At 46.0% G+C, this 72,089-nt stretch overlaps 3 protein-coding genes across 3 annotated transcripts in view; all 3 read left to right on the plus strand.

Annotated features, from left to right (window-relative positions):
- Nucleotides 1–7,944: 7,944 nt before the first annotated feature.
- LOC141172488 (arylacetamide deacetylase-like 3) lies at nt 7,945–24,816 on the plus strand. The gene is made up of 4 exons (XM_073656750.1): nt 7,945–8,401; nt 17,830–18,052; nt 20,546–20,609; nt 22,457–24,816. Exons 1-4 carry the CDS (start codon nt 8,225–8,227, stop codon nt 23,211–23,213), a joined length of 1,221 nt encoding a protein of 406 aa, XP_073512851.1. The 5' UTR covers nt 7,945–8,224; the 3' UTR covers nt 23,214–24,816.
- A 5,544-nt stretch (nt 24,817–30,360) lies between these two features.
- On the plus strand, nt 30,361–45,242 carry LOC141172489 (arylacetamide deacetylase-like 4). Its single transcript, XM_073656752.1, has 4 exons — nt 30,361–30,656; nt 39,801–40,026; nt 40,228–40,291; nt 44,275–45,242. The coding sequence occupies exons 1-4, from the start codon at nt 30,480–30,482 to the stop codon at nt 45,044–45,046; spliced, it is 1,239 nt and encodes a 412-aa protein (XP_073512853.1). The 5' UTR covers nt 30,361–30,479; the 3' UTR covers nt 45,047–45,242.
- A 20,671-nt stretch (nt 45,243–65,913) lies between these two features.
- The window catches only part of CFAP107 (cilia and flagella associated protein 107), a 14,882-nt gene continuing 8,706 nt past the window's right edge, over nt 65,914–72,089 (plus strand). The window contains exons 1-2 of the mRNA XM_073656753.1: nt 65,914–66,121; nt 70,411–70,524. Coding sequence (XP_073512854.1) covers nt 66,011–66,121; nt 70,411–70,524 — 225 coding nt within the window. The 5' untranslated portion in view covers nt 65,914–66,010. The remainder of the gene's footprint in view (nt 66,122–70,410; nt 70,525–72,089) is intronic.

The raw sequence follows: 72,089 nt of genomic DNA on the forward strand, positions 1-72,089 counted from the left end.
GTGACCGCGGACCTTGCCGGGCGACGTCTTCTCTGTCCCCTGGGTTCTCTATGGCCACCTTTTCGGTGAGATAGATGTGGCTTTTGGCTGCAGCACCTGAAATGCTGCACCCTCCGGTTACCTAGTTGAATATTGCAATTCTCACTAGTTAGGGGCCGGTCCCCTCTGCGACCCGATCCCTCCACCGCCTGGTAGACTCGGGCGTATGGGTGGCCTCCAGCACTGCCCGTACCCCTGGGATCCTTTCTTCACTCCTGGAGCCTTCTCTCTGCTCCCGTTACTTCCTCCTCTCCTTCTCCTGGGCCTCCTCACTCAGGCCCACGCTTCCCCTGACCAGAGCTCCTGCAGAGCTCCGCTCCCAACTCCTCCTCTGACTCTCTCTCACTTCTTCTTCTGACTGGAACTCTTCTAGATTGTTCCATCCCCTTTTTATATCACTTCTTACTGAGCTCCCCTGAACTCCTTCCTCCACCCACACCCACTACATGGTTCCCACTACTTTGGTTCCACCCCCCTTCACTCCAGCCAGGGTCAGGGCTCAGCAGGAGAGCGACGCATCTTGCCCCTCCTGCTGGTCTGGAGTAGTGTAGTGTTGGATGCAGGTGTTTGGGTCCCGGGCTGTACTCCTTCCTTACCTGAGAGTGAGATACTCCACCTCTGGGTGAGATGCAGTACCTCTGTGGTGACTGAACCCACAGGGGCGCCACACTATCAACTCTTTATGGTAGTATTTCTTGTACTTTGCGCACATTTTATTTTCTTTCTTTGACTTTGAACTCCAAACCCTCAAAGCAGGTTGTTTGTTTCTTTTTTTTTCTTTTTCTGTCTTCCAGGCCTCCTCCTGAACCGGCCTTAACACGCCTTGGGTGATGACCTTAAAGATTATTTCAGGGTTTTCCTGGCACAGACTAGTACAAAGGGGGCTGGCCATAAGAGAAGGGAGCAAGACCTGCTGCTGGAGTTAGGATAGTTGAGTAACAGTTTTACTTTGAAAGACCCCAGAGGTGGATGTAGCCAGGAGACATTTGAGAGAAAAGTTGGCCAAGAAGCAGGCTGTTGATTTGACCAAGACATGAAGGGCTAGGATGAGGAAAGTTTGGGCATAAAAAGCCCTTTCATTTTAGTTCTGCTAAGTCACACAAAGTGACCATGCTTACTCCTTTGGGCTGATGTCAGATGTGCCTGAACAACTAATGGTCAGCTAGATATAGCCTTGGACAACTGACAGGAGACCAAATTACCACAGCAGTGAAAGCAACTGCTGCTGCTGTTCTTAAGATCAAGTTTGTTTCTTTGCAATGTCAGAAGATATGACTGCTGTGCTGAGGTATGTCAATTTTGATTCCTCTTATTTACCTGTAGGGTTCACCACATTAACAGAGCACACTACTGTACTGGCGGGTGCAACCCTGTATTTCACTGTTTTTTTGTGTAAGGATAGCAGGAAAAAAAGATTAGTAAACTTTTTTTTTTTTTTTTTTTAAACTACATTTTTTGTGGATTTGCCCCCAAAAATTTGATTTGCCATCTGGACACCATTTTTGATTCTTTTGAGCTCTCAGAAGGGCTTAAATATTCATAAAAGATGTTACTTGCCTGTCCCAGGTCTGCCCCTCACTCATCCTCCTGCCACAACTCCCCACCCATTCTTCAGATGTTCTACTGCTAATTTGGCTTTACGGGGTCACATAAGGCACAAGGTACATCACGGTCCCTACTGATCTAGTGTCAGCAGAGCCCGCTCCATACCACTTCTCCTCACGCAACAAACTGGTAACACCTAGATGTCAATATTTTTACATATTTCCTGAAAAATTAACATGTAATTTTCCAGTGGCAGCCCATATATTCAGGGGTATCCCTCCTCCTGATCACCAGCATATCATACTCATGTAGTAGGGTCCCATAACAACCTGCCATGGTTTCATAAAGTAGATTCATGTGACAATAATTTTGCCTGTTGGATGTGTGTTGGATGTGTTGACATGTCTGTATTAGTGAATACTTGTGTTGTCATCCCCCCGGTTCCCTCACTTATGTTTCCTTCCTTTGAAGTCCACACCATCAGACTCTTTAAACCCTTCTCCCTGCGAGTGGCAGTCGTGTATCGCCCTCCAGGCTCCCCCCGCCAGTTCTTGGATCACTTTGCCACCTGGCTTCCTCACTTTCTATCCTGTGACATCCCCACCCTCATCATGGGCGACTTTAACATCCCCATCGATGATCCCCTCTCCCAATCTGCCTCTCATCTACTTTCTCTAACCTCTTCATTCCGTCTCTCACAGTTTACTAATTCTCCTACCCATGAAGACGAGAACACTCTGGACCTGTTTTTTTCCAGTCTCTGCTTGCTGGATGACTTTACCAACTCCCCTCTCCCTCTCTCGGACCACAACCTTCTTTCCTTCTCTGTTAAGAATTGTCTCCTCACCCGGAACACCCCCACTTACCACACTTATAGGAATACACGTACCATTAATACCCAGCAGCTTATGGACAATCTCCACACATCTTTAGCCCCCATCTCCTCCTTCTCCTGTCCAGACTTAGCATTGTCACACTACAATAATACACTGAAGAGCGCCCTAGATGAAGCAGCTCCTTCTACTCGCAGAAAGATCCGACACAGACAACGGCAGCCCTGGCACACGATGCAAACACGTTTTCTTCAACGTTGCTCAAGGTGTGCTGAGCGTCAGTGGAGAAAATCTCTTTTAGCAGAGGACTTCATCCACTATAAATTCATGCTCAAAACCTATAACTCTGCCCTTCATCTGGCCAAACAATCCTACTTCACCACCCTCATCACTTCAATGTCCAACAATCCAAAACGACTTTTCGAAACCTTAAACTCCCTCCTGAAACCTAAAGCCCAGGCCCCCACCACCAACCTCAGCGGGGAGGATCTGGCCACTTATTTCTTGGAAAAAATCAACCACATCCATCAGGACATCTCAGCCCAATCTCCTCAGTGCCTGGATCCCCTTCCCTACCGCACTTTAAGCTCACTAGCCATCTTTGAGCCGGTCACAGAAGAAGAAGTTACCCAGCTCCTCGCTTCTTCTCGGCCTACAACCTGCAACAGTGACCCCATTCCTTCACATCTCCTGCAGTCCCTCTCACCAGTGGTCACCACTCACCTGACTAAAATATTTAACCTCTCTCTTTCTTCAGGTATCTTTCCCTCCTCATTTAAACACGCCATCATAACCCCTTTACTTAAAAAGCCATCCCTGGACCAGAACTGCACTGCTAACTACAGACCTGTCTCTAATCTTCCTTTCATCTCTAAACTCCTGGAACGCTTGGTCCACTCCCGTCTAATCCGCTATCTCTCAGATAACTCTCTCCTCGACCCTCTACAATCTGGTTTCCGCTCCTTACACTCCACTGAAACTGCCCTCACTAAAGTCTCTAGCGATCTACTAACAGCCAAATCCAAAGGTCACTGCTCCCTGCTGATTCTCCTGGATCTCTCTGCAGCATTTGACACAGTGGATCACCAGCTCCTCCTCACTATGCTCCACTCTATAGGCCTCAAGGAAACCGTTCTCTCCTGGTTCTCTTCCTACCTCTCTGACCGTTCGTTCCTTCACTGTATCTTTTGCCGGCTCCTCTTCCCCTCCTCATCCCCTTACTATCGGGGTTCCGCAGGGCTCAGTCCTAGGCCCCCTCCTCTTCTCTCTATACACTGCCCCTATTGGACAAACAATCAGCAGATTTGGGTTCCAGTATCATCTCTATGCTGACGACACCCAACTATACACTTCTTCCCCTGACATCACCCCTACCCTAATACAAAATACCAAGGATTGTTTGTCTGCTGTGTCTAGCATCATGTCCTCCCTCTATCTTAAACTGAATCTCTCCAAAACTGAACTTCTTGTGTTTCCCCCATCTACTAACCGAACTCTACCTAACATCGAAATTACCTTGGAGGGGTCAACCATAACTCCCAAGCAGCATGCCCGCTGCCTTGGGGTCATATTCGACACTAACCTTTCCTTTACTCCCTATATCCGATCACTCACTCGTCGCTCTTGTCACCTGCATCTTAAAAACATCTCCAGAATCCGATCTTTTCTCACTTTGGAAACTGCTAAAACTCTTACTGTCGCTCTTATTCACTCTCGTCTGGACTACTGCAACTCTCTTCTGATCGGTCTCCCTCTTACCAAAATTTCCCCTCTCCAATCTGTCCTGAATGCGGCAGCCAGGGTCGTATTTCTGTCCAGCCGCTTCACCGATGCCTCCACCTTGTGCCAGTCATTACACTGGTTACCCATTCGCTACAGGGTCCAATATAAACTAATTGCTCTCACCCACAAAGCTCTGCACAGTTCTGCACCACCTTATATCTCATCTCTCATCTCAGTCTAACGTCCTACACGTGCCCTCCGTTCCACAAATGACCTAAGGCTAACATCCCCCATAATCCGAACCTCGCACCTCCATCTCCAAGACTACTCTCGTGCTGCGCCAGTTCTCTGGAATGCTCTACCCCAGACGATCCGATTGATGCCTAGCCCCGATGTCTTCAAGTGCTCTTTAAAAACCCATCTCTTTAAACAAGCCTACCATCTCAAATACCCAGTAAACTAACTTTCCCCTGTTCCCTCCTAAATACTACTCAGAATCTGCCCCCTACTGTTCATCTGTTTCTACACCCTCCATGCACACGATAACTGCACTCGGTAATTGAATATTGCACTTTAACATACAGGCTGATGACCGGATCATACAGCTTTATATGATAATCCCGACTTATTATAATTGCCTGACCTGAAATAACAAGCACTTTCCTCCTATTGTGTCCCCCCATTTCCGTGTAGAATGTAAGCTTGCGAGCAGGGACCTCACTCCTGATGTAACTTTTAAACTGTCTCACCTTGTATTGAATTTATTGTTTGTACATGTCCCCGCTTAATTGTAAAGTGCTGCGGAATATGTTGGCGCTATATAAATAAAAATTATTATTATTATTATTATTATTGTACATAAAAGTCCAATTCTGGAGAATATTTTCCTAAAACTGTGCAGTCGTGCCTGTTTACAATGGCCTCATAGCAGCCAATGGGCTGCATCTATTGAAGAGGTAAACCGGCATCACATTGGCTGCCTCTGTTGTAGTGGTTAGAGACATAAAACTATCGTTTGAAAATAACTAAAGTACGCGGATTATTTACAGTTGGAATTGGATACTTGATTCCTATTGGCTACTGAAAGTCCCTCCCTTTTAGAATGCACAAGCGGAGACCTCATCATCGTCGTCGCGGAAACAAACTGTTGATGCAGTGACGGCGGTTGGAGAGTCAGCATCTCTTTTTGAGATTTCCCAAAGTTTGGAAAATGTTTCATGTTTTATTCAATTTATGTTTGAATGTCTTGAGGCTTTCAGAGGGGCAGATATGTCATCAATTCAGGTCAGATTGTTAACTGCTTCGGTGCATTAAATTTAGAAATATTTGGAGGGAAAAAGAGCCTCCCATAGCATTATAACTCTGCCAAATATGTTTTTTTTGCGGTCAGATGCCCTCCATGAATGGAGGCAGTTACTGGATGTTGGGATCTCCCTTGGCGCTTTTGCCCAGATATTCGAGAGTCAAAACAAATAAGACCTATTTTTCTTGCACCAAAAATAAATGACCTATGTTCCCTCTCTTATTTACTTCCAAAAAGCTAAATACTGACAGCGGAGTCGTTGGGATACAGGACATGTAACTATCTTAGAAGGGACCTAAAAATTAAAAGTGTCTCCAAAACATCTGCTTTCTACTTCTGTATACAGAGAGGGAGCTGGAAAACGTAGAAGGCTTTATCAAACTTGAGATTTATGCACCATTTCTAATTTGCACAAAAATGAGAGATGTATTTAATGTTCCTTTAAAATGTCCTATTCAAAATTTGCACTTTCATTTCCTTAAGACTTAATACAGTATATAGAAGTGAACAGGGCTTTAAAAATCATCGGCATTTACTTTGTATGATCTCTCCATGGTTGGGTAAGTTTCTTCCAGGTTCCTCAAATTCCACAATCCAAAAACATATTGGTCCAATATGAGAATAAGTGTCCTCTAAAGTCGAAGAAGAAAACCATTCTAGATATTCTAGTCTTGAATGGGAGGTTTTTATCATAAATTCAGCTCCTTATCACTGATGGGCTGATAATGGAGTTTCCCCCTGCACCTCTCTAACCTTCCAAATAAGTACAACTTTTCATCCTTATAGCAGAGGATTCTTCTTCCATCTTGGGTTGGTCTTAAACTGTCTTAAACTGCCACCATGTTTTCAGTTAGCCTTGATGTTACACGCACACCGCTAGGTTCAGATAGGGGCGAGACAGGTTACATGAATTCTTTGGAATCCTGGGGGAACCGTTACTCAAGGCGACCAAAGACCATGTGCTGCAACTTCTCTCAGGCACAAAGGGGTATTGACCATCTGGCACAGACAGGTAGGTTGTTTCACTTGCTGACCAGACACACTTGACAAGAGTCCTCAAACGGTAGAACAGTAGCATTTAATAAGAAGCCGCACAGCCAGTGCAAGTTAAGTCTTATGAGCAACAGGCTCCAGTGACAAACAGTACAGTTTCATTAGCAGCACAACAGTTCACAGTCTTCCCAGTAGTAGTAGTGGGAAGAAAATTTTATGTTCACACATCATGTTTTTTTTTTTGTTGCGTATTTTGTGCCTTGCAGCCTTTTTTGGAAAATAAAGCATGTCACTTCTTTCAGCGTTTTTTCACTTATAGGAAGTAATGGGTGGTGAAAAAAATGGTAAAAAAAATGCTGAAAAAACGCACCAAAAACGCAGGTAACTCTTTTTTCAGTGTTTTTGATGACAAAATAGAATGGGGTTCTTTTTTTTCACAGAACTTTATGTACATGCATAAATAAAGACAGAAGGACAGTGAAAAAATGCTGAAAAAACGCAGCAAAACCTGATTTTTTGGACGCAGCTTCTTTTCTGCCAGAGATCAAGTTTTGCTGCAGATTTGTGATGCCAAAAAAACTATGATGTGTGAACACACCCTTATCATTTTGGACCGAACATCCCCTTTAAAGAATGTGCAACTTCTAATATATTGGCGCATTTTCCTCTGCTGCATTTTAGTTTAAAATTGCTGAATGAAACGCCAGTCACAAGTCTCCCAAAAATACTCTCTGATATGTGATACTTTGTCACTTTTAAAAACACAAATTACATGGGAGGTGGATGGGATGTTAAATAGTATCAGGGTTATCTTTTTTTCCAGAAACAGTGCCATTTTTGTCAACAGGCTGGGTCTGGTATTACAGCTCGGCCTCATTCCATCTGTTTCTGGAAAAAATACAGGAACCGTTCAGATGTTTCTTGCCTCCCAAACCACCTCCACTACCACACAGGTCTGAGCTGTACTTCCTAAAGTTCAGGAGGTTTATCCCTCTTCACAATGGACTGAATGCACTCAGGGCTATCCCTCTCCATAGGCACCACAATACTAGGGGAAAGTAATGGCCCTAAGGGCGTTCTGTGGGTAACTTGTCTCTTCACATGGCATGTAGCCAACAAATACCTGGTGTAAGAGTAGCACCCCTTATTTTTGGTGTATGTTCCTCCATAGATAATAACTGTAATATTAATTTCCTACAGGTTTGGACATGAACCTGCTAGCACTACTGCCACCAATAAGGCGAATAAGACCTAGAGTTAGTGACCGGCAAAGAAGAATCTTTATCTGAAGAATTCACAGGGCTGGATACTGAGAGCTAAGGATGGCAGAATAAATAGTATGTTAGTGCCTTATATATGCACATTGCCTCTTCAGAGAGGAAGATGACTAGAACTCTAGTGCCGCGTATTGGAAGTAGCAATCCTAAAAGTCAATATTGATGATGATATCAGCGAGTATTAGAAGTCAGGACAAAGCCCCGACATGCTGGGACTGAGCTCTCAAATTGGGACAGTCCTGCTGAATTTGGGACAGTCCTGCTGAATCCTGGACGATTGGGAGCTGTGGTTAAATTCATATACTGTATGTCCCCGTTGAGTAGTCTTTAGGGAATAGTACATACAGAGGAGTTGTTTTTGCACTTTAACATTTGGTAACTTGGACTGATCAGTCATTATATTAATATAAACATCTGGTGGTACTTCTCCTTTAAGAGCCTGCTGAGATTCAACACCCAGAGGAAAAACAGAAGTCGAAGGACAGAGAACAAAAGCATCAAAAGCCGCAGAGATGTTTGGAGCATTTGCTTCTCCGCTTTGTGTAATCAGCATTTTTCTTCTTTTGTGTCTTCTGATATTTTTGGGGATAACTTGGTATGAATCCTCGAAAGCGGAGTACCCCCCGGGGATTGCAAATCCTGAATTACTTCGGAGATTTTATACATTTTTCACAGGCACATTCATCCTGGTGAGTTCATGGCCAGAATCTGATTTGTTTTACTTCTTTCTACAAACTTCAGAATCCCCGGTTTACAGGCAATACTTCTGCTGCTGTGATCAGATCTTATAGTGAAGCGATTGGGATTTTATGGTGTTGAAAACCCTGCAGTTTCTATGGCATTTTATGTTTTCATTGTGTTATCCCATAAATATCAGTACAGAAAACAGCATCTATGAAAATCAGTTGCTAATGCTCTGTCATTTAGTACCGCAATAGGACAGATAAATCTTTTAGAAAATTATTACTATGTTGTTACTAAGGAAAAATCTAATAGTTTCTTTTAGAATTTTTTTGTTGCATTTTATGTTATGTAGAAATTTGCCGCTGGTGGCTTTCCTGAAAACTGTACTTGGAAGTGTCCAGGGGGATACAAAGAAATAATGGATTCCCATAGCAATAGTCTTAAGTGTGCACTGCTCCCTAAAAAACAATTGTACAGTAAGGTCAGGCAGGGTGACAGTGTAATACCCCGGAGTTTGGTCTTCATAAAGAACTCTGTAAGGCTATGTTCACACATCATGTTTTTTTCAGCGTTTTTTGATGCATTTTTTTATGCAAATTTTCAGCTGCCTTTTGCAGTACCAGCAAAGTCTATGAGAAACCCGAATTCTCTGTTCACACATCATGTTTTTTTTTTTGTTCAGGATTTTGTGCCTTGCATGTTTTTTAGGAAAATAAAGCATGTCACTTCTTTTAGCGTTTTTTCAGAGTTTTTTTCACCCATAGGAAGTAATGAATGGTGAAAAAACGCATCAAAAACGCATCAAAATTTGTTTACAGGCATAAAAAGAGACAAAAGGACAGTGAAAAAATGCACCAAAAATGCATAAAAAAAGCAGCCAAACTGCAAGAAAAATCCTGAACAAAATACCCTTGAAGATCAGGTTTTGCTGCAGAAAATTTACACCAATGTATTAACGTTAGGCTAAGTGCCAACGATGCAGAAATGCTCTGGATTTTTCCTGAGCATTTCTGCATCTCCCTGGCAGAAAAAACGCATGCGGATTGTACATGCGGATTGTACATGTGTTTTTCCTGCCAGGGACATGCGGAAGTGAAGCGCTCTTCACATGCATTTCACATGCGGGTTGACAAGCGATTTTAGCATCACTTGGAAAGTGCTTGACAACTTGGTCACACTATATAAATCCATGCAACCGGAATGGATTTTATATAGTGTGACCAAGTTAGTTAAAAAAAAGAATAAAAATGGTAAAAAATAAAAAAAAACATTATACTCACCTTCTGATGGCCCCCGGTCTCCTTATCCGATGCATCCGGTCTCCCCGGCAGCTCGTGATGGTCTAAAAGGACCTGCCATGACTTAATTTAGTCATGTGACGGGTCATGCGAACGCCGACGTCAGCGGTCGCGTGACCCGTCACATGACTAAATGACGTCATGGCAGGTCCTTTTAGACCATCACGAGCTGCCGGGGAGCCAGGACACATCGCTATGGAGACCGGGGCCATCAGAAGGTGAGTATAATGTATTTTTTTTATATTCATTTTTTTTTTTTACAGGTTCTATGGTACCCGGGTCCGGAGGACAGTCTTCTCTTCTCCAAACCCAGGTACCATCCGCACATTGAATCGCTTAATATCCGCATGTGCACATGTAGTCATGCGGATATTAAGCGATTCAATGAAAGTCAATGGCGGCGAAAATGCCGTGATTACGCAAAATAATTGGTAGTGCTGCGTTTTTTTCCGAAATGATAATCCGCAGCGTAAATTTCCGCAGCATGTGCACAGCACATGCGGATTATCATTGGGGAACATGGCAGACCTTCTACCAAGCGTTATTTAAGCGTTTCTGCAGCGGAATTGCCGCTGCGGAAACGCTTAAAAAGCGCATAGTGGGCACACAGCCTTATAGTGATTCAGCACTTTTCATGCTAGTCTGTACAGTAATAGTTAACATCCTCACCATGGCAGGTTGCCTAGTGAACAGTGGTGCGTAGAGCTAGAGAAGGTCCACTAAGCATACGTAGTTCTAATAAGATTAGATTGTGAAAGAGATGAAGTAACATCACACAGAAACAACACCACAGCACCCCAACATGTGAGGGAACCCATTCACCTGTTCCTGTCAGGCTGTATTGGGAACAGCTAACTTGAGAGCCTAACATGAGGGAGCAAGACGTCTGCCATTGGGGAGAGTGATTGCCTGGTCCTCAAGAGCACACAGTCGTCTACTGCTCAGTGCAGGTGTGCCCAGGACGCAGGAGCTACATTCGGCCATTGGTGGTTACTCATGGAAGACCATGGCGATAACGTTGAGATGTATTTGCACTCAGTGTGGGACTGGGGTGTCTGGGGCCCACAGGAGGAATTGATCCTCAGGGCCCACCCTACAGCTATATGCAAATACCTGATAGCCGATATCCCCTTTATAGTGGAGCGTCTGCTGTAAATCACAGGCGGCTCCTGTACATCTACTGTGCACGTACTATAACTGGGATGTACAATTACGGTAGTTTGCAGTAAAGGGGTTCTTTGGTTAAAACAAGTTATCACAGATCCAAGGGCTCCACAAGATAGGTAATAACTTACTGATCGTTTGGGTCCGAACATTGGAAACCACACCGATTGGAAGAATGGGGAAGTTTTATCCCTGTCAGGACACTTATCCCCATTTTAAAATGTTGCAGCAGGTTGGACGTGTGACCGCAGCTCCATTCATTCTCTTTGGGGTTTCCAGAAAAAAAACAAGAACAGCCACTGAGGGAATGAATGGATCAGTGGTCAAGTCGCACATGAGCTCCAGTCTAATGGGGATAAAAGCTCCCAGCAGTCCGACCCCCACTAATCAATAAAGTATCACTTATCCTGTGGAGAGGTGATTACTTGTTTTCCCAGGATAACCCCTGTAAGCGCATCTTATTCCAAGTATTTAATCACTGATGGAAATAAAGAATCTTCTCCTAATTAATATCAGAGAGAACAAATGACCACCATACACAACACAATCCGCTGTACCAACACAAATAGTACCACATACAAGGGATAAATACTGCCACACCATGACTGGACTACATATTACCACCACATAGTGACCGAATAATACTACATACAGTTATATGAAAAAGTTTGGGCACCCCTATTAATCTTGAGCTTAATGTTTTATAAAAATTGGTGTTTTTGCAACAGCTATTTCAGTTTGATATATGTAATAACTGTTTGACACAGTAATGTTTCTGCCTTGAAATTAGGTTTATTGTACTAACAGAAAATGTGCAATCTGCATTCAAACAAAATTTGACAGGTGCATAAGTATGGGCACCCTTATCATTTTCTTGTTTTAAATACTCCTACCTACTTTTTACTGACTTACTAAAGCCCTATTTTTGGTTTTGTAACCTCATTGAGCTTTGAACTTCATAGCCAGGTGTATGCAATCATGAGAAAAGCTACTTAAAGTGGCCACTTGCAAGTTGTTCTCCTGTTTGAATCTCCTCTGAAGAGTGGCATCATGGGCTCCTCAAAACAACTGTCAAATGATCTGAAAACAAAGATTATTCAACATAGTTGTTCAGGGGAAGGATACAAAAAGCTGTCTCAGAGATTTAACCTGTCAGTTTCCACTGTGAGGAACATAGTAAGGAAATGGAAGAACACAGGGACAGTTCTTGTTAAGGCCAGAAGTGGCAGGCCAAGAAAAACATCAGAAAGGCAGAGAAGAAGAATGGTAAGATCAGTCAAGGACAATCCTCAGACCACCTCCAGAGAGCTGCAGCATCAACTTGCTGCAGATGGTGTCACTGTGCATCGGTCAACTATACAACGCACTTTGCACAAGGAGAAGCTGTATGGGAGAGTGATGCGAAAGAAGCCGTTTCTGCAAGCACGCCACAAACAGAGTCGGCTGAGGTATGCAAAAGCACATTTGGAGAAGCCAATTTCTTTTTGGAGAAGGTCCTGTGGACTGATGAAACCAAGATTGAGTTGTTTGGTCATACAAAAAGGCGTTATGCATGGCGGCAAAAAAACACAGCATTCCAAGAAAAACACTTGCTACCCACAGTAAAATTTGGTGGAGGTTCCATCATGCTTTGGGGCTGTGTGGCCAATGCCGGCACCGGGAATCTTGTTAAAGTTGAGGGACGCATGGATTCCACTCAGTATCAGCAGATTCTTGACAATAATGTTCAAGAATCAGTGGCAAAGTTGAAGTTACGCAGGGGATGGATCTTTCAGCAAGACAATGATCCAAAACACCGCTCCAAATCTACTCAGGCATTCATGCAGAGGAACAATTACAATGTTCTTGGATGGCCATCCCAGTCCCCAGACCTGAATATCATTGAACATCTGTGGAATCATTTGAAGAGGGCTGTCCATGCTCGGCGACCATCAAACTTAACTGAACTGGAATTGTTTTGTAAAGAGGAATGGTCAAAAATACCTTCATCCAGGATCCAGGAAATCATTAAAAGCTACAGGAAGCGACTAGAGGCTGTTATTTTTGCAAAAGGAGGATCTACTAAATATTAATGTCATTTTTCTGGTGAGGTGCCCATACTTATACACCTGTCAAATTTAGTTTGAATGCAGATTGCACATTTTCTGTTAGTACAATAAACCTCATTTCAAGGCAGAAACATTACTGTGTCCAACAGTTATTACATATATCAAACTTCAATAGCTGTTGCAAAAACACCAATTTTTATAAAACATTAAGCTTAAGATTAATAGGGGTGCCCAAACTTTTTCATATAACTGTACAAGGGAGAAATACCACCACACCGTGACAGACCAGATATTACCACCACATAGTGACCGAATAATACTGCAAAAAAAAAGGAGCATGGACCGCACCTCCAAAAAAAATATATTTGATCTAATGCCTCTCGGCAAAAATATATATAACTGTGGTGTTGGTGCAGTGTGTCGGCCATTGTTGCTGTGGTTTTGTGCTTGTGGGGCGGCGTGGCCTTGAGTCATGGGGACTTGGTCTTGCAGCATGGGTGCTGTGAGGCACCAGGCCGCCCGCCCTGCTGGTGCAGTGTCGCTGTAGCGGTGGTTGACGCACGGCTCTGCTCCCGTTCAGGTAAGAAATGTTAGGACCCACTACGAGGTTTGCTGTGACGTGGCAGTGGGCTTCATACAGTCTGATCAGAATGTTAAACTAAGAACCTCATGTTCAGTTATATATATTTTTGCCGAGAGGCATTAGATCAAATGTATGAGGTGGAGGTGCGGACCAAATGTTGGAGGTGCGGACCAAGCTCCTTTTTTTGGACCGAATAATACTACATGCAAGGGAGAAATACCACCACACCATGACCAGACCAGATATTAACAGCATATAGCGTCCAAATAATTACCCATCATTTCTCTCTCCCACCTCCATAATTGCTTCCTCCCATCCCCATCATTGCTCTTCCCCACCTTCTCCAACATTGTCATATCTCCCCCACCTCCTCCATCATTGTCATATCTCCCCCCCCACCTGCTCCGTCATCATTGCCATATCTCCCCCACCTCCTCTATCACTAATGCTATGTCATATCTCCCCCCACCACCTCCATCACCATGCCATGCATATCTCCCCCCACCTCCTCCATCACCATGCCATGCATATCTCCCCCTACCTCCTCCATCACCATGCCATGCATATCTCCCCCCACCTCCCCCATTGCCATGCCATATATCCCCCACCATGTCATATCTTCCCCACCTCCCCCATTGCCATGCCATATCTTCTCCCACCATGTCTTATCTCCCCCCCACCTCCCCCATTACCATGCCATATCTCCCCCCACCTCCTCCATTGCCATGCGTATCTCCCCCTACCTCCTCCATCAACATGCCATGCATATCTCCCCCATTGCCATGCCATATCTTCCCCCACCATGTCATATCTCCCCCCACCTCCCCCATTGCCATGCCATATCTTCCCCCACCATGTCATATCTCCCTCCACCTCCCCCATTGCCATGCCATATCTTCCCCCACCATGTCATATCTCCCCCCACCTCCCCCATTGCCATGCCATATCTTCCCCCACCATGTCATATCTCCCCCCACCTCCCCCATTGCCATGCCATATCTTCCTCCACCATGTCATATCTCCCCCCACCTCCCACATTGCCATGCCACATCTCCCCCCACCTCCTCAATCACCATTGCTCTCCCTCAAAAAACAAACAAAAAAAAAAACTTATCTCTCAGCGCTCTCCCTTGCAGCACCGGAAGCAGAGTACGGATCCCTGCAGTTCCGCTGCCATTTTCCTCCTGTCAGCAGTGGAGGTGGAGGGATCACTCCCTGCCCACCGCTCAGGATGAGTGCTATCAGGCCAGATTGCCCTCATCAGCCGCACTGCAAGGGCCCTCCTGACCCTCCGGGCCCTTGCAGTACAGAGCGCCGGAGGCCATGTTAACCAGGGGCCCCCGTGTGTCCTACTCGGGGGCCCGCTGAGGACCCTGGCCCACCGGAGAATTCTCCAGTGTCCCGATGCCCCAGTCAGACCCTGTTTGCACTTCATAAGACATGATGGTTAGTGAGCATGGAACATTGAGACCTAATCTGGATGGAGACTCTGCAAGGAATCTTTATAGCGTCAGTATTGGACACCAGACTTTAGACAACTGGAGGAACTTGCTTGTTAAGCTACTCATCTATTTTCCCATTGTTCTGCCTCCATTTACCAAACGCTGTCTGTGATAATGGAACTGGTTACCATCTGCACATGTTGTTCTACTGTACCATCTATGGCTGTCACCATCAAGGCTGTGTGTGTGAAGTAAAGAGTTAAATGGTTCAACGTTAATCTGCCTCTATGACTCTCCCTCCTCTAATCTCCCTGTCTCCCTCCTGCACCTGGACACCATGTCGACCACATCGCACACCACCATGAGGGGACAGGAGAACAACATCTAACTCCCACACACCCACAGCCGTGTGTCCTTTAAATGTGACTTCCGCAGCGCCAGGCTTCGTGCTTGGCCACCACCGACCTTGCGACCAGAGGACCGCATAGAGGATCCGACTCATGTCTGGCGTACTGTAGGGTCTCTCAGCCCTGCGTTCCGATGCCCGTTACAACAGCATGTAGGCTCAGTCACGCATGAACATAAGTACCACATTTTAAAGATAAGGAAGAAGAACATGTAAAGCGGCACACAAAATAGTGTCCTACTGAAGTTCCTCAGTGTTCCTGACGCGCCCAGGGGATGGGGACGACTCGGCGCCCGGGCCTTGTTGTTGGTTTTGGGGGATGCCGCGGTGGCCAGCTCCCGGGGCCGTACCCTGGGCCTCTCTTTAAAAGTGTGGAAAATTATATAGAAGTTCGTGACGCCACCTGTGGTGTCTGGTGAGGATCACCAGCGCTGCGGCAGCTCACTGAGGCCGGTGTTAAGGCAGCTTGCGTGGCTCCCCACAGGTGGAGCTAGGCCTCAGGGCAGCGGGAATGTAAGGATGCAGGACAGATGGGACCCAGCCGGGTCAGAGCAAGAACAGGGACAGACACGATAGTCACTTCAGTACCTTTTACTGATGGTATTCAAGGCACAATCCGGAGCACTGTAGGGTGAAGGGTGCATATCAGGATCCTCCCCAGTGAGTGGGTGTAGGGCCTCCTGTTTTTTGCCTTTGTGTAGTAAGTTTCTGACCTTCCTGGAGCTAGGCCTAACTTTGTCTCTGTCCTGCACCGGCTGACTTTGTGGTAGGGCCTTCTCTTGGAGTACACACTCCCAGCTTGCAGGGCCTCCGTGACTCCTGACTCAGTTACGTATCAGCTCTTGGGTGATCCTGGGACTTGAAGTCTTCCAGGGGTCTCCGGTTGTCTCTACAGGGGGATATACGGCCCTATAGACGCGGACCTGGTGTCCGGTATATGTTTTCTAGGGTGAGCTTATACAGCTTCTCTGCCCCCAATGCTACTCACTCCTCTAGCCTTCGGCCTCGCTCGAGGCCCTCACTAGGCTATACACACTAGCGGCAGCTTGCCACGCTTCACCGCTCTTATGGCGTCGGCACGCCTTAAGCTCACTAACCTGAGCTCTCTCTGGACTGAGCTCCACTGCAGGCTGACCTCTCTCAGGCTTCTCTACTGCAGGAACTCCAGACTTAGACTTAGAATGAGCTCGACTCTGTATTCAGATCTGTACTTGCTGAACTCTCCAGAGGAACTGCTAAGAACCACGCTGCCTAGCTCCACATTCCCTATTTATATCCCTAACGGGCTCCCTCTGATGGTCTGAGGAGGAAGGTGGAGGTGTGTGCATGCTGTGGGGGCCTCTTGTGGAGAAATCCGTTCATGCACCCCTCTAGGATCTGTGGCACTCATGCGCAGCAGGGGCGCCACGTTCCCACCCACTATGACACTCGTTTCATGACCTCCATGCAGTATGATGCTCCCACAATTCCCATCCAAAAAGCATGATGTCCCCATAGTGCCCCACAAGCATGGTGCCCTCAGTTTCCCCACACACAGTATGATGCCCCCATAATGCTCTCACACATGATGCCCCCATAATGTTCTCACACGTGATGCCTCCACAGTTCCCAACTACACAGTATGATGCCCCAAGCATTCCCCCACACACATTATGACACCCCTACCATTCCCCCAACATAATATGAAATCCTCACAATGCCCCTTACACATTATGATGCTCCACATTGCACCCTATTCCCTAACACAGCATGAAGACCCCAAAGAAGAGCGCATTGACAAAATAAAAAAAAGCTACTCATGTAGCCCCATTCCCACACTGAGCTTCTCTGCTCTGTGCTGTTATGAAACGTAGATGCTTATGCTAAAAGGTGGAGAAAGTAGTGGACACCTCTCTGCTTCACCAGTTTTCATCTTTCCTGAGGAAGCAGATGCCATTGTGAGCCTTATGAAGCTGTCATTTCATGTTCTTAGACCTGCAATCTGGCTGAGACTTGCATCGGTATTATGCTCATCTGAAAATAAAAGTTAAAATCAATTTTAAAAACTTACCCCCTGCTGATTATTCCATTCTGAAACCTCAGCACATCTCTGACAACGGGAAGTTATAGTGGTCACATGTAATGAAACGTAACCATTGGGTGCCGGGATGCACCGAGACTGGCATAGAAGCTAGGAGCAGAGCAGTCGCCAGGAAAATCGGCAGCAACATCTGCACAATTATCTGTCGATATGCCATTGTGGACCTGCCACTGTGGACTTCCCTGCAGATAATTGCACAGCAAATCCGCAATATGTAAACATACCATGAACATTAATCCGTTTAATGGCTTCCCATTGATTTTGAAAAGTGCAACAAGATTCTTTATGTTCCACATGTCATTGCAGCTGGAAAATCGAGTATTTGGTTAGATAACAGTTGATTTTGTTGGGGGACCTGCAATATGGACAATTCCTTGTTAAATCTTCATATTTTTGTTTCTTCAATCTATAGACAGAAGCTCTTGATAAACTCGGATCGTGGGACGTTTCAGGGATTTTTCATTTTTTACAAAAGATATTAATGCCTGTACAGGAGGATGATCCAGAGATTTTCAAGAAAGACTTCGAATTTGGAGGAGTGCCGGTGAGAGTCTACCAGCCCCGAGCTCCATCAGTCGGTGGTAGAAAAGGAATCATGTTCTTTCATGGAGGAGGATTTATGGCAGGAAGTATTGGTAAGCAAATCAAAATATGTGGTTTAAAGATTGATATATTGTGTGGAGGATGCCTTTATCTAATCATCTTTTCAATCGTCTTAGGGTTAAAAGGGTTGTCCAGGTTTGGGATGAAAGTCTGCACTGACTATGTGCCTGCAGACTTGTGAATCCTCAAAGCGTGCTCACTGCACGATGTCAGGATTCTCCGGTACCGGGAGCAGGCTGTCACATGACCGCATGTATGTGATTTCCATACTTCCTGCCACATTCTGACTAGACGTGTGCCACCCGCTGTCATTGCTGGCACAAGAGCTGTTTGTACAGAGCTCTCTTTTATCCATGTATGCCTAGGACGGAATAGTGAAAGCTGCAACCGATCAGCAGCAACTGACTGACTCTGATGGTCATGGGACATAATAATGCCACGCTTTCTTATCTAGCAAGGGGCACGGACTCGTTAAGGGCGTTGTTTTGTTTGAGAAAGGGTGTGCCCTAACAATTGACTCTGTGCACCAAAAATGAGCTAGAATTGTGGTGCATATTTCTGACACAAGGTAAGACAGCTAAAAGGTAGTGTAAACTTAGACTAGAAAGTTTAAATGATGGCTGGACTATACAAGTGCACGTATGGGAATAGAGCAGCTGCAACTTTGGGACTTCCAGGGCCAACTACCTCAACCAGTGATGCCCCACTTTTGGTGGGGCCCCACAGAGAGAAGCTAGCAGTCCATCGAAGTACGAGGCCAGGAGACCCAAGGGTCCCACCCTGGTCTCCAAGAGGGTTTCAATGGGGCCAGATGACCGGCTGGCCCAAATCTGGCTTCTCCGAATGTCTCCATGGGGACCAGGTGACCGGAGGGTCCCACCTGGCTACCCCAAACAACATATTCATGGGGCCAGGTGAATTAATCTTTCCAACCTCGTCTCCCAAAATGTATTCATGGGCTCTCTGATGGTCAATGGAGCAGATCCGGATCTTTCCAGTCAGGGCCATATACCCTTAGGCCGGAATCATGTAGAATCCAAATCTGTGTCTCTTTGGTTAAAGCCATGCTTCCAAGCTGATGGTCTGAGAGAGTCTGATCTTTGATTCTCCTTGTAAAGTCTGTTTCCAATCTCCCTGCTACAGAGGCACATGTCCCTTAAAATAGTTACAGTTGTCATTTTAAGTACACATTCACAGGTAAGAGGATAGGGAGAGCATTACTCACAGGGCTCAGGTCTCATGGTTTGAGCATTTAATGAATTTGCATTGTTTGTCCTCCTGTTTTGTGAGTCAACAATCCACAGGGTCCACACAATGGTTAATCAACATATTTAGCAAACATTCATTGTTCCAGAGACCAATAGAAGACAACAATCAGGGTTATACAAGTAATCGTATGTCCTTCTTCACCAGCCACAGAAATACACATACATTTACAAGTCATCACAAAGATAATAGTGTATTTCTCTTAGCTTAGCAAATCTAATCGTCGGGCTGATTAAGATTATAAGCTGTATCGTAACACCCCTTTTTCATCATACATTGTAAGACCTCACTCTTCTAGCATAAGTAGTTGAAATATGTTTCGGTTTTATATTAATTTTAAATGTCAACTCTGGATTTTAAGAAGGAAGGAGAGTTGTGAGAAGTGACTGTGTCATAGCTAGGTAGAAGTAAGAGTAGCACTCCTTACATATGAAGCGCTACCACAGAGCTGCAAAGTTGCAAAGCATGAAGTTCCAGCTTGTTCTGCCATCCATGTAATTTGATCCACATGAGAGAGGCCACCCTAACTGCAAGACAGAGCACAATCACTGCTGAGAGATACCGAGGACTGCCACCATAGAGGGGAGCAGAGAGGCTTATTCATCCAGAAGGAGTCTGAGTCATTGTCAATAAACCTAAGTTATGAGTCTTGCCATCTCGGAAATGGAGAGGAGACTGATACGAGGTAACGGAGTGAGCAGTTCATAGGAGTGCACAAGATTGCCAGAACGCAATAGCAGCGCATTGGTTTAGAGACAGACGACTGGGAGCGCGACTGCACTAAGCACCATGAGAGAGTGTGCTGTGACATATTGGGAGTGACACAAAGACTGTGCCTTAGTAAACTAGAAACTGCTGAGGAGAGCAAGCAGCCTACATATAGTGTCTAAGATGCAAACCCACTTTTGATATTTATTCTAATAGTCAACCTCTATTCAAGTTGCCTTTTGTGAGATTATTTGTAACCACCAAGCATTTTGCCTCTTACTAGACTATAACCATCAAGCATGCTGCCCCTTACTAGACTATAACTATCAAGCTTGTTGCCTTTTTGAGTAAAGTTATCATAAACTGTCTGATGAGTACATCTGCATTCCTTACACCAATCGTGAATGGGAAAACAACTTACACCAAGTGTCACTGTATCCTACATTATACTTAAAGCGTCTAACCATGAACCAACATCAACCAGCTTCCTTACAGACATTTAATTTTAGTTCTGAATTCCTATAACTCATGTCTTGTTTATTTGGATTTAGAAAGCTATGACACTCTCTGTCAATACCTGTCAAAGAAATCTGGTGCTGTGGTTGTCTCTGTTGGGTAAGATGGCATTGTTTATCTAATGTTTACTTGTGTTCTAATTAAACTAATGAAGTAGTGAAAGTGAAATCCAACTAATTTTTGCAGGATGAAAGTGATTTGACCAAAGAAATTTATCTGATTTTTGTCGGAAATGAAAGCTGCACTCTGATTGGTTGATTTGGGCAACTGTTTCATTTTTTGTTGGTAATAGTTTTTATATTTCCTGAAAATTAAATAAAAAAGAAAAGCAAACACGCTCAGGAGCAAAATAATGACAACATAGATCACATTTTGTTCAAAACCATTAAAAATGATCATGATCAAGATTAAAAAGACATACAGATGCACAGAAAACATTTGTGTGAGCCAGAACCCAGTAATTAATATATGGAGAAAGAATATTTATTTCCATATTGTATGGAGAAATCGCCAGTTAGATCTCCATTGTGAGTATTTCAATTATTTTTTGTCCCCATGTGCATTGACATCCCCTTTAATTGCACATTGGGACAAAAAAATAATTGAAATACAATGGAGATATAATTGGCGGTTACTCAATAGTATATACAAATAGATACCGCTATGTTCCACTGGTGTCGGCACTGGCTCTCCCGGGTCTCACGTGACATTGTTATGTCACGCTAGCCCTGCAGCCAATCAGCGTCCGCTTCTCTCCCCCCTCCTTCGGAAAAATCAGACATACGGAGTAAATCAGAAATGTGGCTGCTCTCTCACTTCCTCCGGATGTCTGATTTGTCCTAAGGAAAGGAGAGTGAAGAGGCCGCTGATTGGCTTCAGGGATTGCGTGACATAACTATGTCATGTGAGTCCCAGGAAAGCCAGTGCGGACACCGCTGGAACAGCGCCTGCACTGGAGGTGAATATAGCTGCTATTTTATAAGGGGGTAGTGATTGAGAAGGGGAAGGGAGAATAGTGGACAACCCTTTAATGTGGTTAATCAAAGGTTGTCCATAACTGACCATTTGCTTTATATACAGTATACTGGTGAATGAGAGGAAGTGACTGCAGCACTGGCCACCTGATGACATCCCGTTTGAGTATCCCAGAATGCACTGGGGATTCTCAAACAAAACATAATCAGAATGGGGGAAAAAAAAGCAGGAAGATAGTAGAGAAGGAACAGTAGGGAATTTTTAATTAAAGTATGTTAGAAAAGTGATCAGATTATTAGATTACAAATATAGAAATTCAGGATTAAATTCAACTTTGGTTTTGGATCACTCTTTAGTGAATTTGGTCCATCTTTCAAGTGCCGTACGTCATCGCCAGAAAGGCCACTCTGAAGTACATTTCTGTAGAAATTTACAACACTTTTGTGGTGGAAATTATGACAAAATTTGTCAGGTGCTCTTAGCAATGGCCTGCCCAACTTGAGCTCGGTCTTCTTTTCTAAAAGTGGCCAGGACATTTCAAGCAAAAAAATCTGCTTGATGAATAGGGCCCAAAGTCTACAACATGATTGGTTGCAAAAAATTAATCATCTCTTTATTTACTTGTATTGTAAATAATGTTATCAAAAGTTTTTTCTGCTTTGGACAGCCCCTGCCCATTTACCATATTAAAACATTTTTTAAGAGAAGGACCCGATTCTTCACCCACATCTATTGCTTAGGGCAGAGAGTATCTACAACACTATCTCTCAGTCTGGAGGACGTAGCTTGGTAATGTGTCATTGCCAATAGACCACTGGGAATTACGGTAATTAATACCATAAAGTATATCCAAACTGGGGGAACTAGGTAGAGATGTTAATTAATGGAAATTATGTTCCCTATAATCCAAATATTGACTGTTATTTCCCATATCAAAGACCCAATGATCTTTTTTAAATTATTAATTTTAGGTACCGTCTGGCCCCAAAACACAGATGCCCGGCTGCTTTTGATGACTGTGTTTCGGCCACAGTTCACTTTCTGAAGACGGCACAAGATCATGGAGTCGATCCTTCTTCTGTTATAATATATGGAGACAGTGCCGGGGGCAATCTAACAGCTGGTGTTTGTCAAGCTCTTGTGGGTAGATCAGATCTTCCAAAGCCTCTTGCCCAGGTAATGTTGTTCCCAGTGCTCCAGATGGTGGACTTCAATTTACCCTCGTACCAACAAAACAAGATGGTCCCTTTGTTGCTCCAAAAGCTTGCTTTACACTGCACAATGAAATACATAGGTTGTGATTTGTCTTTGTCAAAAGAACTGATAAAAGGCAGCCATGTTCCTCCTGAGATAAGACAAAAATTAAGTAAGTGGTTGAGTTCTGAAGAATTTAAGGTCAAAGGCTACAAACCTCACATCATGGCGCCCTTTAATAAAGATGTTTATGAGAAAGTTAAGAAAGCTTTTGACCTTCCATGTTCTCCATTGCTCTCCGATGATGCTGTTATCCGACAACTACCACAGGCCTACATACTAACATGTGAGTTTGATGTTCTCCGCGATGATGGGATACTATACAAGAAAAGGCTGGAGGACAATGGAGTCCCGGTTACATGGTATCATGTTGAAGATGGCTTCCATGGAGTTGTCAACCTCATTGATCATTCTGATGTGGTGTCCGGAAAGTTGGCTATGGATAATATTATCACTTACATTAAAAACCTTTGAGACCTTGTATGAGTGATGAATTGTTTGTGTATAAAATAACACAATATGTTACATGTTCTTTATTTTGGGTTTTTGTCATGAGGTGTATTTCAAAATTGTATTATTTTGCTAAATTGTTTATCTCACTATGGTTTTCTTCAAAAATATTTTTTAGGTTTTGTTTGCTTTGTAAGAAACGCTGAGATTTTCAAGCAAATTTTTGATGTGTTGTTGGCAGGATTTCTTTAGGCAGACAGTTGTAAAATCCATTTTTCCAATCCTATAGAGAAGCCTATAACAAACATGGAAAAAAGTGTCACTTAACACTGTATTTTGTAAAATATGTCAGTAATCCAATAAATGCACCAAAGGTGAATTCAAATGACACAACAAAACGCACTGTATTTAATCTGCAAGTATCATAATATAGGGCATGAGAGGCTGATTCCAGGGATATGTCACTTATTTGGCTTTGTATTGTAGTTTCAATGCACAGGTCTCATGTCTCTGATTGACATGCTTCAGTGACCTGCCTCTCCTTCCAGAGATTTTGCACAAGCACCATTATTGCAAGGAGTCGTCCCCTAAGAAGGGGCAGCTCATGTGCAGATCGATAGTCCAACTCTTGCAACGTCATCGGGACCTTACTGCACAAGTAGGCAGGAGGCTGGTGGTGGGTGGGGAATAGGTAGAGAGTTAGAAAAGCTGCAAGTACGTTGCCCACCCCACTCCACTTATTAGCATAACATTTAAGCGCTGGATTTCTATAAAACAAAAAACAAAATTCTACAAGCAAGGAAAGAATTTAATCAGCATTAAATGGTCTTTACATGCCTGTTATTAGTTAGGGTTATAATTTCCTGAGGTTCCCTTTAGTATTTCTCCAGTGGGTAGAACAACCAATTACTCCAAAAACATTGATCATCTAGGTTAGGTGATAAATATATGTCTGCCAGGACCCCGCACGACAGATCTGGATTTTGCTGCAGCGTGGAGGAGCATGCATGGAGCGGCGGTCGGGCATGTGCACTGACGCTCTGTTGGGGTGATGGACCTCATGGGTGGAGCATAGAGCTTGAGGTCAAATTATGCACCAATCTGTAAGAGCCATTGGTGCATTATGGAGGCCATGTAATATTATATATCTACTGCACCAGTTACAGAGGAAATGTCTGGCCAGACAGGGAGTCCCCCAAGCAAAATAATATGTGTGCTAGGGGGTTGCCAGAATAGCAGTAATTGCATATTGATGGGGGCTATAGCTCATCTTGACGTTGGGTAACTGTTTCTTAACGAGGACCTGTCACTTGTCATCATTATGTCATTGTCTATCTGCTGTAGACGACGCTGTTTTCCCGTATCTGGGGATATTTTTCATTTGTTCCTGCACATCTCCATTCCTGAGATATGACCCTCTGTTCCTGCACAATAATCTAGTCTTGCTAACCAAGTGGGTGTAGTCATCAACTCTTCTCTATGGGCATCTTCTTTGCAACCACACCCACTTGGTTATCAAGACCACATTTATAGACAGGGAAGAGGGAGGCATATCTCAGGAACGGAGAGGCGCAGGAACCAAAGAAGAAAGATGCCGAATGCAGGAGAATAATGGCATTTACAACAGGTAAAAAAAATTATGACAAGTGATAGGTACTATTTTACCGCATTCTAATATACATCTATTTAAATAAAGTTTATTTAAAATGTGTAACAATTTTTGTCTGGATTTTCATTTTCAAGAGTTTTTACATATTTAAGGCACGTTCACACATTGAGTATTTGGTCAGTATTTTACATCAGTATCTGTAAGCCAAAACCAGGAGTGGGTGATACATACAGAAGTGGTGACGTGTTTCTATTATACTTTTCCTGATTGTTCCTCTCCTGGTTTTGGCTCACAAATACTGATGTAAAATACTGACCAAATACTGAACATGTGAACATGGCCTTATGTGCATGATGTTCTCTTAAAGTAGTTGTCAGTATAGCAAAAGATAAATGTGTGGAGGAGATTCAAGACATCTGAGACAGACTGGTTGCTAAGGCCGCGCACATGACAACTTCATATACCAGGCTGTAGCTACTACGTATCCATAGCAACCAGTCTTTCTCAAAAGACTCGTATCTATGGTAGCAAAAGTGTCCAACAACAAAACAGGCCTAATTGTCCATAGCAACCTATTCCACAGATGTTTTAAAAAAGAAAAAATAAGATCTGATTGGTTGCCATGGAGAATTAGACAATTCTGGCCTACTAATAGTAGAAAAGAATAGATGAAGCCCAAGTATGACTGCGTCTGAGAAAATAGGGCAAAGTGCTGAAAGCAGATAAAAGGTTAAGGTGTTTGGCAGCAAAACCATTCCCTGGCTTCGGGGCCCCAATCCAAAATCTGCACCAGGGCCCCAGCTATCATGTATTTAGTGTTGGCCTCCCCATACTGGGCATAGACCTCCAGAGATTGCTCATGATGTATTTAGTCATATTTTTTTTAGAAAAAAAAAAAAAAGGACTGAAAATTTAGCAGTAAAGCCTCATTCAGACGTCCGTTTTTCATGAACTGTGTATTTCACTGATATTGTAGAACACATACCCATTATCGTGTATGGTGTCTGTGTTTTCTGCGGACTAGTCTACATATCCGTGAAAATCACGGGCAGCCCAAGGTTGGCATCAGTGTATAGTCTGTGGTGCGTGATTAACATTGCAATGGATATGGCGTTTTGTAATTTATTTACCCATCCATCCATACGTAAAAATCACTGAGAAAAAACTGACAAACGGACCAAATAGTGGTGAAAATCTGATTAACAATGGTCCATGCTTTTATGTACAAGAAAAAATCACGGATGTCTGAATGAGGTCTAATTCTTTTGAGTTTGCCACAAATTTAGTATTGATCTTTTATATGGGGCTTTCTTTTCCACCAGGACATGTTTGCTTTATATACTTCCAATGACCATTTGAAAATCTAGAACATTGCATCATTCAGAACAATTGATAATCAGACTCCTAATTAAATTTCTTTTTTTTTTTTAATAATTTTGTCCAGCATGGAAAGCTATGAAACTTTGTAAATCACTTTATTAGGGGATTTGTCTTCATTCTTACAAATGCTGGCAGTGAGAGGCTTCGTGTGTCGCATGTGAATAATGCAGCCGCGGCGGATCAAACAAAGAAGCCAAGCACACCGAAACTACTCGGCGAGTATCTGAGCATGCTCATTTAAAGGGTTAAACAAGCACGCTCGCTCATCACTAGTCAGCACCTATCTCCTCTGAGTGTTCTGCTTAGACCACGTTCACACGCTCAGAATTTGGTCAGTATTTTACATCAGTATTTGTAAGCCAAAACCAGGAGTGGGTGATAAATACAGAAGTGGTGACGTGTTTCTATTATACTTTTCCTCTGATTGCTCCACTCCTGGTTTTGGCTTATAAATACTGATGTAAAATACTGACCAAATACTGAACATGTGAACGTGGCCTTATCAGAATAATCTCCTGCAGCTTATCCCTAGTGAGACACCTGTGATGAGCCTTTTACTGCCAACATCAGTACTCCAAATGAGTACAATCTCATATAATTGCAGATAAAAGCAGGCAAACTTGGGAAAATCAGGGGTCCGGGTATGTAAGCCACCTTCATGCAAATGTTTTTAGAAGAATGAAGCAAATCCATTAATAAAGTGATTTGCAGACTTTCATACCTTTCCATGCTGGACAAAATTATGAATAAAGGTTTTAGTTACTCTTTAAGACCACGGCCCCACTATCAGTATTTGGTCAGTATTCGGTCAGTATTTTTTCTCAGGAGTGGGAGCCAAAACCAGGAGTGGGTGATAAATGCAGAATTGGTGACTTGTTTCTATTATACCTTTTCTCTGATTGTTCCTCACCTGGTTTTGGCTCCCACTCCTGGGAACAAATACTGACCGAATATTAACCAAATACTGATAGTGGGGCTGTGGCCTTAAACTAAAAATCCTTCAATTCTTAAGAACAGAGAGGATCTTTGGTAGGAGGTAGACTGTAAAGTTGCTTGTTTTTACAAGCACTTTACAATTTGAACCATTTAAGAACTTGAGAGAATTCCATGAATAGACGCCAAAAGGATTTTTACTGTATTACCAAAAATAACCAGCTTGTGTTTAGTTATTCCACTCCAGATGTGCTAGCGGTCACTACAGGTTATCCATTAATACTTACTATGTCCCCATACATCAAGAGCTTTCTTATCATCTCATCCAAAGCTTGAAAGTTTGTTGGAAAAAAAATAAAAAAGACAAAGTGCTACTGGGGTAATATTGTTTAAAAACGTAACCCCCTACGAAGGCGTCATAAAAGAGAGGCGCGCTCACCTTGGGAGGTTGGGTAATATACGCTGGATAGCTTGTCGGTATGAGGTTCAGGTCACAGCAGATCTTTAGAGGAAATGGTTATAGGTTTTATTTTCATTGGTGGGCACTTTGTGCTCACATGCACAGGTTTTAGCTATGGCTCATGCACGACTGATTACGGACGTGTGCTATTAGTGATATTCACAGATGGACCTCATCAGACAGAGTGGTCTGAGGAAAAAATTGGAGACGTCTGATTTTGATCTGAGTGTTGGATCAAAATCAGCAATGTAAGTCAATGGGTCCGTGAAAAACATAGGACCGCACTCGGATGACATCTGAGTGTGGTCCTGATTTTCACGGACTAACAGAATGGAGAAGATGGAGAAACTTTCTTTTTCTCTCCACCTCCGAGACAAACTGATGACACTCTGATCAAAGTCTAATCATAAGGCTACATTCACACATCAGTATTTGGTCAGTATTTTACATCAGTATTTGTAAGCCAAAACCAGGAGTGGATGAGAAATACAGAAGTGGTGACGTGTTTCTATTATACTTTTCCTCTGATTGTTCCTCTCCTAGCTTTGACTTACACATACTGATGTAAAATACTGATCAAATACTGAACTTGTTCACATGGCCTCAGAGAGAAAACAGTGTGTGACCCTAACCTTAGGCCTCATTCACACGTCAGTATTTTTGCATCAGTATTTGTATGCCAAAACCAGCAGTGGAACTTTTAGAGAAAAACTATAATTGAAAGATTGACACTTGTTCTGTGTTTTGGAGACGCTCCAGGTTTTTGCAAATACTGATGAAATTCTGATTCAAAGATACTGATGTGTGAATGAGGCCTCAATGTGACCATTATACACATTTAGGGATTTATACTTATCCTTTCTTTCTCTTTCTTCTTTTGTTCTTTCTTTTTCCTTTCATTCCCATTCTTTCTTGTTTTCCTATTCTCTGAGAACCCCTTTAACGATTGATTCTCACATGTGCATTGGCTGAATTTTTGAATGCTGTTTCTGCCTTTACAGGCTGTTATAAGGGTATATGTGACGCGCCCCCGGGGCAATGGGGTACTCGGCAGCCGGGCCTATGGATGCTGGTGGGGGATATCACGGTGGCTGGCCCGGTCCGTGGCCCAGGGCGGTCAACCAAAAAGGGGGATTGTAACTTAGATAGAGATAAAAATAAAGTAAATAGTTTGTGACGCCACCTGTGGTACCTGGTAAGGTTTACCAGTGCTGCTGCAGGGAGTGATGGGATGGTAGCTAGGATGTTTCTGCTCCCCACAGGTGGAGCGGGCCCCCGGGGCAGGGATGGTGTTTGGTGGGTGGTGATGCTGGGACTTGTAGTGCAGAGGGAGAGATGGCGCAGCTGAAATAATGGACGGAGGCAGTGCGGTGCAGTCATCCGAGTCTTTACTCACAGTTCTCATATACGTTCCACTGGTACACTGCGCGGGTGCCAGCCTCCCGCGTCGCGCTGCGTCCACCAGATCGGGGGTTCAGCTCTTCCTCAGGTAGGTCAGGAGCACCTGACGGAACCCCGCTTTCTTATGCTCCTCACTAGACCGACGTCACGCTGGGTCTTCTCCCTCCTGCCCTACGCTTCCTCACTCACAGTCCCGTTCGGGTGCTCTGAAGTCCCTCTGGGCAACTTGGAGTTCCCGGACCTGCTTGACCCTCACGGTGACTAGGATGAGGCTTTGGCAACTGCACTATAAAAGCCAGAAGCCTCCGGTTTTTCCAGCCGAGACCTGGAGTAACACGGCTGGTCCAGGGGCCGGTCCCCTTCTTGCAGCCTGATCCCTCTTTCTTCTGACAGATTCGGGGCGTACAGGTGCCGTCCTGCACTCGCCGTACCCCCTGGGATCCCTTCAATAGAACGGAGCCTTCCTCCTCTGCTCCCCCCCTGGGCCTCTATCACTAGGCCCCACTTGTGGAGCAGAGCTCCTAACGAGACTCCGCTCCCTGACTGACTAACTTCTCCTACTGTTCTGTCTGTCCTGCCACCCTAAGATGGCTTCCCTTTTTATATATCTCCTATTATGGTGCTCCCCTTCCCTGCTTCCTCCACCCACACCCACTACTGGTTCCCCCCACTCCAGCCAGGGACAGGGCTCAGCAGGAAACACATTGCATCTTGCCCTTCCAGCTGGCCTGGAGTAGTGTAGTGTTGAATGCGGGTGTTGGGGTTCCGGGCAGCACTCCCTCCTTACCTGAGAGAAGGAGACACCACACCTCTGGGTGAGGTGCAGTACCTCTGTGGCGACTGAACCCTCAGGGGCGCCACATATGCACAAGTCCATTATATGCAGCAGAAAAATCTGCAAATACTGATGTGTTCGCAGGAAAAACACAGCATAAAATACAATCATTTTTTTTAAGCGTTTTTGGTGCAGATTCCCCCCCCCCCCCTTCACTAGTTTGGGTGAAATCTGCAGCAAAAATACTGAAAGAATTGACATGCTGCAGATTTAAATCTACAAGTCATTAATAAGCAACGTGTGCACGAGACTTCAGGAATCTCATTCACTTTGCTGTTTCAAGGATATCATTCAGGTTTTGTGACAAATCTGTGCAGAAAAGAACAGGACAAAAATGCAACGTGTGCACAGATCGCAGCTAGTATATTAAATTGTATAGAGGTGTAATAGGGATGTAAATATTGTAATGTCATTTTTTAACAAATTTGTCAAGGAGGATTTTGAAAAAAAAGACCTGAAAGTTCACAAACCAGACTGACGGGGTAAAATTCCACTTGTAAGGAGATTCCAAGTGGCCATGAAATTCCACAGTGCAAACAGCTCCTCCAGGCCACGCCGCCTGCCACTCCCACACCTGCTGCAGACTGCAGACGGGGAATAGAAGAGCAGGAAATCGCCAAGAGTCACCTCAAAGTCAGTTCTGCCTGCACTCAGCACCTGGCAGCAGCAACCATGGGCATCGCTCTGGCTTTGGTGGCCATCGTTGTCATTATGTTTATTGCGTTATTCCTTTTACTCGTGGCCGGCATCATTTATTTTGAATTTTCCAACTCTGACATCCCTCCAGGAGTTGCAAATCCGACCAAGCTTCGGATCATTCACTGCATCATCGTTGGCATTGCGGTAGTGGTAAGTACCCACTGTGTATAAGGCGTATGGAAGATAGCTGCTGTGGAACTACAAATCTCAGCTTGAAGGACTTAAAGACCGGCGTGCTCTCTTCTGTTGTGTGTGAGATCTGAGCGGTTGTGAAATCTCTGTTGTTATACAGTAGCTATTGTTTTCCATACACAATTGCTCTGAGCTTTTTATTCTTAAACTTTGGCCATAGCTGCATTATTCTGACTCTTGGCAATTATTTACACAGTCCTAAACTTATTTAAAGGGATTGTCCACTACTTTCATATTGATTACCCATATTATACGTCATAGGTGGGGGTCCGATACCTGGCACCACGGCAGGATGTACACGGTGTGCGGAGCGGGGCACCAGAGTTCCGTATTGTTTAGTGGCCGCCAGGTTCTAAATCTGCCAGAGGTGATAGCAGCTGATTTGTGGCGGACCCCCTCCGATCAGATATTGATGACCCATCCTAAGGATTGGTCATCATTATACAAATAGCTGATAACAACCCCTTTAAGCTTATTGAAACTACTTAGCGTATGTTCACACACACAGGTTTTTTTTTTTAACGTGGATTTTTAAGCTCATCTGCTTAAAAATCCACATAAAAAGCCGCTTCAAATACTCTTTCCATTGATTTCAATGGGAAATTCACATTTCTGTGTTTAAAAATCTCGCTGCGGGAGAAAAATGACATGTCACTTCTTTGATGGGGATTCCTTGACAGTATCAAGTGAAAAGGCCTCGAAAAAGCAAGTCCGGACCAAAAAAACGTATCAAAAACCTCTTCAAATCTGCTACAAAATCAAGATCATGTTCAAACAGGTTAAAAAAAACTCCGTCAAATCTAAAAAAAAAATTGTCAAAAACCAAGTGGATTTTTCTTAAAAATACATCAGATTTCTCTTTTTTTTTAATAAAAAACTCTATATGAACATAGAGTTGGAGTGTGTCCGCTCTAAAACAAATACCCTGAAAATCACTCAAAATATGCTTAAAAGGCTGTAAATTGTTTTTTCCTATACCAACTAAAGCACTAAGGTCACAGCCCCACTATCAGTATTTGGTCAGTATTCGGTCAGTATTTTTTCTCAGGAGCGGGAGACAAAACCAGGTGAGGAACAATCAGAGAAAAGGTATAATAGAAACAAGTCACCAATTCTGCATTTATCACCCACTCCTGGTTTTGGCTCCCACTCCTGAGGAAAAAATACTGACCGAATACTGACCAAATATTGATAATGGGGCCATGGCCTAAAAGTTAAACTACAGGTATGAGTTTTATAGTAGCTAAGTCCCCTACATGCCTGTATAGGTGGTTTAGTTAGGATTTTCTGGGTAACATACTCCATTCAAGACTCCGGTCACACTATTAGTATTTGGTCAGTATTTTACATCAGTATTTGTAAGCCAAAACTAGGTGAGGAACAATCAGAGGAAAAGTATAATAGAAACACATTACCACTTCTGCATTTATCACCCACTTCTGGTTTTGGCTTAGAAATACTGATGTAAAATACTGACCAAAAACTGATAGTGTGATCGTAGCCTAATATGAATTATGCATTGCTTCTTTTTTCTCCTGCAGTGGAGCTAGTGGGTTTTACCTGATTTCTAGTATTATCAGAATGGGGGGAATTCTGTGATCATCATTGAAAACCTTTTAAAAACATGGTTACCCAAGGTAGATAATATTTAAGGCCATGGCCCCACTCTCAGTATTTGGTCAGTATTCGGTCAGTATTTTTTCTCAGGAGTGGGAGCCAAAACCAGGTGAGGAACAATCAGAGAAAAGGTATAATAGAAACAAGTCACCATTTCTGCATTTATCACCCACTCCTGAGAAAAAATACTGACCAAATATTGATAGTGGGGCCGTGGCCTAAGAGTATGAAACGTCAGGTTTTGGTCAATGAGTTCAGGCCTCCAACGATGACACGTGGCTGCTGCTTCCAACTCCTTCTCAGGTATTCACAAAAGTGAAGCTAATGGGGTACTCCAGGTTAAAGTCAATGGGTCCCACCATTATTGGAGGCACTCGGTCCTTATTAATAGTCCTTGAGGTCTTTGCACAAATGCCATTTATCAATTAAAATCTTCTGATAGGATAATTAAAGGGCTGAATTCCCTCCAGGGCTGCCCAGTTAGAGACCCTTAATAATGACATGTTTGGATCTGTCCGTATTAGTAGCGTTGTCTGTATATCATTCAAGCGAGTACCAGTCTAGATTCAGGTTTTACGACACCAAACTAGAAAAACCTGTAGTGGTAAGCAGAGAGCGATCTGGTTTCGTGATAGCAGGTGATAGTTATCAGCAATGAAGTGGCAGTTACACCTGAGTCCTGGTGTCATCCCATCAATCAGGGGTGTAGCTAGGGGCTAGCTTGGACCATGGGTGTAGCAAGAGGGGTGGCAACCACATGGTGCTGGATTTCTGAGGGGCACCAACAAGCTACCTTTCATGGGCAAGGGTATTTAGATGCAGTATATTGAACCTTTGCCCTGGGCGAAGGGTCCTTGTTACAATTTTGGCTTGGACTAATATATTCTTGTGTCCTTCTGATCTCGGGTGCTACGACTATTACAGAAGTCAACGCCAACGGGTTGACTATTAGCATGACAGTCGGGGACTGGACAGTCGCTGCTTTTTCTATGGTCAGTCTTTTGGAAACTTTAACAAGTTCCAAAGAATCTGGATTATCACATACCAGATCGAAGGGTGAATGTAAATGCTAAATTTGCCCATTGGTATTTCCATTTTTATCTGTATTACTGCTTAGCTACTATCAGTGTGTAAAGAAAAAACATATAAGATAATACAAGTTTATCCATTAACACTATGTAATCTCAGAACAGTAAACTTCAACCCTCTGGTTATAGATCCGAGTACACTAGGTATGCAATATACACAAAACGGCCAAACCAAAAGACACTAAGTGGTCAGATCAATCACAGGCACCATTATTGTCTGTGAATTACCACCATGTAAAAAAGGTTGAAATAGTTAATTGCAGCAAAAATCAGCTTAGATTTCTGTTGTGGATTTACTGTAAAATCCATAGAAGTTGTCTACATAGTGTGAAAATGGCTATAGGGTGAACCCGCTTCAAAAGTTTAAGATTTTGTCATGAATTTTGCTGCGGATTTTCCTTTTGTATTGCAATATGCTAGCACTACAGTGGTGTGAAAACGATAGAGATAGCTTAGCACGGCGCGCAAATTTTTCTCTTATGTACAACATTATGCATAACATAGTGCTATATAAAGTAGAGCAGGGGTGGGAAATTAATTTTCACAAGGGGCCACATGAGAGACCTTGACTGTTGTGGAGGCCGAACCAATAGGCTGAAATTGATTCTGCTCAATAGTAATATTAACATAATATAAAAAAATATTAATAATTGTATGACTTAATATTGAGCAGAATTAAGTATGCTGACATCCCCCTATACACAGTATGAGCCCCCACATAGCCCCCACAATCAACAACCAAATCGATAAACCAATGGGGCCCTTATACATGTAAACCATAACAAAGAAAACCTTAAAAAATTCTGTATTTATTTAATTTAAAAACCCAACACATAAAGACATAAATGCACACACATATGCACAGAAAAACAGTGATTTAAAAAACAAACAAACAATAACCCTTCAGATCATAAATGGTTGGTCAAGTGGCAGTGCAAATAAAGGAGTTGTCTACTACTTGGACAACCCCTTCTCATACCCCATGTTTCGCACCGATAAAATAAAAAAAAGCCTATACTCACCCTTCGTTCCCACGCTGTCGGCACTCGCGGTTCCGGGGCTCTCGTGCTGTTGTTATGACACGTGACCTCGGCGCCCAGATAGCGCTGGTGTCACTGTCCCCGCCTTCGGACCAATTGAACATGAAGAGGAAGTCCGGGCTGCAGCTGATCTCTGACTTCCTCTTCATGTTCAGTTTGATAGAAAGCGGAGACAATGATGCCAGCGCTGATTGGGCGCTGGGGTCATGTGTTACAACAACAGCACGAGAGCCCCAGGACCGTGAGTGCTGACACTGCAGGAACGGCGGCGACACCAGTACCTGCGCTGGGGGGATTCATAAGTCTGCAGTCACACAGAGTGACTGCAGACGTAGCTTAAAGGGGTTGTCCGGTCAAAAGTGATAAGTCTGCAGTCACTCTGTGTGATTGCAGACTTATGAATCCCCCCAGCGCAGGTACTGTGCTCTGCGGGGATTTGCCGGTATAGCTACACATAGCCTCCTATATACAGTATTAGCCCCCACATAGTCCCCTATATACAGGATGAACCTGCACATAGCCTCCTGTATACAGTGTGTGCCCCCATATCCCCTCATATTTACAGTATGAGCCCCACATTCCATATGTCTCACCTAGGGGGAATATGGGGGACTCGGTACCCGGGCCTTTACCTTCTGTGGGATGTCATGGCAGTTGGCTCCCGGGCCCGTCCTCTGGGTCACTCTTTAAAAGGGGGTTTTAGTGTTGTTTAACAGTTTGTTTCGTGACGCCACCTGTGGTTTCTGGCAATAGTTACCAGCGCTGCTGCAGACCTCCGGGGGTGATGGGATGGCAGCTGGGATGTTTCTGCTCCCCACAGGCGGAGCGGGCCCCCGGGGCAGAGTTGATAGATGGTATGCAGGGCATTGTAACGTAGGAGGGATGATGGTGCAGCGGCAATAACCGACAGACAGTGGAGTGCAGTCGTCCGATTTTACTCACAGTTCTTTTTGGATTCCTTAGGTACACTGGACAGGTTACCGCTTCCCGCCTCACAAACTGAGCCCCAAGATGGCGTCCTCGGATCCCTCAGGGACACCTGGAGTTCCCTGATCCTACTCGGCTACCCTTCTTGGCTGCTAGAATGCGATTATGGCAACTGCACCATAAAAGTGAGAAGCCTCCTGTTTCCTAGCCGAGGCTTGAAGCGACATGACTAGCCCAGGGACCGGTTCCCTTCTTGGTGCCTGGTCCCTCTGACACTTGACAGAATGAGCGTACGGGTGGCTTCTTGCTCCTTCCATACCCTGGGACCCCTTCAGTTACCGGAGCCTTCCTCCTCTGCTCCTCTCCTCTCCTCCGCTGGGCCTCATTTACTAGGCCCACTCTGGAGCAGAGCTCCTGTAGAGCACCTGCTCCTCTCCTTCTTGCTTACTTTTTCTCTCTCACTCCACAGACTCCCCCTTTTTATACTCCTAACAAATATGCTCCCCTAAACTCCTTCCTCCACCCACACCCACTACTTGGTTCCCCCTCACTCTGGTTCCCCCCACTCCAGCCAGGGACAGGGCTCTGCAGAACACAGTGCATCTTGCCCCTCCAGCCGGCCTGGAGCAGTGTAGTGTTGGATGCATGTGTTGAGGTCCCGGGCTGCACTCCTTTCCTTACCAGAGATGGAGGCAACACCAGTTGTAGTACCCCTGTGGCGACTGAACCCTCAGGGGCACCACACATACACTTATTAATAAAAAAACATGCTCACCTTGCTCCCGTTCCCATGGCACTGTGCTCCGCTCCGGTACCTGAAGCTCCACTGTTACTGGCCAGCGCATACATGCTGGCACGTCACTGCAGAGGGGATGGGAGCTCTCCTGGCACTGTGCTGCCATTATGCATTGTCGGCAGCAGAGCTCCAGGGAAGCTCCCTGCTGGGATATGTGTGCCGCGGATGGCAGCACACAAAGCATTATAATGAGGGTAAACTGGGCGCCTCTGGAGGCTGCAAGATGCTGTGGTAGCTATGCTGGTTCAGTATGCCTTCAATTTTGAATAAATCCCCAACAGTGTCACCAGCAAAGCATCCCCACACCATCACACCTCCTCCTCCATGCTTCACGGTGGGAACCAGGCATGTAGAGTCCATCCGTTCACCTTTTCTGCGTCGCACAAAGACACGGTGGTTGGAACAAAAGATCTCAAATTTGGACTCATCAGACCAAAGCACAGATTTCCACTGGTCTAATGTCCATTCCTTGTGTTCTTTAGCCCAAACAAGTCTCTTCTGCTTGTTGCCTGTCCTTAGCAGTGGTATCCTAGCATCTATTTTACCATGAAGGCCTGCTGCACAAAGTCTCCTCTTAACAGTTGTTGTAGAGATGTGTCTGCTGCTAGAACTCTGTGTGGCATTGACCTGGTCTCTAATCTGAGCTGCTGTTAACCTGCGATTTCTGAGGCTGGTGACTCGGATAAACTTATCCTCAGAAGCAGAGGTGACTCTTGGTCTTCCTTTCCTGGGGCGGTCCTCATGTGAGCCAGTTTCTTTGTAGCGCTTGATGGTTTTTGCAACTGCACTTGGGGACACTTTCAAAGTTTTCCCAATTTTTCGGACTGACTGACCTTCATTTCTTAAAGTAATGATGGCCACTCGTTTTTCTTTACTTAGCTGCTTTTTTCTTGCAATAATACAAATTCTATCAGTCTATTCAGTAGGACTATCAGCTGTGTGTCCACCAGACTTCTGTAAAACACAACTGATGGTCCCAACCCCATTTATAAGGCAAGAAATCCCACTTATTAAACCTGACAGGGCACACCTGTGAAATGAAAACCATTTCCGGTGACTACCTCTTGAAGCTCATCAAGAGAATGCCAAAGCAGTGTGCAAAGCAGTCATCAAAGTAAAAGGTGGCTACTTTGAAGAACCTAGAATATAAGACATATTTTCAGTTGTTTCACACTTTTTTGTTAAGTATTCCACATGTGTTAATTCATAGTTTTGATGTCTTCAGTGTGAATGTACAATTTTCATAGTCATGAAAATACAGAAAAATCTTTAAATGAGAAGGTGTGTCCAAACTTTTGGTCTGTACTGTACATATTCCTTAAAGTGTTTCTTTAAAGTGTCTATCATGGCAGATACACCAGTCACATCCAGGGCCGGCTCCAGGTTTTTGTGGGCCCCGGGCGAAAGAGTCTCTGTGGGCCCTTTTAACACATACCACGCTTCATGATGCACAGATACAGCAGAGAAATATATATATATATATATATAATACAAGGCCAAAGATATCACTTCTTACATTACATGACCGATATCTATTGTAAATTCCACAACAGCTCTGAAACCGATGAATCGCTGCATACAGAATAATGGCCTCCATAAACTGCTCCATACAGGATACTGGCAACCATATTACGCTCTGTACAGGATACTGGCCCCCTTATAATGCTCCATACAGAATACTGGCCCCCAAAAAAAGCTCCATGCAGGATACTGACCCCTATATTACGGTCTGTACAGAACACTGGCCCCCTTATAATGCTTCATACAGAATACTGGCCCCCAAATAATTCTCCATGCAGGATACTGGCCCCCATATTACTCTCTGCACAGGATACTGGCCCCCTTATAATGCTCCATACAGAATACTGGCCCCAAAATAATGCCCCATGCAGGCTGTTCCCCCCCACATAATGCCTCATGCAGTCTGTTCCCCCACATAATGCCCCATGCAGGCTGTTCCCTCCACATAATGCCCCATGCAGGATGCCACCTCTCCCCTCCCTTATAATGCGCCATGCAGGATGTCACCCCCCTTATAATGCGCCATGCAGGATGTCACCCCCCTTATAATGCCCCATGCAGGATGTCACCCCCTTATAATGCCCCATGCAGGCTGTTCCCCCCACATAATGCCCCATGCAGGATGTCACCCTCCCCCCTTATAATGCCCCATGCAGGCTGTTCCCCCCACATAATGCCCCATGCAGGATTTCACCCCCCCTTATAATTCCCCATGCTGGATGTCACCCCCCTTATAATGCCCCATGCAGGATGTCTTCCCTCATTTAATGCCCCATGCAGGATGTCTTCCCTCATTTAATGCCCCATGCAGGATGTCTTCCCTCATTTAATGCCCCATGCAGGATGTCTTCCCTCATTTAATGCCCCATGCAGGATGTCACCCCTCATATAATGCCCCATGCAGGATGTCACCCCTCATATAATGCCCCATGCAGGATGTCACCCCTCATATAATGTCCCATGCAGGATGTCACCTCTCCCCCTATATAATGCCCCACGCAGGATGTCACCTCCCCCCCAAATAATTCCACATGCAGGATGTCTTCCCTCATTTAATGCCCCATACAGGATGTCGCCCCTCATATAATGCCACATGCAGGATGTCACCCCTCATATAATGTCCCATGCAGGATGTCACGTCTCCCCCTATATAATGCCCCATGCAGGATGTCACCTCTCCCCCCTCCCATATAATGCCCCATGCAGGATGTCGCCCCTCATATAATGCCCCATGCAGGATGTCACCCCTCATATAATGCCCCATGCAGGATGTCACCCCCTCTTATAATGCCCCATGCAGGATGTCATCTCTCCCCCCCCCCCCTTATAATGCCCCACGCCTCCATATATTAAAAAACAAAAAAACAAATACTCACCTCACTTCTCACCTGCTGCCGCTGCTCCGGGCTCCAGCGTCGCCGGTGTCTTCCCGCTCTGCGCTGTGACGGCTCAGGAGAGAGCATGGTGTAAAGACGTCACCGCGCCCTCTGACCTGAGACGTCAAGTGCAGCAGCCGCGTAAGAGACCGGACCTGTTTCGGAGGCATGGGGAGAGGTAAGTATTGTGCCGTGGCCCTGAGCAAGCGGGGGGGAGCGGGCGCTGACACCGGCACCGCTCACGGGTCTCATAGCGCGCAGGGGTCCCCGACAGTGAGTGGGCCCCTCCGCCTGCTCAGGGCCCCGACACTTGCCCGGGTGCGCCGGGTGCTGACGCCGGCCCTGGATCTAATACTGTATTCCAAGTTCCTTTTGTATTTGCACAACTGATTTCAACAATGTGGTGGCGCATTCTAGCTAATTTAGACTAATGATTTCCATGTTCTAGTAAAAGTTTCAATCTATATTTTTAGGATATGTGCATATGGAGTATTTTTGAGACAGTCAAGGAAACGCTTCTTCTTTGGGGAGTTTTTTTTATTATTTTCTTTAAGACGTTTTGAAAAGTTTTTGAAGTGTTTTGGAAGTTTTTTTTTGCAGCCTTCTGATTGGACAGTGCCTAGTTTGGATCATTTTCTATCAGGAGCTGCTTTAAATAAATGACATGCACTTTCTTTTTTTCCCACACTTGGAACAAAATATAAATTACATGGAATTTTGCATTCTTATTATAACAGGGGAAGATCGCACAGAACTTGTTCATATGCAGCCAGCTTGACTTAACCCGTTTCGTTAGAAATAAACTTATGGCCAGAAGGTTAGGAGAAGACCCCAAACTGCTTATTAAAAACCTGACGTTTGAAGGAATTCCGGTGAGAGTTTACCAGCCTAAGTCGCCATCTGCAGGAGGAAGGAAAGGAGTCCTGTTCTTTCATGGAGGAGGATGGATGTTCGGGAGCATTGGTAAGAAAGTTCATCATAGATACATTTCATATCTTCAATTGTATGAAACACCAAAATCAGCCGAAATGAAACATGACATTCCTATTAATATACGGTGATTTATGTAACATTCTTTTAATCCAAAGTGCAGCAGAATATGTTGGCGCTATATAATCAGGCATAACATGATCCTTATCCTCTCCATGTTTCCTTATTGCTCAGATTCCTACGATGTCTTATGTCGCTACATCTCAAAGGGAACAGAATCAGTGGTCGTCTCCGTCGGGTGAGTCGTTCACTACGTGATGTTCTTTTACTGACTTTTGACCGGTGAACCTTTTTATCTTTATGTTCAACTTCATTCTGTTATCAATGTGGAAAAAAGGTAATATTCCTATTCTCACGGGCTCAAGGCAATTAAAGGGCTAGTCCAAGATTAGAATGTTCTCCTCGAAAACAGCACCATTGTTATTCGTTGGCCGTGTCCGGTATTGCAATGCAGCCCAAGAGTTTGAAATAACTGCAAACCTTAACTGTTATGTTATATAACCTATCAGATTAGAGCATCTGATGTCCTATCAAAGCTTAAAGAGTAACTAAACTTTTTTTTTATTTAATTATCCTCCAGACAAAGTTCTGAATGTTTGTATTATACTTCATTACCTTATTTTGCTTCCTGTTCTCTTAAACACCAAGCTGAAATGCTGTTTTAATGCCCAGTTTGTGCTCCTTTAGAAGCTGCTTTTAACTGCTGCCTGACAAGATCAATACACTGGATTCAATAAGGAAAATAAAGATGGAGAAATGTGATCTTTGTCTTTAATCCTCATGCTCGGAAGACTCCAGTCCGGTCTCCTCTAGTAGTTTACAAAGAAATAGAAAAATAGGGATCCGGCATCAGTGTAAAAAATATAGAAAGATAAACTTTATTTAATTTCCATCTTCATAAAAAGGTAGATATATAAAAGAGCTAAGGATGCCTTTGACTGGATTACGTATTTCGAACTTGCGAGAGTTCTTAGTCAAAGACCTATGACTAAGAACTTTTGTGAATTTGAAATGCTTAAGGGGTCATATATATCCTTAGCTCTTTTATATATCTACCTTTTTATGAAGATTGTAATTAAAAAACGTTTATCTTTCTATATTATTTACACTGATGCCGGATCCCTATTTTTCTACACTAGATTCAAAACCATTTATGTACAGGACCTTCTAAAATTGCATTTACACGGGAAGATAATCGTGACTGAGTCTTAAAAATTCTCATTTTACGATATGATAATTTTACAAAATAAACCGCGTGCTGATCACCCTATGAATGAACAAAACACTTGTTTGTTGGGCGTAATGATCTTTTGAGCAGCACAAAAAGATCATTGTTCTCGGTAGCACATTTTCCTCTATAAATAGGATTCGCACTGCTGAGAACCATGGCTGCCTATGCGCATTGAATGATTCATTACAGATTCCTTAGTCTGCACTGTTTACTGCGGTTCGCCGGTATAAACAGGCTATTAATTGCCCCCTCGAACGGTAAAGGGCACCGGATCCGCAGTTGTTTAGTGTTGCTGGTCGGTCCATATGAGCAGACCTTAAGGCCACGGTTCATCATTTGCATTTTTTGGGTCCCTTTCCTTCTTTGCTTTGTGCCAAACTCATCAAAATGGCACATGCGATTCATGAATTTGGCACAAAGTTTTGAAGCCAAAACTCACAATTTAGCTCCAAAAGTCTCAAAAATTGCACCAAAATTTTGGCATATTCATGAATAGACCAGGTGGAGTACTGGAGTGAAACTGCGCCAAATTTTGCGACTTTTTGAAAAATCGCAATTTGATGAATCAGGCAAAGGCATCTAAAATTGCTAAAATTGTTAAGGAATAAACCAAGCACATATTTTAAGTAGGCTTCAAAAAGGATGAAAATAGAATTGCAAAGGGCACAAAACTAGACAAAAAAATGCAAAGGAGCAAAGGTAACGATGAATCGGGACCTAATTCTCTATGCTCCTAAATATGGTTTCAGACAGGGAAAGTACCATATGCCGAATATTTGAATATAATGTACCAAACTTGTTGAGCAGCGGGTGAAAGCAGCTTCTAAAGGAGCATGAACTGGATATTGAAACAGCGCTGCAGCATGATGTTTGGTAGAGAAGGATACAAAATAAGATGATGAAATATAATACACAAATTCATAACTTTACAATGCCTGCAGTATATTTAAATAATAAAAATTTTAGTTATTTTTTAACTAGTACGTGCAGTGGAAAAATCTCTAGAAGTGCATTTTAACATCGATGGTCTATCCTTAGAATAGGTCATTTCCGCCTGATCGGCGGGTGTGCGACACCCGACACCCCCCGCCGATTAGCTGCTCCAGGTGTCAGCGGCAGCCAGAACTACTCATTTACGGAGCTGCATGGACAGTATAGTGGCTGCAGCTGGGTACTGCACATCCACCCCCTATTGATTTGACTAGGGGGCTCACGCTGTGCAGCTTCACAATGGAGCAATTCCAGCTGCTGCCGCCAACACCGGGAACAGCTGATCGTGGGGGTGCCTGGTGTCTCACCCCCAATGATCAGACATAGATGACATATCCTAAGGATAGGCCATCAATCTTAAAGTCCTGGACAACCCCTTTAAAGGACCTTTTATGACCTTAGAAAACTGCCTCCATAGCTGGATGCTGACTTAGGTTCACGCCCCTTGGACACTTTATAGTAGAGACCTCCCATTTGCAATGTATTCATCTATTAGCATTTTAGTAACAGAAACTAAGTGGACTGATTTTGGTAAAACATGAAAATTGAGAGGTGAAAAAATGCTCTGCAATCAAAGGGAAGACAGCAATCGGCGGGATGGCGGACAGGACGGGTCCTCTTCAAAAAATATTTTACCTTATTTATATCTAGAATTAGTTATGTAATTAAAAATCATCGCAGATGCAGCTGACACGCCCCCTGGGCTGTGGGATACTCGGTGCCGGGCCGGTCGTTGCTTGGGGAGATGTCACAGTGACGGTGACCCGGTCCGTGACCCAGGGCGGTCAGTAAAAAGGGGATATTTACAGGGGATTTATAGTTCTTGTATAGAGTTCGTGACGCCACCTGTGGTATGCGGCTAGAGAGAGCTGCCGCTGCGGAGCAGGTCCTCTGGAGCTGATGTTGGTGCAGCAGGGTTGGTTCAGCTCTCCACAGGCAAAGCTTAGCTCCTGGGCAGTGTAGAAAATATGGTAGATGTTATAGGTGATGCTGGTGCGTTGTAGTGCAGGGGTGATGGAGCAGATAACAATCACAGAGACAGTGGGGTGCAGTCTTCAGGGTCTTTACTCATGGTTGTTGCAATCCAAGTTACAGGTACCGGTGTAACGTCCCTCGTCGTGCTGCTCTTATTCAGGGAGGGGTTCAGCCAACCCTCAGATATCTCCGGAGTACTTAGCGGGACCCCCTTCTGTGTGTTCTCTCTCTCTGGCCGTCTTCCTACACCTCACACCTAGTGTTCCAATCCAGTAACCGCGGGCCTTGTCGGGCGACTTCTGTTCCGTCCCCTGGGTCCTCTATGGCTACCTTCTTGGTGAGACTGTTATGGACTGTTGGCTGCAGGACTTGAAATACTGCAGCCTCCGGTTTCTAGTTGAGACATAAAGTACTCTGCTAGTTGAGGGACCGGTCCCCTTTGTGCGGCCTGACCCCTCCACCCCCTGGTGGATTCGGGCGTACGGGTGGCCTCAGGCACTGCCCGTACCCCTGGGGTCCCTTCTTAATTCCTGGAGCCTTTCTCTTGCTCCTCTCCTTCCTCAGTCTTGGGCCTCTCACTGGGCCCGCCTCCTGAGCAGAGCTCCCGCAGAGCCTCTGCTCCTTCCACTACTCCTCTGACTGTCTGAACTCAACTAACAAGATGGTTCCCCTTTTATATCACTTCCCTTCCTGTGCTCCCCCAATCTTCTTCCTCCACCCACACCCACTACATTGTTCCACCCTTCAGCTAGGGACCAGGGACTGTGCTCTCCCTTAGGAGCAATCTCACCCTGCACCCACTGAAGTGGAATGTGTTGAATGCAGGTGTTAGTGTCCCGGGCTGTACTCCTTCCTTACCTGAGAGTAAGATACCACACCTCTGGGTGAGATGCAGTACCTCTGTGGCGACCGAACCCTCAGGGGCGCCACACAGCATTGATGAATGCTGCCCAAATTGTTTCCAGATTCCAATATTATATGTGTTTTGACATATAGGAATCTTATATATATGTTTGTTTGTTTAGGTACCGCCTGGCGCCAGAACACAAGTACCCTGCTGCATTTGATGACTGTCTTACGGCCACAAGACATTTTTTGAAGACTGCAAAGGAATATGGTGTAGACCCATCCTCCGTGATAATCAGTGGTGACAGTGCTGGGGGTAATCTCACTGCTGCTGTTTGCCAAGAACTTGTGGGCACAGACCTTCCAAAGCCTCTTGCCCAGGTGCTGATATACCCAATGGTCCAAGGTATAGATTTCCACTTACCGTCCTATACACAAAACTGTGCGGTGCCCGTTCTGTATCGGGAACGAGCAGTGTTCTACATGATAAACTATATTGAAGGTAACCTGCAAATGATGGAAGAAGTTCTAGATGGAGACCATGTTCCTGTTAACTTGAAGTTGAAGTTCAAGAAGTGGTTGGGTCTTGATAATATTCCTGACGAGTTCAAGGTCCGGGGTATTAAGCATCCTCTGATGGCTTCACATTCTGAGGACGTCTACAAAGCCCACAAGCAAGTATTTGAAACACACTTCTCTCCTTTGTTGGCCGAGGACTCTGTCTTCCGTCTTCTCCCCAAAGCTTATGTTCTAACATGTGAGTTTGACGTCTTACGCGACGATGGAATCCTTTATAAGAAACGTCTGGAGGACAACGGAGTCCCAGTCACATGGTTTCATCTCAGAGATGGCTTCCATGGAATAGTCAACTTTTTTGACAATGGAAAACTTTCATTTGAGTCTGGAAAGTTGGCTGCCGACAATATTGTACAGTTCATTAATGATGTTTGACATTTTGTTTTCGCCCACTTCAGTGACAGCTTGGACACTTTCTATTTCTTAAAGACTTTTACTACAAGGGATGTTATCTCATGGAACAATGGAAGCCCAAAAAAAAAAAAACTATGTCCAAACAAAACTGATGTCTTCCCAGATCTAAATTTTAAAATGTCTTATAAAGTTCATTGAAATTAAATGGTTAATCATTGACCACCGCTTTACTAGGTCCTTCTTGTGTGTTTCATGTGTCTCTACTTAATCTCTTGATTTAAAGGGAGCCTCCTGACAGCGGATATGTGGCACCCCAGGGGTCTGGTTGCCACAGTAATAGAGATATTATGTCTGAGAGCAAGTGGGAGGTTTCTCTGGTCATCAAACTGGCGTGATAAATACGTAGGGGGACGTCCGGTCTTGCCTGTGATACTGGACGGCATTCCTATGAGTGCCCTACTGGACACCGGGTCACAGGTCACCACCATCCCGTACGTGCTCTTCAAGAGGTACTGGAATGACTCGGACATAACCCGCTACCCGGATGACAACCTGAGCATTATCGCCAGCAATGGTCAGCCCGTGCCACAGATAGGATTTAAAGAGGTGACCATCAAGGTCGGTAAAGTTGAACTGCCGGCACAAGGACTGATCGTTGTGGACATTGACCGTCGCAAGAGTCACCCAAAAATAACCCTAGGTACTAACGTAATTGAAAACTGTCTTGCAGAGGTGATTCTTATTTTGCAACAGGTTGCCAAGAATGCCAGTTCCAGCCAGCAGCGTGTCCTCCAAAAAGAGATCCGGGCACTGATGAAACGGCAACAGGTGGAACTATCTGGTGGTGAGATAGGTAGCGTGAGAATGTGTGACCCTTTCCCTATTGCCATGCCCCCAAAAAGTGAGATGATGATTTGGTGCCGGGCAGCTATTAGTCTAAGAGGTAGAGACTACCAAGCAATGGTAGAACCCGTCTACTCAGACAGTAGGCCCACCATTTTGACAGCACGGGGGGTGGTCGATGTACGCCATGGGAGGGTGCCCGTCCGCATCATAAATATCGGGGAGAGAGAAGTATACCTGCCCCGGTATGCCACGCTAGCCAAATTGTTCACCATCAACCAGAACTCTGTACAGGCCGTGGAACCCTTGCCTCCATCTCAACCAGAGGAAAGTAAAGGCTCTAAGAAACCAATGGAGGACTGGTGTCAGCAACTGCATTTGGGTACTGACTCCACTCCCTCACACCAAAAACAGGGAGTCTATCGGGTGGTTCAGGAGTACGAGAGAGTGTTTAGTAAACACCCGCTGGACTTCGGGCGAGTAAAGGGGGTAGAACATCACATCCCCACGGGAGACCATCCTCCCATAAAGGAGAGATATCGACCCGTACCCCCTGCACACTATCAACACGCCAAGGGGATGCTAAAAGACATGAAGGAGGCTGGGGTAATTAGGGACAGCTGTAGCCCCTGGGCAGCTCCACTAGTCCTAGTGAAAAAGAAAGACAACACCATGAGAATGTGTGTAGACTACAACCGTATCACACACAAAGATGCGTACCCGTTACCAAGGATAGAAGAGTCCTTAGCTGCATTAAAATCTGCTAACTTCTTCTCTACTTTGGATCTCACTAGCGGGTACTGGCAGGTTCCTGTAGCAGAGGCGGACCGGGAGAAGACCGCATTCACCACCCCGATGGGACTCAGCGAATTTAACTATATGCCGTTCGGACTCTGCAATGCACAAGGAACCTTCCAACGGTTGATGGAATGCTGTCTGGGACACCGGAACTTCGAGACGGTCCTACTATACCTGGACGACGTCATCGTCTATTCCAAGACCTATGAGGACCATCTGGAACACCTGGCAGAAGTGTTTGAAGCCCTGGCAAACTATGGCCTAAAGGTAAAACCCTCAAAGTATCATCTACTGAAGCCAAAGGTACAGTACCTGGGACACATGGTGAGTGCTGACGGAGTAGCCCCCGACCCTGACAAGATCACCGTGATTAAGGACTGGCCAAGACCATCCAGCATAAAGGAAGTGCGGCAGTTCCTCGGGTTGGTAGGCTACTACCGAAGATTCATTCCTGGTTTTACCAAGAAGGCAGCTCCTATGCAGGACCTCCTGATAGGCCAGTCCAGGAAAGCCAAAAACCAGAAGCCACCCTTCAAATGGGAAAAGCTGGAAGAGGAGTCCTTCCGCCAGCTGAAGATGGCCCTCACGGGGGATGAAATCCTGGCGTACCCTAATTATAGCCAGCCCTTTATCCTCTACACGGATGCAAGCAACATCGGGCTAGGAGCTGTACTGTCCCAGATCCAGCAGGGGAGAGAACGGGTAATTGCTTACGCCAGCCGAAAACTGCGACCCACGGAAAAAAACCTTGAGAATTACAGCTCGTTCAAGCTAGAGTTCCTGGCAGTGGTGTGGGCAGTAACCGAACGTTTCAAGCATTACCTTGCCTCTTCCAGGTTCACCGTGTACACGGACAACAACCCGTTGACACACCTGGACACTGCAAGACTGGGTGCCCTGGAGCAGAGATGGAGGGCCCGTCTGTCCAATTTTGAGTTCACGATCAAGTACCGGGCAGGACGCTCCAATACCAACGCGGACGCCCTGTCCAGGATGCCAAACCTACCGGACGAAGGGGAGGATCCAGAAGAATTGGAAGAGATCGAACTCCCTGCGTTTCACCGTCATGGGATTACCCAGTATTCCCACCGTGTGAGGGGCCAGCGATCCGCTACGTTCAACCCCTTACCCCACTACAACTGGGCGGAGACGCAAGACAGTGACCCCGCAGTCCGTCTGGTGAAGGAGATGCTGACCCAGGCTGACGCCCGCCTGGACCCAGACGCTCCGAAAGAGACCAAGCAACTGTGGACGGAGAAGAGCAGACTGTTTCTCTACAAGGAGAAGTTGTGCCGCAGAATGGTCAATTCCCGGACACATGAGCTGATCTGGCACGTGGTGGTACCGAGACGGGATGCAGCTATGGTGCTGGAGGCCTACCACAATGGGGCAGGGCACTTCGGATGGAAGAAGCTGGAGTTCCTGCGTGAACGGTTCTACTGGATAGGCATGAGAGGAGCCATTGAGAGGTGGTGTAGAGACTGTGGCCCGTGCAATCTAAGAAGAAGGGACCGTGCCAGCCAGAGGACTCCCCTGCAGCCCAGCATCACCAGGCAGCCGCTAGATCTGGTCGCTCTGGACCATGTTAAACTGGCTCCAAGCAGAAGCGGGTATGTCTACGCCCTAACCATCGTGGATCACTACTCCCGGTTCCTGGTGGTGGTCCCTGTCAAAGACCTGACGGCTCAGACAGCAGCCAGAGCCTTCCAGCTGCACTTCTGCTGCCCACACAGGTACCCGGACCAAGTGCTGACGGACCAAGGACCAGCCTTCGAAGCGGAGGTCTTCCAGGAGTTCTGCAACCTGTATGGCTGCTAGAAGATAAGAACAACGCCCTATCACCCCCAAACCAATGGACTCTGCGAGAAGATGAACCAGGTGGTGATAGATCTGCTAAAAACATTGCCCCTGGAAGAACGCAGTCTGTGGCCTGAGAAACTGCCCGATCTGGTGGACCTGTATAACCACATCCCGGTAGGTTCCACCAACTGTACCCCGGCTTACCTAATGCGAGCAAGACCTGGTAAGCTGCCTGTTGACCTGGATATGGGAGTCCTGATACCCGAGGACACCTCGCCAGAGGCAGACTGGGATACAGAACGGCAGCAGCAGTACCGGAAAGTACAGGAGAGCGTCGTGCGAAGTCTCTGCAAATCAAGAGAAAGGCAGGAGAGGACTTATAACCAACATGCTCCCGCTGTTCCCCTGGTACCTAGAGAGCAGGTCTTGAAAAGAAAAAGGTGGCTCCATAAGTTGGACGACCAGTGGGAAAAGGACCCGTACACCGTACTGCCCTCAAGCCACAATAATCCAAAGGTGTACGTCATCAGCAAGGATGGAGGAGAGACCACAGCCACTGTCTCCAGAGACCACCTGAAAAAGTGCCCCGAGAAGTTGCAAAGCACGGATGAAGATCAGGAAGACCCTCAACCCGTAGAGGAAAAGGAGGAAATGATCAGCACCGTACTCGGAGACTTTCCCAGGTCCTGGACACAAGTAAACAACGCTATCGTGGTGCCCGTCCTCACCTTTCTCCAGCCAGCCCCTCAAGTGCCTACAGAAGACCAGGTAGAGCTGGAAGAGCAGCCGGCCCAGGAGGCAGAAGAATCCACACCAGCAGCGCAGAAGAATCAACCCTCTGCTAGTAGTGAGCCTGCCGTGCCCCTAGTGAGCCAAAGAGTGCGCAGACAGCTGCCCAGCTTGCCCATAACACCTCCTACACCCTGTAGTGCAGGACCAGTTAGTGAGCTCCGTAGGTCCACTAGAGTCACTAGAGGTCAGATGCCCGCTGGAAAATATAAAATAATGCACTGTAAATTTACCAGCTTCTTGAAAATGTTTATGGTTTATGTTTGTTGCCTGTTATTAATTATGTTTCTCAGTTACCCTGCAGATTTCTTTGGACTAACAGGTTATGGACACTGGATAACCGGAACAGTGCTTGTAGATAGTTGCACATTGTGCCTCTTGCGAAGACGGCCGCGGAAGAGAAAACCTGTCTGGCGCGGCCTACTTGCGGCCCAAAGTAGCTAGCTCCAGCCTTGCAGCCACGCCCAAGGCCAGCGCAAGGGGTTTGCTTTGGACAGGTCCCCTACTTCGCTTAAAGCTTCACCTTGGGTGATATGGACACCCGGTTGCGGACACGCCGTGACCTTTAAAGAACTAAAGCTTCTTGTAAATATGTTATTGTATTATCGTTTATACCCTGTATTTTTGTTTCTTTAAAAAAAAAATGTGTTTAGTCCCGGAGTACTAAAATTTACTAGGGGGGAATGTGGCACCCCAGGGGTCTGGTTGCCACAGTAATAGAGATATTATGTCTGAGAGCAAGTGGGAGGTTTTTCTGGTCAGGAGCCCTAAGCATGCAACACGGCCCACCCAGACCTGGGAGGGGAGAAATCTGCCCTATATAAACTGGGTCTGGGGCGGGATTAGGGAGTGTAGTTCCAGACACAGGGAGAGTTACAACAGGAGCTCTGTAGGAGCAGGAGCGAGTGCCAGAGGCTGGAAGCTAGAAAGCTCGCCTTGGCTGAAGACACTAAACCGGACACGGAGTCCGAGGCTGTGGGGACATCCAGGTCCAGCAGCAGAATCCAACCGGCAGGGGATTCCATGTCCTCTGGCCTTAGAAACCCGAAGGCACGGTCACAAGCAAGGGACCAGCACCGCCATCGTGAAGCGGAGGCTAACGGAAGGCCCCAAGTCACCGGCCATACGGGTGAGCACCACACGGTATACTCAGGGACGTGGGCTACTTCTACCCGCATAGAGCAAGGTAGCCAAGAAAGAGTGCAGATAGTCGGGGAGGCCTACAACTCCACCTGGCCAGGGGAGATCCTGCTTGCTCACAGACTGACCAGACCCCTACTGCTAACCAGTACTCCCAGGAGGGCCTGCTTTATACCATCAGTAAAGACCCTGAACTGACCACACGTCTCTGTGTTTCATCGCCGCACCAGCACCATTACTACTGGGACGCTCACACCATCACTCCCATCTTCCACACTAGCTGCCCTGAGGCAATACTTCTCCCGTGGGGAGTTATTCCATACTCGGCTGCGCAAATTACATCAGCCTCAGCGGTCTGCAGCGCAGTGGCGGTCCCCACTGACCGCAATCCACGGGTGGCGTAGTCGGACATTGTTATTACCTAAGACTGCCACTGGTTTGACCGCCCTGGGCACGGACCGGGTCACCGCCACGGAGGACTACAACCCCCAGCGATCCGGCTCCGGGTATCCCCCTGCACAGCACAGGCCCAGGGGGCGCGTCAGATATATTGTGCCTGAACCACGGGCCGCACGTATCAGAACCTGGCTGTATGAAGTCAGCCATGTATGTTTGAATCTGAAACTTCGCAGCATGAAAAACATACTTTAAGAGCTGCCGTGGATGGAGCCGTGCTGGAAACTAGTTGGACAGGTAGGTCTCCAGTGGCTTCTCCCTGCCCTCTCCCTTTAAGTGACAGGTATCTCCCTGCCTGCCTGTGTGTATAGAGAAAGACCTATCACTCCAGGGGAGCAGGTGGGTAAAGCCGCCTCGGATCCGCCTTTCCAACTTGTCTCCCGTGTGGCTCAGTCCCCAGTGGCTTTCAAAGTATATTTTTCTCTGGATCAGCAGCGGTCATAGTCAAACTAACCTTGCTTAAATCATACAGCTAGGGTGTGAGACATGTGACCTGTGGATCGGGCAACATGAATCTGCTGTCAGGTTCCTTTTAAATCTACAGTAAAATTTGCAAATGGATTTCCATTTTTGAAGACCTAAAAATCTGCCCATACATAATAAGTAAAGTTAGGGCTCGTTGACAACATTTGGCCATCCGCGAGTGATGGTAAAATATCAACATCACTGTGACTGGTATGTGACTTCAGTGCTTCCCTACAGAAATGTATTGTGCCATTTTACCTCTTCTCGTGGGTGACCAATTGTAGCCGTGGACTCTAATGATGAATATATTCGGATGAATATAATCACTGACGTGTAATAAATCAGAGATCTCTTTTGCTTAGGAACCGGCCTGAAAAAGCGCTTAAAAAATACTAAATATAAGAAGTGACTGCTCTATTCTTCAGGCAACGTCCATTTGGAAACCGATCACTATTTTATATTCACATTGTAAAAATAAATAAAATAAAAGGTGGCAAAGCCTTCGAGAAAGTAACCAAGAGGATGACAAAGGAGACGCTTCAGAAAAAACAACGCCGTTGTTTTCCTGAAATATCTTCCTCTGGCAAAACTCAGAAGGTACCTTAATGGTCCCAGCGATCACGTGATCAGGCAGGATGGATATCTCACGTGACCAAGCTGCTTTCCGTTCTCTAGCGCAGTACAAGGGATATGCACTGTTGAAAAAAAATACACTGCTCAAAAAAATAAAAGGAACACTCAAATAACACATCCTAGATCTGAATGAATGAAATATTCTCATTGAATACTTTGTTCTGTACAAAGTTGAATGTGCTGACAACAAAATCACACAAAAATCATCAATGGAAATCAAATTTATTAACCAATGGAGGCCTGGATTTGGCGTCATCCCCAAAATTAAAGTGGAATAACACACTACAGGCTGATCCAACTTTGATGTAATGTCCTTAAAACAAGTCAAAATGAGGCTCAGTATTGTGTGTGGCCTCCACGTGCCTGTATGATCTCCCTACAACGCCTGGGCATGCTCCTGATTGTGATGTTGTTACTACATCTGTGATTGGTTGGCTGTTATCCTTGTTTCAGTTTCTGCCTAGTAACGATGATGTAATGGGGAGGAGGGGACAAGGGGGAAGGGAATGGAAGCAGGAGAATAAAAGTATGGCTGTTTAAACCTACCATCCAGCATCTCTGTGTGGCCTTCTGGAGTTCCTTTCGTCTGCATAACAACACCACAACTGGCGACGAGGAAGCGTTCATCATCAACTAAAGGTATTTCAGCTCTACAACAATGGCCTGTTTACCTGCCTTCCCTGCTTTCGATGTACATCAGTCCCCAGCTAACCTAGCAGCATGTTGGGAGAAATGGCTGAAGCGTTTTGATATATTCCTACAAGCCATGAACATATCAGATGATACCAGAAAGAAAGCCATGCTATTACATTATGCAGGGGAACAAGTCTATGATATCTTCACTACTCTGCCTAATACTGGAGAAGACAAAGACTATGAGCTCAGCAAGGCAGCATTAAGCAAATACTTCTCCCCACACAGAAATGCGGCATTTGAAATCTTCAAGTTTAGACAATTAAAGCAGTCAGCAACAGAAAATATTGATGAATATCATGTCCGACTACGGCACCTTGCAGCTTACTGTGAATTTGCAGATGTCGACAAAGAGATCCAAATGCAGATTTTACAAGGCTGCATCTCCTCTAAATTACGGAGACAAGCACTCAGAGATCCCACCATGACTTTAGCAATATTGCTTGAAACAGCACGTGTAAATGATACCGCCGAAAAACAAGCTAAACTCATAGAGAACATTGAGTGCGAGGCGGAAGCACCATCTTGTATAGCAAAGCTAACACAGAGACCGCCTGTGCCTCGTACGCAGGGGGCAACTTGCTACAACTGCGGAGGGTCGTATCCTCACCAGAATGTCTGCCCAGCAAAAGGGGGGACCTGCCATAATTGTGGAAAACAAAACCATTTTGCAAAAGTGTGTAGATCCAAACCACAATCCACTCATCCCACAGTACAACCCAGGTCACAAAAAGTCCAGACGCTGCAGCTTACTGACGAGCCTCACAGTACTTATCTATTCTCAGTAACTGCAGAGGGATCTCAAACACTGCACGCACTTACCAGTCCAAGGCGACTTATCCTGATAAATGGCAGTCCGGTGGAAGCTCTAGTAGACACGGGGGCGTCAGTAAACGTCATCAGCCGTGCAGTCTATAGCCGACTCCCGAACAGACCTGCTCTGCAAAGCACTAGCCTAAAGATTTTTCCTTATGGTTCAGCATCGGCACTACCCCTGTGCGGCAAATTTCAGTCAGAACTTGCAGCTGACGGGAAGTCCATCACCGACACTGTATATGTAGTAGAGTGCTCCGCAGACACGCTTCTCAGCTGCAGTACTGCTATATCTCTGGGTCTGGTCAACCTGGTCAATAGCGTCACGGGTTCTTCGGCCCAACACATCATGCAGAGGTACCCCAATCTCTTTAAAGGTCTCGGTAAGCTAAAAGACGTTCAGATAAAATTGCATATTGACCAGTCAATACAGCCGTCTGTTCAACCTCACAGGCGCATCCCATTTCATGTCCGCAAACTTGTGGAGCAAGAACTGCAAGATCTGGAAGCGTCTGATGTTGTTGAACGAGTTGAAGGCCCGGCCCCTTGGGTATCGCCCATTGTTGTTGCACCAAAACCAAAGCAGCCTGGTAAAATCCGGCTATGTGTGGATATGCGGCATGCCAATCTGGCTATTCAAAGAGAAAGGCACATCACGCCCACTATTGATGACATTCTCGCAGACCTGAATGGTGCAAAAGTATTCTCTAAAATTGATTTAAAATCAGGTTATCATCAACTTGAGTTGCATCCAGATTCCAGATACATTACAACTTTTAGTACCCACGTGGGTTTACGACGATTCAAGAGGTTGAACTTTGGTATCTCATCTGCGGCAGAAATATTTCAGAACGTTATCAGTCAGGTTCTATCTGGAATAGCAGGAGTCCTAAACGTCAGTGATGACATTCTTATATATGGTACAACCCAAGAGGAGCATGACAGTCACTTAGAGCAAGTGTTTCAGAGACTGCAAGCCTGCAATCTAACTGTCAATCAGTCAAAATGTGAGTTTAACCAAAAGTCATTAAGCTTCTTTGGATATATCTTTTCTGAGCAAGGAGTTTCAGTAGATCCTCAGAAAATTTCTGCCATAAAGTCAGCTAGCCAACCTCAAAATGTGTCAGAGGTTCGCAGTTTTCTAGGACTAGTCACGTACTGTGGACGATTTATACCTGATCTGGCCACGATCTCCGAACCCCTGCGACTACTCACGAAAAAAGACACTCCTTGGACATGGACTACTGAACACCAAGCAGCATTCGACTCCATGAAGTCCAGTCTAACTGGCGACACCGTCATGGCCTATTTTGACCTTCTAAAGTCCACCGAGCTGATCGTGGACGCAAGTCCGGTGGGCCTGGGTGCAATTCTCACACAAGTGTCCAAAGCAGGCAACGTCTCTACCATTTCCTATGCAAGCAAAGCCTTAACAGAGACAGAACAACGCTATTCACAAACTGAAAGGGAAGCTCTTGCGGTTGTATGGGGATGCCTTCATTTTCATCTGTACCTTATGGGACATAAATTCACAGTGATAAGTGACCACAAACCGCTCATTCCGCTTTTCAACAAACATTCTTCAAAGCCTCCCCCACGACTTGAACGCTGGTTGCTCCGCCTACAGAACTACCAGTTTCGGTTGAGATACGAGGCAGGAGCTGGTAATCCGGCAGACTACTTCTCGAGACACCCAACACCACAAACTACCAAGGACGACATCCCAGCAACTATCCTTGCAGAGGAACATATCAATTTTATTGTTGCACATTCTGTGCCAAAAGCCATGACTATGGAGGAAATACAACAAACGGTGGATTCCGATCACCAACTTCAGTTAGTTATAGAGACTGTTAGATCTAAAAATTGGAGCAATTTTCTTGCTGAAGCCCGCCTCCAAACACCAGATCAAACAACCTACTTGACAGCTTTCTTTAATGCACGACATGCTCTCTCCGTGTCTGATTCAAATCTACTGTTGCGTAACAATCGGCTGGTGATACCCCAGAAGCTTCAAAGCAGAGTACTGGATCTGGCCCACGAGGCTCATCAAGGGGTGGTGAAAACAAAGCAATTACTGAGAGAGAAAGTCTGGTTTCCAGGACTAGACAAAAAAGTAGAGGCACTTATTGAAACTTGGATACCTTGCCAAGCAGCTACAATTGACCATAGACGTGCACCTTTACAAATGACACCCCTTCCAGAGGGCCCGTGGACTGCTGTTAGTGTTGACTTCTGTGTTTTACCGGATCACTCCTATCTGCTGGTTGTCATGGATGACTATTCGAGGTTCCCAGTCATTGAACATGTTTCGACAACCTCTGCCAGGGCTGTTATACCAAAATTAGACAAGATCTTCTCGGCATATGGCATACCGGAAACAGTGAAATCCGACAATGGACCACCTTTTAATAGCACAGACTTTCGATCATTCGCAACCTATCTGGGTTTCACTCACAGGAAAATAACTCCTTACTGGCCTCAGGCCAATGGTGAAGTGGAACGGTTCATGCAATCAATCAACAAAACTTTGAGGATCGCTACCATGGAGCACAAGGATTTACAGCAAGAGCTACACAGATTTCTTAGACAGTACAGAGCTACACCCCATTCTACTACCGGGGTACCACCCGCCACTGCGCTGTTCAACAGGCCTATGCGTGTCAAACTCCCAAGTGTTCCGCTGAGTCCTGTTCAAACACCAATTGCTACTAAGGATGCCATATCCAAACAGAAGATGAAGAGGTATGCAGGTAAGAGCAGTCATCGTTGCAAGCCGCCGGAAGTTTTGGTGGGAGATTGGGTCCTTGTAAAAAGACTAAGACCTAATGACAAGTTTGCATCACGATACTATCCTGAACCCTTTCAGGTCACACAAGTCAAAGGCACCATGGTCACTGCTCAAGATCACGGTCGCCAGGTCACAAGGAACGTGTCACATTTTAAAAAACTTTGTGACTATATCCCAGAAACAGACGAGGCAGATGGCGATGACGTCCTGCCGGGTCCCCAGAGCTCAGCAGTTTCAAGGGAGGATACCTCAGAGGACTCAGAAAGTTCATCTGGGACTGAGATGTCTCACCGCTATCCAGCGAGGGCAAACCGAAGACCGCCAGCCCACCTCTTGGACTATGTTCTGCAGTAAAAAGGAAAAAAAACCCTTTGTACTAATGTGAATTTTTGAACTGTTATCCAGTTCTATTGTTGTTTTGTTTTGTGAGAAGAGGAGAGACGTGATGTTGTTACTACATCTGTGATTGGTTGGCTGTTATCCTTGTTTCAGTTTCTGCCTAGTAACGATGATGTAATGGGGAGGAGGGGACAAGGCAGGAGAGGGGAACGGAAGGAGGGGAATAAAAGTATGGCTGTTTAAACCTACCATCCAGCATCTCTGTGTGGCCTTCTGGAGTTCCTTTCGTCTGCATAACAACACCACACTGATGAGGTTGCGGATGGTCTCCTGTGGGATCTCCTCCCAGACCTGGACTAAAGCATCCGCCAACTCCTGGACAGTCTGTGGTGCAACTTGACGTTGGTGGATGGAGCGAGACATGATGTCCCAGATGTGCTCAATCGGATTCAGGTCTGGGGAACGGGCGGGCCAGTCCATAGCTTCAATGCCTTCATCTTGCAGGAACTGCTGACACACTCCAGCCACATGAGGTCTGGCATTGTCCTGCATTAGGAGGAACCCAGGGCCAACCGCACCAGCATATGGTGTCACAAGGGGTCTGAGGATCTCATCTCGGTACCTAATGGCAGTAAGGCTACCTCTGGTGAGCACATGGAGGGCTGTGCGGCCCTCCAAAGAAATGCCACCCCACACCATTACTGACCCACTGCCAAACCGGTCATGCTGAAGGATGTTGCAGGCAGCAGATCGCTCTCCACGGCATCTCCAGACTCTGTCACGTCTGTCACATGTGCTCAGTTTGCTCTGCTTTCATCTGTGAAGAGCACAGGGCACCAGTGGCGACTTTGCCAATCCTGGTGTTCTGTGGCAAATGCCAAGCGTACTGCACAGTGTTGAGCTGTGAGCACAACCCCCATCTGTGGATGTCGGGCCCTCATACCACCCTCATGGAGTCGGTTTTTAACCGTTTGTGCAGACACATGCACATTTGTGGCCTGCTGGAGGTCATTTTGCAGGGCTCTGGCAGTGCTCCTCCTTTTCCTCCTTGCACAAAGGCGGAGGTAGCGGTCCTGCTGCTGGGTTGTTGTCCTCCTATGGCTCCCTCCACATCTCCTGGTATCTGCTCCATGCTCTGGACACTGTGCTGGCAGACACAGCTACCCTTCTTGCCACAGCTCGCACTGATGTGCCATCCTGGATGAACTGCTCTACCTGAGCAACTTCTGTGGGTTGTACTGTAGACACCCCCTCATGCTACTCTACCTCTAGGGGTGAGAGCAATGGCAAAATGAAAAAGTGACCAAAATAACAGCCAAAAAGGATGAGAACAGATAAATGGTCTGTGGTCACCACCTGCAGAACCACTCCTTTATAGGGGGTATCTAGCTAATTGCCGATCATTTCTACCAGTTGTCTGTGGATCAATTTCTCCTGCTGTTGTGCAAATGGAACAATCAGTGTTGCTTCATAACTGGACAGGTAGATTTCACAGAAGTGTTAGGCTATGTGCCCACGATGCAGAAATGCTGCATATTTTTTACGCTTCTCCCTGGCAGGAAAAACGCATGCGGTTTTTACATGCGGTTTTCCCGCCAGGTAGAAGCGTTTGTGAAGCGTCTTTGCATGCATTTCTGCATGCGGGTTATCAAGCGCTTTTCCAAGCGATTTTAGCATCACTTGGAAAAGTGCTTGACAACTTGTTCACACTATATAAATCCATGCAACCGTAGTGTGACCAAGTTAGTTAAAAAAAAGAATAAGAATGGTGAAAAATAAAAAAAATAAAGTTGATACTCACCTTCCGATGTCTTCCCGGTGTTTTGTCTGCTCCGTCCAGTGTCTTCCACAGCTCGCGGTGGTGTGAAGGACCTGCGGTGACGTCATTGAGCCATGTGATGGGTCACATGACTCAGTGACGTCATGGCAGGTCCTTCACAACAACGCGAACATTGCAAGACACTGGACGGAGCAGACAAAACACCGGGAAGACATCGGAAGGTGAGTATAAACTTTATTTTTTATTTTAAATTCTTTTTTTTTACAGTTTCTATGGTACGCAGGTCTGGATGAGAGTCTCCTCTCCTCCAGACTTGGGTACCATCCGCACATTGAAACGCATATAATCCGTGAGTACAAATGTACTGACACGGATATTATGCGTTTCAATGCAAGTCAATGGCGGCGATTACGCTGCGTGTCCGCAAAATTAATGGACATGCTGCGGATTTTTGAGCGCAGCATAAACGCTGCGGAAAAAAACGCAGCATGGGCATTGAAACTGCGGCTTGTCATTGGGGACCATGGGGGGCGGATTACCAAGCGTTTTTGAAGCGTTTATGCTGCGGAAATTCCGCAGCATGAACGCTTGAAAAACGCATCGTGGGCACACAGCCTTAGTGTTCCCTTTATTTTTTTGAGCATTGTGTATGTGTGTGTGTATGTGTGTGTGTGTGTGTGTGTGTGTGTGTGTGTGTATATGACGCGCCCCCTGGGCCACGTGGGGAACCTGGCCTTTTTGTGGATGCTGGGGGTTGTAGTCTCCGTGGCGGCGACCCGGTCCCGTGGCTCAGGATGGTCAAACCAGTGGCAGTCTATTTATGGGGTTTTTGTGGTTTAAATGTCCGACTAAGCCACCCGTGGATTGCGTGCTGCGTCCACCAGGCAGGGGGGCTCGATCAACCCCCAGGCAATTCCGGAGTGTGGCACAGGACTCCCTTCTATCGTTTTCGTCAGCCGTGCCCCACCAGTGACACTACTTCTGTCCAGCTGCCTCGGGTCTTCTCCTGGGAGGACTGGGTGTCCACTTCCCTGACCCTATGTGGTGTGCCTTCCTAGTAGGTGTAGTGAGGGGTCGCACCAGTAAATGATCGCGACCACCGGTTCTTGGTTAAGGATTAGTCACCTCCACCAACTTGGGATCCGGTACCCTGTTCTGCCAACCCGTCACCCGCAATCTCCTGGGTCCTTAGGGTTCCTTCCGCCTTCGTGTCTCTGGGCCTTTCTACACTTTGGGTACTTCTCTTTCTTTGCTGTTCCTTTCTGTTTCTGTTCCCTTCTTTTCCTTTCTGTTTCTGTTCCTTTCTGCTGGCTCTGGCCTTCACCCTAGGCCTGCCTCGTGGAGCTGGGCCCAGACTGAGCCACAGCTTCCTGTCAGCCCTCTCTGGCTGAACTCCTCTTCTCTTCTCCTCCTGACTGAACTGACTTAGAACTAAGATGGTGCCCACCTCTTATACCTCCCTCTCTGTGTATTAGCCCAGGTGACTTGCAACCAATGGGCTCCTACCTATGCCCAGAAACCATCCCCTCCTGCTCCTACATCACTGGGTTTTCCTCCCCCCTCTCCACTCCAGCCAGGGACATGTTCTGTCGTGCCTGCATTACTGTACTAATGGGAGCACCGTTGAGCTGTCCCCCGGAAATGGGGTGTGTGTGATGCATGCAGCTAACTGAGTCCCGGTCCACACACCATCCTTACCTGGGAGTGGGACATCACACCTCTGGTTGAGGTGCAATGCCTCTGTAGCGACCGAACCCTCGGGGCGCTACATATACATACATACATACATACATACATATGTAGCGCCCCGAGGGTTCGGTTGCTACAGGGGTATTGCACTTCAACCAGAAGTGTGATATTCCACTCCTGGGTAAGGATGGAGTGTGGACCAGGGCTCAGTTAGCTGCATACACACACTCACCCCATTTCCGGGGGACAGCTCAACGGTGCTCCCATTTTATGCAGGCACAACTGACCATGTCCCTGGCTGGAGTGGGGAGTGGGGAGAGAACCCAGTGATGCAGGAGCAGAAGGGGACGGTTTCTGGAGCATAGGAAGGAGCTCATTGGGTGCAGGTCACCTGAGCTCAGACAGAGGATAAAAGGTGGGAGCCATCTTAAGAGAGAGAGTCGGAGCAGAGTAGTTCAGTTCAGTCAGAGCTGACAGGGAGCCGAGGCTCAGCCTGAGCTCAGCTCCACGAGGCAGGCCTAGAGAGAAGGCCGGGGCCAGAAAGGAGGAGAGACAGAGGAGTAGAAGGGCTCCAGAAACAAGAAGGCAGAAGGGACCCTAAGAGAGTAGAACGGACAGCAACCGTTGCAAACCCGCGTTATATCGGGTGAAGGGTCAGGCTCTGGAAGGGTACCGGATTCCCAAGTTGGTGGAGGTAAATCATCCCTCAGCCAAGAACCGGAGGTCGTGATCATTTATTGGTGCGACCCCCCACCAAACCTGCTAGGAAGGCACCATATAGGATAGCGGGAAGCGGAGGCCAACGCTTACCCGACACGGTCCGCGGTAGCTGGACAGAAGTTTGGTCACTGGTGGGGCACGAGAGGCCAGAGAAAGGACAGAAGGGGGTCCTGTGCCATACTCCTGAATTGCCTGGGGGTTGACCGAGCTCCTCACCTGGTGGACGCAGCACGGCTTGGGCAGTCATTGCTGACAGAAGTGACATGGATAACAACTGTGAGTAAAAACCCTGGACTGCACCATTGGACTCAGTGTGATCTTTGCTGCGCCTGCACCATCACCCCCAGCATCCACCTACACTGCCCTGAGGCTACACTCTTCCCGTGGGGAGTTATCCTACCCCTGTGCTGCACACCGACACCAGCCTCAGCGGTCTGCCTTGCAGTGGCGGTTGTCCCTGACCGCAATCCACGGGTGGCGTAGTCGGACATTCAAAACACTGATAAATAGACTGCCACAATTTGGTCTGACCACCCTGAGCCACGGGATCGGGTTGCCACTACTACCCCCAGCATCGTACAGAAGCCCGGTTCCGGGTACCCCACGGCCCAGGGGATGAGTCAGCTTTGGCGTAGTCGGCAGGATCGTGACCAACCCGCCACAAACGGGTATTGCGTGCCTGAAAAGAGACTGTTTCACTGTATTGAAAATGGCGCCCGCCCCGGCAGAACAGACGCCATAATGTGCGCGCCAAAAGATAACAGGAAGCCACCTCCCATCGTGGGCCAGGTCCCAGAATGGCGCCAAAGAAGGAGCCCACCCCCAACAACCATGAGTGCGGCTGTAGAGATGTCCATCAAGGTGGGGGGGCAGCCCCTGAGAGTGATTATCAGCAGATTGCCCCAGGACCACCCCCAACAGGGGCGGAAAGAGAAGAAAACCGAGGGGCAGGGTGTGGTTTGGATCAGTCTCGCCAGATCACACCCGGAGATGGAGAGGAGCACCAACTCCAGCACCCTGGCAAGCGGCCTGCTGCAGGCCGAGGCGACCCCGTACAGCCTCACGGAGCTGATGGCTCAGCTCCCCGTAGAAGACCCTGAGTTCCTGCGGACAGCGCTGGAGGAGTTGGACCGGAGGATGGTCCGGGCGCAGAGGGAAGTCATCGCCGGATGGAGGGAGGAGATGGCCCGGCGGGTCGCAACCCGGCAGCAAGAGACGCTGCCAGCACCCGGCAGTGCGCCTGCCGCCGAGGACAGAGAGAGGAGACCGGAGGCCGAGAACAGCACTGCCGCGGAGGCAGGTAAGGAACACACCCCTGCCCCGGGTCCTGACACCGAAGGCTTACCCCTGGATCCCGCCGTGGAGCCAGAAGTCCCGGGAGCCGCTGCAGCTTTCACGCTCCCGCCGCCGGTACGTAGGCCCAAAGCCGTGAACACCACCGCTGAACCATGCCCCACGTTGTGCCCCCTGACCCTGGAGGCGGTCGGAAGCGGCCCGCTCCAGGCCCGGTCGCAAGGCCTAGCCTTCCCAGGCGCCCCCCAGCCGCGTGCGCCCCCGGTCCCAAAGCCACCACCCCTTGGGACTGACCTGTACAGCCAGCTTGCCGGACCCGATGGAGAGCCGGTCCCTGTACCCGAGGGATGGGTTCACCCCAGTCAGTGGAAAAACCTGTCCGCAAAGGTAGAGGCCCCGCTTGCTCCGCTCTTGCCCCTACCACAGCCAGTCGCCGTTTCTCAGCTCCCAGAGGAAGAGGTCCAGGTAGGATGGGACCAAACCGGGGAGGATGTGATGGGGTTTGCACAGGAGACGCGGACGGCCGCAGTCCGCAGGCGGGAGATTTGTGAGCAACTTACGAGAGAGGAGCGGGCACGGCGCCGGAAGAGGGAGCAGCTGCAGGCCCGGAGCGCGGAGGAGAAGACGCGGACTCGTCGAAGCCCCCATGCAGCACGCGGTCTTAAAACAGCTGGGACCGTGGTGAAGTTCCACCAGGAGAAAGGGTGGGGGTTTATCCGGGACTCTGCCACAGCCACAGACCTCCATGTCGACAGGAGGGATGTGGAGGGTCACCTGCCAGCGGGTCACCCGAAGCGGGAGTTGTTGCCGGGAGATCGGGTAATATACACACGACATCGAGGCCTAAAAGGGTGGTATGCCCTCAATGTCCAGAGGGTGGAGGAGGAACAGTACCAGGAGCATTGCTATTCGGAGGACCCGGACGGGTCTGGAGAATATTATGAGGAGGAAGAAGGTGCATCAGGAGGACACCGCTACTGAGGAGCGGCAGCGTATAAATGTATATAGTTACCAGTCAGGGCAAAGAGACTGTTACATAGAGTTACCCAGTATCGGGTCAGTTAGAACCGGCTGAGGACTGGGAGCAGCCAACTTAGTGAACTATCCGGCCGAGGACTGGGAGCGGTCAACTTTGTATATATTTGCACTTCTTAAAGTACCCCCTACTGGTTTTATAAAAAAAACTACAACAACTGACCTCAGAACAAAAACCCGTTAGAGGTGGCCGAAGATGAGGTCCAGCAGCTGGATCAGCTATGCCCTGCAGCCACCCCAGGGCCTACGTTGAGGGTTTACGAACGGGCCCCTCCTGTTAAAAGTTTTGCCAAGTTTGCATTCTATGGAAAAATGGACACCTGGTCGCAAGTTGCACAGTGGCCAGTGAAGAAGAGAATTTACTTAAAAAAAAAAAAAATGTTTTACCTGAAAAAGTTTTATATATAGAATTGTTATATATGCTGCTAGGAGAGCTACATGATATTGAAAATGTTTTGCATGATGGCTGATAAAAGAGTTCCGGAGGTATTAAAGATGCAGTATAATGTTTGGAAAAAAATAAAAAAAAATAAAAATAAAAAAAAAACTTTAATTCCGCATGTCTTGTAAATCAAATGTTTTTACTCTTTTCCAGCCCGAGGACGTGCTGTGGTTTACCAGGGGGGAATGTAGCGCCCCGAGGGTTCGGTTGCTACAGGGGTATTGCACCTCAACCAGAGGTGTGACATTCCACTCCCGGGTAAGGATGGAGTGTGGACCAGGGCTCAGTTAGCTGCATACACACACTCACCCCATTTCCAGGGGACAGCTCGACGGTGCTCCCATTTTATGCAGGCACAACTGACCATGTCCCTGGCTGGAGTGGGGAGGGGGGAGAGAACCCAGTGATGTAGGAGCAGAAGGGGACGGTTTCTGGAGCATAGGAAGGAGCTCATTGGGTGCAGGTCATCTGAGCTCAGACACAGAGAAGCAGATAAAAGGTGGGAGCCATCTTAAGAGAGAGAGTCAGAGCAGAGTAGTTCAGTTCAGTCAGAGCTGACAGGGAGCCAAGGCTCAGCCTGAGCTCAGCTCCACGAGGCAGGCCTAGAGAGAAGGCCGGGGCCAGACAGGAAGAGAGACAGAGGAGTAGAAGGGCTCCAGAAACAAGAAGGCAGAAGGGACCCTAAGAGAGCAGAACAGACAGCAACCGTTGCAAACCCACGTTATATCGGGTGAAGGGTCAGGCTGTGGAAGGGTACCGGATTCCCAAGTTGGTGGAGGTAAATCATCCCTCAGCCAAGAACCGGAGGTCGTGATCATTTATTGGTGCGACCCCCCACCAAACCTGCTAGGAAGGCACCATATAGGATAGCGGGAAGCGGAGGCCAACGCTTACCCGACACGGTCCGCGGTAGCTGGACAGAAGTTTGGTCACTGGTGGGGCACGAGAGGCCAGAGAAAGGACAGAAGGGGGTCCTGTGCCATACTCCTGAATTGCCTGGGGGTTGACCGAGCCCCTCACCTGGTGGACGCAGCACGGCTTGGGCAGTCATTGCTGACAGAAATGACATGGATAACAACTGTGAGTAAAAACCCTGGACTGCACCATTGGACTCAGTGTGATCTTTGCTGCGCCTGCACCATCACCCCCAGCATCCACCTACACTGCCCTGAGGCTACACTCTTCCCGTGGGGAGTTATCCTACCCCTGTGCTGCACACCAACACCAGCCTCAGCGGTCTGCCTTGCAGCGGCGGTTGTCCCTGACCGCAATCCACGGGTGGCATAGTCGGACATTCAAAACACTGATAAATAGACTGCCACAATTTGGTCTGACCACCCTGAGCCACCGGATCGGGTTGCCACTACTACCCCCAGCATCGTACAGAAGCCCGGTTCCGGGTACCCCACGGCCCAGGGGGAGAGTCACATACATACATACATACATACATACATACATTATATATATGTATATATATACCCAAAAGTTCTGTTTTGGCATTTTGAGAAACAAGTTATAATAAAAAAAATCTTTTAAAGGAAAGGGAAGAAGAGAGACTTCATTAATTATTATGGGGACCATTTGATGTCCTGCAAGTGCAACTGCACTTGGGGACACTTTCAAAGTTTTCCCAATTTTTCGCACTGACTGACCTTCATTTCTTAAAGTAATGATGGCCACTCGTTTTTCTTTACTTAGCTGCTTTTTTCTTGCCATAATACAAATTCTAACAGTCTATTCCAAAGGACTACCAGCTGTGTATCCACCAGACTTCTGCACAACACAACTGATGGTCCCAACCCCATTTATAAGGCAAGAAATCCCACTTATTAAACCTGACAGGGCACACCTGTGAAGTGAAAACCATTTCCGGTGACTACCTCTTGAAGCTCATCAAGAGAATGCCAAGAGTGTGCAAAGCAGTCATCAAAGCAAAAGGTGGCTACTTTGAAGAACCTAGAATATAAGACATATTTTCAGTTGTTTCACACTTTTTTGTTAAGTATATAATTCCACATGTGTTAATTCATAGTTTTGATGCCTTCAGTGTGAATGTACAATTTTCATAGTCATGAAAATACAGAAAAATCTTTAAATGAGAAGGTGTGTCCAAACTTTTGGTCTGTACTGTATATTGGTGCGTCACCAAGAAATAAAAAAAGGTTAGGGCTGATAAACCACAATGTGCGCAAAATCTCTAAAAGGTGTCTGTTTATGTAAGGCAAAAAAGCTCTGGTTGTTAAGGGGTTAAAGAGTGATCGCTGTTTAAGTGAACATGACTGGTAAGTATTTTGTTACTTTTCTTATGAGGTTGATACATGGGACACAAGGTATCCATTGGATATCTGCTGATGAATGGAACTGAGCTGTCATTGTGGTTGTCATGGTAACAGTAAACATTCCGACTGCAGACAGAGCAGTGAGATGTGATCTCCAGAGAGCAGACAGGACAGATCCAGTCTCACTATGGCTGCATATCCCCTCTGTGCTAAGACGGGATCTCTGCCGGGATGGAGGATCGAGCAGAGATATTCTAACAAAGTGCTCATTGGAAACTGGGTGGAGGAGAGAAAAAAGGTACTTTCCATGTATCAAGGCTGGGCCAAAGGGTGGCGTCATTGTGGTACAAATAGCAAGGTTATAAATTGGGGAAAGGGAATTTTATCCTATTTTTATAACCCTCCTCTTAGTGTATTATATGTTTACGACCCACCTGCTCTTGTCATTGAAAGAAGCCAAAAAAACCTCACCGTCACCTCTTCGTTTGGTCCCTTTCCATATTCCTTCACTCTCATGACTTGCTAGATGGGCTTCCCCAATCTTTTAATAGATGTAATCCCCCAAAATGGGACTCCCCCCATCAGACATGCCATACTGTACGTCACAAATAGAGGGGCTTTTTTTCCCCATTTAGCCTCTTTTAGTTATGAAGAACAAGAGGGCTTTCCATGTTTTTTTTTGTTTTAAGTTTTTTGATTTCATAAGAGTGAACAGGTGACCAAAAAACTACAGACAAAATTCAGGTAAATGTAAAGTATGTACAAAAAACACGAATACAAATAGGGTTAAACATGTTATAGGTTTAAAGAAGAGTTAACATAAAAAAGCCTGAACTGCACTAAGTCAAATATCAGAGCCATAGGACAGCCATTAATAAAAGGTTTAATTCACTTTAGGTGAATGTGTCATCAGAAAATGACAGGTTTGTATGCAAAACATATATATTTTTTTAAATTTTATAATGTTTTTAATTTTTCCACATTTTTCTGTATCTATAAAAAAAATTTTAGAAATCTTGCAATTTTCATACTGGCCACATCATCTTTTACTAGAAATTCACTCTTGCTGTTCCGTGTAGAAGACTTTTCAGCAGTCTCAATATCATCACAGAAAGGATTTTAAGGATATATAACCTCTATACACAGTAGATGATACAAGATCCAACATTCACAATATGTGATGTCTCACCTCCTCCCTCTTCCTTCATAAGGACCTATTTTGGGCAGGCTCAGATGAAAAGCCCAGAAGGTTTCAATGCAAAAGACAGTGTCTGAGTAAGTCTGTTCCTGCTATGTCTACAAGCCAACAAGAAGTAGGAGTCTTAAAGGGAACGTGTCACCACAGAAAAAAACATTTACCTACAGATAGATGGTCAATCTGCAGGTGAATGACGTTACAATACAGTCTGGCTACTTTACTGAAAGTGCGGCTACCTGGAGAAAATGAATTTATTTCCTCCCAGGAGCCCCTGACTTACGGCCATGGGAGTTGCCCCGAGCGGCTACTGTGGGCAAAATGGAGCAAAAACTTGATCATTGAACAGCGGAAAAACATTGCCTGGTCAGATGTAACCAGATTGCTCTTATATCATGTCCATGGTAGGGTCAGAATTTTGCACGTGCAGCATGAATTTGTGGACCCTTCCTGACAGGTGGCAACAGATCAGGCTTGAATAGGTGAAGTAATGATGTGGGGACCTTTTTTGGGCACATCACTGATCCTTACCTAGAGTTTATCTAAACAAGTACTCGAGGAATCTTATCCCTTCATGGCAGTAGTTTACCCTATGGCAGAAGGATGCTTTCAGCAGGACAAAGCACCATTGCCACAAGACTGGTATAATCATGGATTGGATTAGAGGAATATGATCGTGACTTCTCCTTTCTTCCCTGGTCTTCAGAGCCACCTACAGAATGTCTCAAGGACAAGGTAGAAAGGGCCATTCAGGACATGTCAGTAGTACCTCCATCTAATTTGCTGCTACTGTAAGACTCTGTCCTGTCCTTTGTCATGGGCCAATATTTGTACAGAATGATTTCAACACCTACTGGAATGTAATCTTCATAGCTGCAGTTCTGAAGACCAAAGGAGGTTATTGTGATGGGTAATAGGTGGGTGCCTCTAATAAAGTGACCATTCACTGAATTTTGCCATGCTGTACAAAGATTACCCTCACTCACTTCAGTCCCTGTCCCCAGTGGAGCTCACAATCTAATTTCTAATCTCAGAAAGACAGATTAGGGTAAATTGAACAGAAAGCAGATTAACCAACTAGTATGATTTTGGAATGTGGGGTACATTGGAGAATTTGGGCGAAACCCACTAAGCACAGAAAGCGCATACATAAGCCATGGAGATGTTATCTTTGGTAAACCCCATGATACAAACACTGCCAAGTAACATTGCTAACCATAAGGTCACTGGGCTTTTCATTACATGTTTTTAAAAACTGCCCCGTCTACTTCTCTACAGCACATACTGAGCACCGCGAATCCGCACAGCCCCCTCACTGTCTATGCAATATATCAGGCACTGTCTGATGCCACCACTACCGTCTGCCAGGATCATCGGATTAAAATCGGCAATTATCTATATAACCTAACGACCGGTGCCAACTAGTAACACCACTGTCTGGAAGGCTCCATCAGGAACAATTGAAGAACTGTCATAATAAATCCCAGGGACCTCAGAGTTCTAGAAGTACAATCCTGCACCGCTTGTCATCTAAATTATCCAAATTTCAGAACAGCATTTTCACTGTCATACTCGGTGTGCTCAGATACAAGCAGTCATAAAGCAGAAACACAAATATTATAATATACAAAGGTTAACAGCTATAACCACAAGGTGGCGATATTCATTATACATATTTATGTCATATCCTGGTGAAAGGAATTTTTCTTGAATTAAATCCCTTATAAACTATTTGGGCAGAGTTCGGGCAGTGTTTACAGTGCGGTTGTACACAGTTGTCACTCACCTTTAATTTCTTAAGGAAATCTAGTAAAACACCACCCTATCAAATGGCACATCAAAGTAAAAAAAACCTTGATATAGGGGCAGACCCTGAGAGCAAAGGGCTCCTGTGTGAGAATAATCTATGGTCCCCTTCCCTTAAGTAATACATCATATAATAAAAACAAGTTGTGTTCACATAAGAAAAGCACAGCACACACATTCCACAAGCGCAGAGCACACGTCATACAAACACAGCACACACATCACACAAGCACAGCGCACACGTCACATAAGCATGACACACATTACGGAAGCACAGTGCATACATAATATAAGCACAGCACATACGTTACAAAAGCACAGCACGTACATCACACAAACACAATGCACACGTCACAGAAACACAATGCACACATATCATGCAAGCACAGCGCATACATCACAAAAGCACAGTGCACAGGTCACACAAGCACAGCACATATGTCACAGGAGCACAGTGCACACGGCGCATAAGCATGACACATTGCAGAAGCACAGTGCATACATAACACAAGCACAGCACATACATTACAAAAGCACAGCACATACATCACACAAACACAGTGCACACGTCACAAAAACACAGTGCATACATCACAAAAGCACAGTGCACACATCACACAAGCAAAGCGGACACATCACAAGCACAGTGCACACGTTACACAAGCACAGCGCACACATCACACAAACAGAGCACATATGTCACAAAAACACAGGGCACACATCACAAACACAATGCTCACGTCACACAAGCACAGCGCATGCATCACAAAAGCAAAGCACACACAACACACAAGCTCAGTGCATATGTCACAGAAGCACAGCACACATATCACACAAGCACAGTGCACACGTCACAAGCACAGCACATATGTCACACAATCACAGCACATACGTCACACAAGCACAGCACATATGTCACACAAGCACAGTACATGTCACACAAGCACAGAGCATACGTCACAAAAGCACAGCAAATACATCACACAAGCACAGCACATATGTCAGATAAGTATGGTGCACACATCACACGTCACACAAACACACCACATACTGCATTTTATCGGCTGCACATCTATCAGTTCTCTGAATGCTGAGCTCTGTATAACTCCGCCCACACCACCGATTGGCAGCCTTCTGTGTATACTGTGCATAAGCAGAAATTTGACTGTTGTGGGCGGGGTTAAACAGAGCACAAGAATATGGAGGACAAGATGGCAGCAGATTTACTAGTCCTTTAGCAATAATCTCCTCTTGATAAAACAGGAATTTTACAAAGATTATAGCAAACAGCCCAGTAAGTGACACCGCTGTAATCAGGGTCTCTGCCCCTACATCATGCTGCTCTCAGATTAGGTGGAAAAAAACTGGTGGCAGATCCCCTTTAGGTGAACTATTGTGCAGAGGATCATAAGCATGTGTACCTTTTATTATTTTTTTGCAGGGACAGAGCAATGTAATCATATCAATATATTGAAGCAATAGGAGTTTAAATAGTGGATGCTAACTATGTGTCTTCATTATTACATTTGAGCATCTATCTTTATTATAATGCACTTAATCATTTTTTTACTTGTTTTTATTTTTAGTTTATGAGAAGCAATCTCTCAGCATCCAAGAGCTGCTATGAAAAAGACTTTGTACAGTTCTCAGGCAGTAAGCCGGACCGCATACAGAGGAGATATTTCTTAAAAAGGATGGAGGTAAAAAGTTCCTTCAGATTGAAAATGAGCTTTCTGGATTGGGCTTTTGTATTGTTCGATATTATGATAATAATTAATAGGTGTCAAACATGACACCTATTAACCATGTATAGCTGCAGTTGAGCTTACAGCCACACATGGCTCCTGATAGGGGTGTACTTCTACAGGGTGCAGCGGTTGTGGTTGCACCCAGGCCCCAATGTCTTAGTAAGCCCAAAGGCTCCTCTGCCATATAAGAAAACAGTAACACTAATAATAAAAATGGCTCATTACCGATTTTGCAATGTGGTCCCGGAGCTTTGCGCAGGGCCCCCCCCCCCCGCCTGTCATGAGAAGTTCAACTATATTGGCATCTTGGATCCCAATACAGTTGAAAGTAATGATGAAAAAGGGAGCGTCATTCTTCCTCGGCGACTGATGTCTTAGCGCAGCTGGCGTGATGACGTCACTACAAGGCGCCCACTGCGCTGAGATGTGCGGTGCTTCGGGACACACTCTGCAGAGAATGGAGCAGCAGTGGAACAAGGAGGAGAGTATTTTTTTTTTTAAACCAGTGAGAACATTGTGTTGTCCAGAACACTGTATGGACGATTATGGGGTGCATTATACTGTATGGAGCACTATGGGGAATGCAGTATACTGTATAAGGGACTATGGGGGTGCATTATACTATATGGAGAACTATGGGGGTGCATTGTGCTATATGGATGACTATGGGGTGCATTGTGCTATATGGATGACTATGGGGTGCATTATACTATATGAGGGACTATGGAGTGTGCATTACACTGTATGGAGGACTATGGGGTGCATTACACTATATGGAGGACTTTGGGGTGTGCAGTATACTGCATGGAGGACTATGGGGGTGCATTATGCTATATGGAAGACTATGGGGTGCCTTATACTGCATGGGGACTATGGGGTGGCCATTATACTATATGGGGGACTATGGGGTGCATTATACTATATGGGGGACTATGGGGTGTGCAGTATACTGTATGGAGGACTATGGGGTGTGCAGTGAACTGTATGGAGGACTGTATACTAAATAGAGGACTATGATGAGTGCATTATACTATATGGAGGACTATGGAGTTCATTATACAGTACTATATGGAGGACTATGAGAATGCATTATACTGCATGGAGGATTATGGGGAGTGCAGTATACTATATGGAGGACTATGAGGAATGCATTATACTATATGGAGGTCTATGGGATGCATTACACTATATGGAGGACTATAGGATGCATTACACTATATGGAGGACTATGGGGTGCATTATACAGTACTATATCGAGCATTATGGTGAGTTCAGTATACTGTATGGAAGACTACGGAGAGTGCAGTATACTATATGGAGGGCTATGGCGAGTGCAATATACTATATGAAGGACTGTGGCGAGTGCAGTATACTGTATGGAGGACTATGGGGAGTGCATTATACTATATGAAGGACTATGGGGAGTGCATTATACTATATGGAGGACTATGGGCAGTGCAATATACTATATGAAGGATTCTGGGGTGCATTATACTATACAGAAGGCTAGGTGGAGT

This window comes from Phyllobates terribilis, unplaced genomic scaffold (genome assembly GCF_046119375.1).
Source record: "Phyllobates terribilis strain yellow unplaced genomic scaffold, ASM4611937v1 Scaffold_12__6_contigs__length_324123572, whole genome shotgun sequence".
In the NCBI taxonomy this organism is placed as follows: Eukaryota; Metazoa; Chordata; class Amphibia; order Anura; family Dendrobatidae; genus Phyllobates; species Phyllobates terribilis.

What these genes read in the sequence shown, in the direction of transcription:
- LOC141172488 (XM_073656750.1), top strand. Translation starts at nt 8,225, where the DNA reads ATGTTTGGAGCATTTGCTTCTCCGCTTTGTGTAATCAGCATTTTTCTT. An exon ending in ATTTATGGCAGGAAGTATTG is followed by an intron (nt 18,053 to 20,545) that starts GTAAGCAAATCA and finishes ATTTGGATTTAG; the next exon opens with AAAGCTATGACACTCTCTGT. An exon ending in GCTGTGGTTGTCTCTGTTGG is followed by an intron (nt 20,610 to 22,456) that starts GTAAGATGGCAT and finishes TATTAATTTTAG; the next exon opens with GTACCGTCTGGCCCCAAAAC.
- LOC141172489 (XM_073656752.1), top strand. Translation starts at nt 30,480, where the DNA reads ATGGGCATCGCTCTGGCTTTGGTGGCCATCGTTGTCATTATGTTTATT. An exon ending in ATGGATGTTCGGGAGCATTG is followed by an intron (nt 40,027 to 40,227) that starts GTAAGAAAGTTC and finishes CTTATTGCTCAG; the next exon opens with ATTCCTACGATGTCTTATGT. An exon ending in TCAGTGGTCGTCTCCGTCGG is followed by an intron (nt 40,292 to 44,274) that starts GTGAGTCGTTCA and finishes TTGTTTGTTTAG; the next exon opens with GTACCGCCTGGCGCCAGAAC.